At 44.6% G+C, this 51,135-nt stretch overlaps 1 protein-coding gene across 1 annotated transcript; it reads right to left on the reverse strand.

The window, feature by feature from the left end:
• Positions 1 to 18,196: 18,196 nt before the first annotated feature.
• LOC140726017 (4-galactosyl-N-acetylglucosaminide 3-alpha-L-fucosyltransferase 9-like) lies at positions 18,197 to 50,162 on the reverse strand. The gene is made up of 3 exons (XM_073041916.1): positions 49,908 to 50,162; positions 23,600 to 23,713; positions 18,197 to 22,938 (listed from the first exon to the last, which is right to left on the reverse strand). The coding sequence occupies exons 1-3, from the start codon at positions 50,160 to 50,162 to the stop codon at positions 22,015 to 22,017; spliced, it is 1,293 nt and encodes a 430-aa protein (XP_072898017.1). The 3' UTR covers positions 18,197 to 22,014.
• Positions 50,163 to 51,135: the final 973 nt, after the last annotated feature.

The raw sequence follows: 51,135 nt of genomic DNA on the forward strand, positions 1-51,135 counted from the left end.
GACATCCCATCTGGCCCACATCCTGAGGAATTTGAAGTGGGAGGGGAAAGATCAACCTGTTGTGATCCATGTGGTTATGAATGATACAGGATGAACACAAAAGTGGCTTTCCTGAGGGAATATGAGCAGCTAGGGACTACAGTAAGAAGCTGAAGCAAGAAGGTAATAATCTCTGGATACTACCTGAGCAACATGCTAATTAGTACAGAGTTAACAAGAATAAGAAGTAAATGCATGGTTCAATAATTGATGTTGGAGAACTGAGTTTAATTCATAAATCATTGGTACCAAAATTGAGGAAATAGGGAGCAGTTCCAATTGAAACTGCCTGGTGAAATGTATAACTAGGCCTGCTGACCTTTAATGAAATAGTGGGAAACTTGTGGAAAAAGTTTACGGGAAGAAGGGCACAGTTACTAAAATCTCTGGAATTAAAAGAAAAGAACAGAGCTTTGAAAGGGTTAGGAATTTTACTTGAGGCAACATGATCGAAAGTGTCAGGTACAACGCATGTGAGTATAATGGAGGCGCAGGTGGATCAGTGCTGAAGCCACGACTTTTCATTTTATACATTAATGAACTGGCAAAGGGAAGTAATGGCATTGTAGGCAAGTTTATAAATAATACAGCAAATAATACAGATAGAGTCACGGAGGCAGTGAATCTGCAGATGGAATTGGATGAGTGGCAGATGGAGTACAGCAGGGAGAAGGTTATGCACTTTGGTAGAAGAGGGAGAGTCAGAAGGTAGAGATGTAAAGGGTTTTTCTTGGAAACGCTATTTAGGTTTCCTTAAGGTTAACAGGTAGTAAGGAAAGCAAATGCAATGTTAGCATTGATTTCATTTAGGGAGTAATCAGAATCTGAATCAGGTTTGTTATCACCAGCATGTGTGGTGAAATTTGTTAACTTAGCGGCAGTAGTTCAATGCAATACATAACATAGAAGAGGAAAAATAATAAATAAGCAGATCAATTACAGTATATGTATATTGAATAGATTAAAAATCATGGGAAAAAACAGACATAATATATATTTAAAAAGTGAGGTAGTGTTCACAGATTCAACGTCCATTTAGGAATTGGATGGCAGAGGGGAAGAAGCTGTTCCTGAATCGCTGAGTGTGTGCCTTCAGGCTTCTGTACCTCCTACCTGATGCTAACAGTGAGAAAAGTTCATGCCCTGGGTGCTGGATGTCTTTAATAATGGACGCTGCCTTTCTGAGACACTGCTCCCTAAAGATGTCCTGGGTATTTTGTAGGCTCATACCCAAGATGGAGCTAACTTAATTTACACCCCTCTGCAGCTTCTTCCAGTCCTGTGCAGTAGCCCCTCCATACCAGACAGTGATGCAGCCTGTCAGAGTGCTCTCCATGGTACATCTATAAAAGTTTTTGAGTGTACTTGTTGACATACCAAATCTCTTCAAACTCCTAATGAAGTATAGCCACTGTCTTGCCGTCTTGAGACCTGCATTGATATGTTGGGATCAGGTTAGGTCCTCAGAGACTTCGACACCCAGGAAATTGAAACTGCTCACTCTCTCCACTTCTGATCCCTCTATGAGGATTTGTATGTGTTCTTCATCTTACCTTTCCTGAAGTCCACAATCAGTTCTTTCATCTCACTGACATGGAGTGCCAGGTTGTTGCTGTGACACCACTCCACTAGTTGGCATATTTCACTCCTGTACGCCCTCTCGTCACCACCTGAGATTCTACCAAAAAATGGTTGTATTGTCAGCAAATTTATAGATGGTATTTGAGCTATGCCTAGCCACACAGTCGTGTGTATACAGAGAGTAGAGCAGTGGGCTAAGCACACACCCCTGAGGTGCTCTAGGGTTGATCATCAGCGAGGAGGAGATTTTATCACCAATCCGCACAGACTGTGGTCTTCTGGTTAGGAAGTGGAGGAGCCAGTTGCTGAGGGAGGTACAGAGGGCCAGGTTCTGCAACTTCTCAATTAGGATTTTGGGAATGATGGTATTGAATGCTGAGCTATAGTCGATGAACAGTATCATGACATAGGTGTTTGTGTTGTCCAGGTGGTCTAAGGCCGTGCGAAGAGCCATTGAGATTGCGTCTGCCATTGACCTATTGTGGTGATAAGAAAACTGCAATGGGTCCAGGTCCTTGCTGAGGCAGGAGTTTAGTCTAGTCATGGCCAGCCTCTCAAAGTATTTCATCACTGTCGATGTGAGTACTAGACAAGAATATAAAAGCAGCAATGTACAGCTGAGGCTTAATTAGGCCACTTATGGAAGTTTGAGCATTTTGGGATAAGAAAAGATTTGCTGGCCCTGGAAAGGGTCTGCAGGAGATTCACAAGAATGATCTTGGGAGTGAAAGGCTTAATGTAGTAGGAATGTTTGTTGTCTCTGTATCTGTATCCAATGGAGTTCAAAAATCTACCAAATACTGGATAGAGTGGAAGTGGAGAGGATGTTTCCACAAGCAGGGAAGTCTACAATCCAAGCTATTTATATAGCTTCGCAAAGGGCCATCCCTTTGAAATGAAACTGAGATAAGGAGGAGTTTCTTCAGCAAGATGGTGATGAATCTGTAGAATATGTTGCCATGGAGGCCTCTGCAGTACACCTTTGCGTGTATTTAAGGCAAAGACTGACAGATTATTGATTGGTAAGGGAGTTGATGGTTCTGGGGATAAAGGAGGAGATTGAGTTTGAGATAAAATATCAATGGGTCAGACTCAATGGGTCAAGTAACTAATTCTGCTCCTGGGTCTTGTCATCTTATCACTACAAGATCAAAACTCAGGGGGTGTGGAAAAGATGAAATAAAAATTGAAAATATTGGAACTACTCGGCAAGTCAGGCAACAGGGAGAAGAGAGAAGGGAGAAAGGGAAGGAGGAGGAAAGGGGAAATGGGAGGAGGGGGAAGGGGAGGAGGAGGAAAGGGAGGAGGGGGAAAGGGGAAATGGGAGGGGGGGAAGGTGAGGAGGAGGAAAGGGAGGAGGGGGAAAGGGGAGGATGGTGAAAGGGGAGGAGGAGGAAAGGGGAAAGGGGAAGAGGGGGAAGGGGAGGAGGAGGAAAGGGGAAAAGGGAGAAGGAGGAAAGGGAAAGGGGAGGAGGGAAAGGGAGGAAGGGGAAAGGATGGGATGGGAGAGGGGGAAGGGGGTAGGGAAGGAAGGATTAAGGGGGAGGGGAGAGGGGAAGTAGAGGGAGGGGATTAAAGATTGATAACTAAATATTCCAACAGTGGGGCGGTTAGCCCTGCAAAAGGATAAAATATGTGCATCAGGTTAATAGCGTTTATAATGTACAATAATGGAATATCAATATATAGAAACAGCAAGGATGGAGCTAAGGAATAATAAAATTGGAAAACACTAGTGACTGTCATTAATAACACTCTCCCAGCAATAATCGTTGTGCAGAACTAATATAGATCAGCAAATTAGCACAGCATGTAGAAAAGGGTAAATAAGTAATCCTGTGGTTTTAATCTAGATGTGGACTGAGTAATCCAATTATTTGGGGCATGAATAGGAGCGATTTCTAGAACATTATATTGAAGAGTTGATGAAGGAATGGACTTTTTTGACTTTGTTGTGGAAGGAGGCTTGTTAGTAATTGTAGTATGATTCCTCTGAGGACCAGCATATGGTATTCTTAATACTATAGAATTTCTTATTAAGAGTGGATTGGTTAAAATTAAGTTAAAACTTTAAATTTAAAATGGCATCTGCAGAATTGGGATAGGATTGTGCAAATAATTGACTGAAATAAATTCATATAATTGAATTTAATGAGAAGAAAATATACAGGTATAAGTAATTAGATGTTGTTTCATTAAATGTACAAAGAATTAACAAAATAATCCTAATTCTCAAATAGATATTCCCCCCCCCAATTAATAATATCCACTTTGCAGCAGTTTGCTTATTTCTGATATTGTGTGTCCGATGGGTAGATAGGAAAGTAGGCTATGAGGAAGTAATGTGCCTTCATAGAAACATAGACCAGTTCAGTGATAAGGCCAGAAAATATCGAAGGTTATGGGAGAAGGCAGGGGATTGAGTTTGAGAGGGAAAATAAATCAGCCATGATTGAATGGTAGCGGAGACAATGGGCCAAATGGCCTAATACTGCTCCTATGTCTTAAGGTCTCACAGAATATAACATGTAAAAGTGTAAAATAAGACAATTTGACAAGAATATTGAATCAATGAGAGATACTTTTGAAAGGATGGACAGCAAGGAAGGAGTTAGTACAAGACTGACAAACTTTACAATATATTAGAGACAGAAATAATACATTGGGCTTCAATTGGATATGATTAGCCACTAAAACAGGCATGGTGAATCTCTGGCACATGTGCCCAAGGTGGGACACACAAAAATTATATTGGCGCTGGGAATGTATTGCTGGAGCAGAATTAGGTAATTTGCCCCATCAAGTCTCCTCCACAATTCCATCATGTGTGATTTATTACCCCTCTCAACCTGGAGTATCGTGTGTTCTTTGAATTAGTTTAATGTTTAGAAGGTACAAAACATAACATCCTACCAACCATTGAAATCAGGCTAATGGCCTATAATTTCCTCTTTTGCCTCCCTCCCTTCCCAAAGAGAGGAATGACACTTGCAGTTTTCATGTCCTCCTGAACCTTTCCAGAATTAGAGATTCTTGAAAGTTCAGTACAAATGCCTCCGTAATATATATAACCTCACTCATAATAAAAAGATACATAATGATTATCTGTGCTGCCAAATGAAGCAACAGTGATTTTTGCAACTGACAGCAGTGAGATGTTTTCATGAGAAATGTTTCACGCCAGCTTGGTACCAGCTAGACAGTTGCAAGAACACGTGACATTGGTTGATATATTTTGAAATCTTCACAGAACTGGTGTACACATCAATCGCAAAATGCTGGTGGAACTCAGTAGGTCAGGCAGCATCTATAGGGAGAAGTGCTGTCGACGTTTCAGGCCGAGACCCTTCGTCAGGACTAACTGAAAGGAAAGATAGTAAGAGATTTGAAAGTAGGAGGGGGAGGGGAAATGCAAAATGATAGGAGAAAAACGGAGAGGTGATTGGCAAAAGGGATACAGAGCTAGAGAAGGGAAAGGATCATGGGATGGGAGGCATAGGGAGAAAGAAAGGGGGAGGGGAGCACCAGAGGGAGATGGAGAACAGGCAGAGTGATGGGCAGAAAAAGAGAAAAAAAAGGAGGGGGGAAAAAGCTAAATATATCAGGGATGGGGTAAGAAGGGGAGGAGGGGCATTAAGGGAAGTTAGAGAAGTCAATGTTCATGCCATCAGGTTGGAGGCTACCCAGCCAGTATATAAGGTGTTGTTCCTCCAACCTGAGTGCGGCTTCATCTTGACAGTAGAGGAAGCCATGGATAGACATATCAGAATGGGAATGGGACGTGGAATTAAAATGTGTGGCCACTGGGAGATCCTGCTTTTTCTACCGGACAGAGCGTAGGTGTTCAGCGAAACAGTCTCCCAGTCTGCGTCGGGTCTCACTAATATATAAAAGGCCGCACCGGGAGCACCGGACGCAGTATACCACACCAGCCGACTCACAGGTGAAGTGTCGCCTCACCTGGAAGGACTGTCTGGGGCCCTGAATGGTGGTGAGGGAGGAAGTGTAAGGGCAGGTGTAGCACTTGTTCTGCTTGCAAGGATAAGTACCAGGAGGGAGATCGGTGGGAAAGGATGAGGGGGATGAATGGACAAGGGAGTCGCGTAGGGAGTGATCCCTGCGGAAAGCAGAAAGTTGGGGGGGAGGGAAAGATGTGCTTGGTAGTGGGACCAGGCAGCGCCAATGCAGTTGTTGATGTAGCAAAGGAAAAGAGGGCGACGGGTACCCGTATACATTGCTACATCAACGACTGCATTGGCACTGCCTCCTTCACGCACGCTAAGCTCGTTGACTTCATTAACTTTCCCTCCAACTTTCACCCTGCCCTCAAATTTACCTGGTCCATTTCTGACACCTCCCTCCCCTTTCTTGATCTTTCTGTCTCCATCTCTGGAGATGGCTTATCTACTGATATCTACTAAAAGCCTACAGACTCTCACAGCTACCTGGACTATTCCTCTTCCCACCCTGTCTCTTGCAAAAATGCTATCCCCTTCTCACAATTCCTCTGTCTCCGCCGCATCTGCTCTCAGGATGAGGCTTTTCATTCTAGGACGAATGAGATGTCTTCCTTTTTTAAACAAAGGGGCTTCCCTTCGTCCACCATCAACTCTGCTCTCAAACGCATCTCTCCCATCTCCCACACATCTGCCCTCACCCCATCCGCCCACCACCCCACTTGGGATAGGGTTCCCCTTGTCCTCACCTACCACCCCACCAGCCTCCGGGTCGAACGTATAATTCTCCGTAACTTCCGCCACCTCCAACAGGATCCCACTACCAAGCACATCTTTCCCTCCCCCCCCTTCTGCTTTTCACAGGGATTGCTCCCTATGCAACTCCCTTCTCCACTCGTCCCCCCCCCCATTCCTTCCCACCAATCTCCCTCCTGGCACTTATCCTTGCAAATGGAACAAGTGCTACACCTGCCCTTACACTTCCTCCCTCACCACCATTCAGGGCTCCAGACAGTTCTTCCAGGTGAGGCGACACTTCACCTGTGAGTCAGCTGGTGTGGTATACTGTGTCCGGTGCTCCCGGTGTGGCCTTTTATATATTGGTGAGACCCGACGCAGACTGGGAGACTGTTTTGCTGAACACCTATGCTCTGTCCGCCAGAGAAAGCCCGGTGGCCACACATTTTAATTCCATGTCCCAATCCCATTCTGATATGTCTATCCATGGCCTCCTCTATTGTCAAGATGAAGCCACACTCAGGTTGGAGGAACAACACCTTATATACCGGCTGGGTAGCCACCAACCTGATGGCATGAACATTGACTTCTCTAACTTCCCTTAATGCCCCTCCTCCCCTTCTTACTCCATCCCTGATATATTTAGTTTTTTTCCTCCCTCCTTTTTTTTCTCTCTCTCTGACCATCACTCTGCCTGTTCTCCATCTCCCACTGGTGCTCCCCTCCCCCTTTCTTTCTCCCTAGGCCTCCTGTCCCATGATCCTTTCCCTTCTCTAGCTCTGTATCCCTTTTGCCAATCACCTTTCTGGCTCTCAGCTTCACCCCATCCCCTCCGATTTTCTCCTATCATTTCGCATTTCCCCTTCCCCTCCTACTTTCAAATCTCTTACTATCTTTCCTTTCAGTTAGTCCTGACGAAGGGTCTCGGCCCGAAACGTCGACAGCGCTTCTCCCCATAGATGCTGCCTGACCTGTTGCGTTCCACCAGTATTTTGTGTGTGTTGCTTGAATTTTCAGCATCTGCAGATTTCCTCGCGTGTACACATCAATATTCGCATAGTAAATGGCTGAGCCAGTTAGCATTGGCTTCACTCTCCTTAAATTTTTGTTTCTGTCAAAATTACCGTGGCATGCGTGAGAATATTTTTGAGAAGATTATAGCCAATTTGGGCACACACTTGCTAAAATGTTCACTACTCCTGCACTCATATATGTTACAAATTCTGGCATTATTTCCTAATGTGAGAGAAATGAAGGAAAGCATTAGATTAGAAAGTATTGCCAAAAAGATAGCAAACCCTTGTACTGGTGTTATGATCCCAGCCCCCTCCTTTGTGAGAATCGCAAGAGCCCTAGTGAAGGGGGGGGGTCAATGACCCAAGAGAAGAGAGAGAGATACGTGCGGTGTCCCTCGTTTCACGGCGAGGCAAAAGCTGGCAACTGTGGTCATTGTCTCGTGGAGACACCTTTGTGAATTGGGAACTGTACTACGTGTATACCCTCAGGGCAACGTGGGTGGAGAGACGGAGAGAGATTGCATCATCCCAACCTGATTGGCATCTGAGACCCCGTGAGCTCAGATAAAAGAGGGGTTGTAAAGACGGCCCCCCAGACGCACCAGAAGACACGCTAGAAATCCTGTGACAGCGTTTAATAGCGACAGCCGGTGGGGGGGTTCGTGTGCGTCTTTTCCTTGCCTGAGATTGGCGACCTCACCACGAAAGAACGGCTTTAGCTACCGGAGAGGCCACAAGTGAACGGTCACCCCCCAACGAGACTCCGACGGATCGAACTCCTAAAGGTTGGAAAAAACCCGCCGGGTAACTGTTTCATTCAAGCTCTATCTCTCTCTCTCTAACAAAAGTGCACCACCGCGACCCCCCCAAAAGACGGCAGCTGGTGGAACTGCAGTGAACGCAAGAGACTTTTAGATATACAGTGGACAATATATACCTTACCCCTAGACAACAATAGAGCTTATTTCTTATTGATTATTACTATACCTGCGCTTTAGATTGAGTATTGATGACGTATGTTATCTGAATGTTTGTATTAACCTTACTTTTGTGTCCCTTAATAAATAAAAACGTTTGAAAATGGTACCATCAGACTTCAGCGGACCTCTCTATCTTTGCTGGTAAGTGATCCAGTTACGGGATACGTAACACTGGGAAAATTTATAAACCAGTAACCAGGGCTTGCTATACTTTCGGAATTTTGTTCTTTTGCTTTAATGTTTCAAAGGTTGTCTCAGATACCGATTGAGTATAGAGTTGCAAAAGAGGTGAACTTAGATTGAAAATGCTTTTTTAAATAACTTAAGAAGAGGATCACTGAAGATAAATATAATCCAGGACTGTCCTACTGAAGATAAATATAATCCAGGACTCTCCTACTGAAAATAAAGATAATCCAGGACTGTCCTACTGAAAATAAATATAATCCAGGACTGTCCTTCTCCTGGAACCAGATATGTTTGTAACTTACTCTATTAATTTATACAAAATCAATATTTTCAAGGAGTAAATACTAAGGGGAGAAACTGATGCACCATCAATAACTCTCGGAGACAAGAGGCGAACGATAGGCTTTTATTAGCAGCAAAACGGAGCACAGCATCTCGGAGACTGAGGGAGGAGCAGTGCCTCCAATCGCCTTTATACAGGGGTCTGTGGGAAGAGCCACAGGAGCAGTCAGCAGAGGGGCGTGTCTAGATAGGTATACACATTCACCCCCCCCCCTTTGTTTTAAAAGAGAGTCCCCATGGGGCGAAGTTACTTACAAGTATATTTACAGGTTAAGTCTATCAGGTGGTCGAGTCTGTCGCTGTGATCTACGTAGCACTGGCTGCGATTGCACCAGTGACGGTGGTTGTGCTGGCTCTGGCCTGACTTGAGGTGCCAGCCCGTTAGGCGTCAGTAATCCCTCATGCGTGTGTGTGGCGCCCAGTATGGGAGTGTCGTGAAGAGTCTGTGTAGGGCTTGGAGTGCACGGTGTCTCGTGGTTATATACATCGGTGGGTACGGGGTTCAGAGTCACCGTGGAGTGTTCGGGGTAGGGGTCTGGTGTTCCTGCGGGCGCCAGGTCGCGGATGGAGAATGTGTCCTCCCGCCCATCAGGAAAGACCACGTAGGTATACTGGGGGTTCGCATGAAGTAGGTGAACCCTCTCGACCATCGGGGAGTATTTATTGCTCCTCGCATGTTTCCAGAGCAGCACTGGCCCTGGGGATGTCAGCCAAGCCGGTAGGGTGGTCCCAGTGGCAGACTTCCTGGGAAAAGAAAAGAGTCACTCATGAGGGGTGGCATTGGTGGACGTACATAACAGGGAGTGGATGGAGTGGAGTGCCTCGGGGAGAACCTCCCGCCAGCGAGAGACCGGCAACTCCTTTGACTTAAGGGCTAAAAGTGTGGCCTTCAACGCAGTGGCATTCTCCCTCTCCACCTGTCCATTCCCCCGGGGATTATAGCTCATGGTCCTACTAGTAGCAATGCTCCTAGCCAGCAGGTACTGGTGCAGCTCGTCACTCATAAACGAGGACCCTCTATCACTGTGGATATAGCAGGGATATCTGAACAGAGTGAAGAGCTGGCGCAGGGCTTTTATGACGGATGTGGCAGTGGTATCGGGGCAGGGGAAAGGGGAACTGCGAGTACTCATCGATTATGTTGAGAAAGTAGATATCGTGGTCGGTGGAGGGAAGGGGGCCATTAAATTCGACACTCAGTCGCTCAAAGGGGCGGGTGGCCTTGATAAGTTGTGCCTTTTCAGGACAGTAGAAGTGTGGTTTGCACTCAGCGCAGACTTGACAGTCCCTGGTCATCGTCCTGATGTCCTCAAGGGAGTACGGCAGGTTCCGAGCTTTCATGAAATGGTAAAGTCGGGTGACCCCCGGATGGCAAAGATCTGCATGGAGGGCGTATAGCCGGTCAAGCTGCGCGCTGGCACATGCTCCCTGGGATAGGGCATCAGGGGGCTCGAAGAGCCTTCGGTACAAGATGTCATAGATATGGAGAGTTCTATTCTCCATCTCAAAATTTTATCAGTTTTGATTTTGCCCCGCTGTTGGTTGCTGAACATGAACGCAACTGAGCACTGGTCGGTCAGCAAGGTGAACCTTTTGCCGGCGAGATAGTGCCTCCAGTGCCTAATAGCTTCCACTATGGCCTGGGCTTCTTTCTCCACCGCGGAGTGCTGAATTTCAGGGTCCTGAAGGGTACGAGAGAAGAATGCTACCGGCCTTCCTGCCTGATTGAGGGTAGCAGCCAGCGCGAAGTCGGAGGCGTTACTCTCTACTTGGAAGGGAATGGTCTCGTCCACCGCATGCATAGTTGCTTTGGCAATGTCCCCTTTAATGAGGCTGAAGGCCGCACGGGCCTCGGCTGAGAGGGGAAATGCGGTGGACTTGACCAGGGGGCGGGCCTTGTCTGCGTAATGGGGGACCCATTGGGTGTAATAGGAAAAGAACCCCAGGCATCGTTTGAGGGCTCTGAGGGTGGTGGGAAGAAGAGTTCTAACAGGGGACGCATACGGTCAGGGTCAGGGCCAATGACCCCGTTCTCCATGACATACCCAAGGATAGCAAGTTGGGTGGTTCTGAACACACATTTGTCCCTGTTATAGGTAAGGTTAAGAACTTTGGCCGCTTGGAAAAATCGTTGGAGGTTGGTGTTGTGATCCTGCCAGTCGTGACCGCAGATGGTGATGTTATCCAGATATGGGAACGTGGCCTTCAGTTGGTACTGGTCCACTATCCGGTCCATTTCCCTCTGGAAGACAGAAACACCATTCGTGACACCAAAGGGGACACACAGGAAGTGATAGAGCCTGCCGCCCGCCTCGAAGGCGGTGTAGGGGTGGTCCTCCGGGCGGATGGGGAGCTGATGATAAGCAGATTTCAGATCTATGGTCGAGTACACCCTGTACTGAGCTATCTGGTTGACCATATCCGCGATGCGGGGTAGGGGGTACGCGTCAAGCTGCGTGAACCTATTGATGGTCTGGCTATAGTCCACGACCATCCTATTTTTCTTCCCAGTCCGAACAACATCCACCTGGGCTCTCCAAGGACTTGTGCTTGGCTCAATGATCCCCTCCCTGAGCAGCCGCTGCACCTCCGACTTAATGAAGGCCCCGTCCCCCGCGCTGTACCTCCTGCTTTTAGTTGCCACAGGTTTACAGTCGGGGGTCAGGTTGGCGAACAGCGGTGGGGGAGGGATCTTGAGGGTGGAGAGGCTGCAAGTGGTGTCAGTAGTGTGGCTGTTGGCATGGTGCTGGGTGGGATGTGCGGGTCAGTGTGTGTGTTTGGTCAGTAGTGGGGTATATAACAAAGTCCCACAAAACTGAGGATTGCTGACAGTGATTGGTGGGAGGGGCCCGTCATACTCCATTGTCACACTTTTCAGGTGGCTCTGGAAGTCGAGCCTCAATAGCACAGGCGCACACAGTTGAGGTATGACCAGTAACGCAAAGTCCTGATATTCTGTGCCCTGCACCACCAATGTCGCTACACAATCCACCCAGATATCTGTGGAATGCGATCCAGAAGCCATGGTGACCCTCTGGCTTACCGGCCGTGTCACGAGTCTGCAGCGTTGCACCGTGTCCGGGTGAATAAAACTCTCAGTGCTGCCCGTGTCAAACAGGCAGCTAGTCCTGTGCCCCTCCACCAGGATGTCCATCATTGACCTTGCGAGCTGGTGTGGAGCGCTTTGGTTGAGGGTCATGGAGGCCAGAGTTGCATCGCCGCCTTGGTGTCCGGTAAGCACCCGTGGGTCAGAGGCGGGGAGAGGTGGCGCTGACAAAGATAGCCGCCCCCATGCCTCGCAAGTGGCGGGCAGGCAAGATGGCGACCCCCATGCCTCATACACGGTGCTGCTCGACCCCGCTCGTGGTTTGGACTTCCAGGCCTTGGCGAAGTGGCCCTTCTTTCCGCAGCTGGAGCAGGTCGCTTCTCGGGCCGGGCAGTGTTTTCGGGGGTGCTTTTCGAGTCCGCAGAAGTAACACTGCGCGGACTCGTGACTGGCAGCAGCCGAGGTCGATTCGCCGGCGGGTTGCGGGGACTTCACGGACTCGCGACTGGCAGCAGCCAAGGTCGACTCGCCGGCGGGTTGCGGGGACTTCACGGACTCGCGACTGGCAGCAGCCGAGGTCGATTCACCGGCAGGTTGCGGGGTCTGCGGCGTCCACGGGGCCGGCGGAAGATCGTGCGCCTGGACAGCGTCAGCGTTGTGCAGTGCGGCCTCCAGCGTGTCGGCCAGCTCGATCGCCGAATGTAAGGTGAGATCGACGTGTTCCAGCAGCCGCTGGTGTACGTACCCTAACCTGATCCCTGTGATGAAGGCGTCTCTTACTAGCAGCTCCGCATGCTGTTCAGCCATCAGTCCCCTGCAGTCACAGGCCCACACGAGTGTCTGTAGGGCCTGGACAAACTCAGCGCTTGACTCTCTGGCCCGCTGCCGCCGTGTCGCTAAGCGATGTCTTGCATAGACGGTGTTCACCGGCCGCAGGTATTGTCTTTTGAGGGCGTCCAATGCCCCTTGGTAGGTTGGCAGGTCCCTGATCAGGGAGTAGACCCGTGGACTGACTCTGGAGAGGAGAATTTTGTGCATCGTGGCAGGCTCGGTCACACGAATCTCCTCTAGGTACGATTTGAAGCATGCAAGTCAGAGTTCAAAAGCGATGCCAGCTTCCGGAGATTCAGGGTCAATATCCAATCTGTCGGGTCGTAAAATGCTCTCTATGTTTTAAAATTGCTGCTAATAAAATTGATGCACTATCAATAACTCTCGGAGATGGGAGGTGAATGATAGGCTTTTATTAGCAGCAAAACGGAGCACAGCATCTCGGAGACTGAGGGAGGAGCAGTGCCTCCAATCGCCTTTATACAGGGGTCTGTGGGAGGAGCCACAGGAGCAGTCAGCAGAGGGGCGTGTCCAGACAGGTATACATAGTTTACCACAGAAACCAAGACATTTGTGTTGACTGCTATTCCAGATTTTATCACATGAGGCCTTTTTATTCTGTTTATTTCCAGAATACTTCCTCAAAGAATCCTTTTCAATTTCATCAGCAAAGACCCATGCAGTACAGGACATTTACAGTGTAAATATTTTTATTTGTCAGGGCCAAATCAAGCTTAACCAAATAAAAAAATGAAAAGGGAATTTTGACAGCTGAGTACATTACCTTTTCAACTTAAAATTATCTAAAATATTTAATCATAGAGTCATACATAATGAAACCATTAGGCAATTGTAGGAAGGTGATTTTTTTCTTTATATCTTCTGGAAATGCAGGAGAGTCACATTCAAGCATACCACGTTGGGAGTCTTGAATACTTGGAGATTTAGATAAAGAAGTGTTGACAAATCAAAATGGAGACTTCAGTGTTTCTCTGGATGATCAGGGCAGTTGAGGACTACTGAATAATTGAATTAATATTATAGCATCCCCTTATTAACAAGATTTACAAACAAGATCAGATTTACTCAGTGTAGTCAATAGCTGGTTGCATATTTCTGGTATTATTTCTCCTACAAATAGATGGGATGCCAGGGTACGGAAAGAAAGAAAGTCTGGATAAAGATATGAACAGGTTAAGTGAGGAAGCCAGAAAATGTCAGGTGGAACATGTGAAAATGATGAGAAGATTGAAAAAGTAAAGTACTGTGAAAAGATGAGAGACTAGGAAACCTTGGGTAGAAAGTTGTGTACAGGAATTGCAGAACATTTTACAAAGTATTAGGAAAGAAAGTGATGTATTAGGGTTTCAGTATGATGTGAAGACTAAAGAACATTCTGGCATAATTTCTTCATAGTTATGAGATTCATTTTGATTTTAATCTGATCTACAAAAACAAATATATTATTTAGTCATCTGACTTCGTCTAAGTTAATGATTTACAAGAGCTAACTTAACCTAGTAAAAAACTAGTGGATTTTGTTCGTAACTCTGCAAACCTAGATCTATTACTCATTTCCAAAATCCTTGCTGGAAGGAAAACAAACTTTTTGCAGACCAGCTCATACAAAATATATACCTGTTGATTAATATAAATGAATATAAACATAGTGGGTTTCCAAATGTTTGCTCACTGTTTGCATTGTGGTTACTTAAAATGTCATAGCTGCTTTCTTTGTTGAATCTGAATTAGTGTGTAAACACAAAGCTTGTGTGCTAAGATTATCAACATAGGTACTTCTATAATATTGACAGTGCCTGATAATGTGTTCATTTTGGTTTAGACATGGTGGCACAGCCATGTGTAAAGCAGAAACTTTGGATTCTGGTGACATTACTGCAGAAAATTGAGCATGCAATTGTTATTCCACCTTCCACATGGACTTGCTTACTATGCTGGGAAGTTGGTCAAGAATAGCCTTTATTAAAGCATCTCTCCATTATAATCAGAACATATTTATTCCTGCAGTTAAATCCTAAGTGTTGTAGTGGTGCCCTCTGAGATACCTCCTTCACCCCAATCCCCATTTTTCTTCCTGCCCCCTAGGCACCTTCATGGTTATGTTTCAACATTCATGGTTTGGGCAGTCTAACATTAGACAGAATTGTCTTATACATAATGTGGACTTTTTCAGACTTACGATTTCTATATTCTGTGTTTTTGCCCATTCCTTTCTGCCTGGGGTTGATGCCCTTGTTCGGATTTGTTAGTTTTTTTGCGCGGGGGGTGGTTGGAATTGATGTTATTGTTGCGTTTTGTGCGAGGGGAGGGAGTTTTGAGGGAGCTTGATGATCGGGTTTTTTGTGCGAGGGGAGGGGGTTTTGAGGGAGCTTGATGATCGGGTTTTTTGTGCGAGGGGAGGGGGTTTTGAGGGAGCTTGATGATCGGGTTTTTTGTGCGAGGGGAGGGGGTTTTGAGGGAGCTCGATGATCGGGTTTTTTGTGCGAGGGGAGGGGGTTTTGAGGGAGCTTGATGATCGGGTTTTTTGTGCGGGGAGGGGTGGGTTTGAAGTTACCCCTTCATAGTTTCTCCTCGTTTCATGGCTATCTGGAGAAGACAAATCTCAGAGCTGTATATGGATACATACTTTGATAGTAAACGGACCTTTGAACCTTTAAAGTTCCAGAGTTTGTGGTATCTGATGATCATTGTCTTCAAGCTCATCAGACAGTCCATCTAACACCTGGTGTGTGCATATTATCCTCTGAAGCCTGGACAAAGGAGGTGATTACTTGAGTCCTCTGGAGCAGTGTTCATGTGATTTTGCTGTCTTGCAGACTGAGGCCAGTGATGTACAAACGTTTGTATATCCTGCAGCATTAATGCCTACACAGATGTGTTTAATGTTTCAGCATGTAAAGATGCAGCAGCTACACTTTCTTCTAATGTAAAGTATGCACGATGCTAGACTCTCAACTGTTACTGGATACAGCCAGACTAAGTGTCTCTGAACACTTGGGAAAACTCTTCTGTTCTTTAAGGGTCAGGCGTATCTTTACATTTCCAGCATCTGAAAATAAAGGACAAAATATATTTCTGTTGTCAAGAGGAAGAAAAATACCTATACAAAATAGTTGTTACGCCACTCATAGTGAATAAGAAGAGATAGACCAGTGAATCAGAGGGTAATAACATTAAGCTACCTTGCTCAGCACCTCCTTCATGACTTGCACAGGCTTTTCTTTTACAAAGCAGAGAAAGTGCAGGATAGTTCGACTGACCCTTAGTGTCAACTCTTGTAGCATATAGTTGACAAACAAAATCTGTGATGAGGGTATAGCACAAACTCTATTTAATTTGTGGGACTAGATTAAGTGCTTGACATAGCACAGTTTTCAAGTACTGTATGGTAGAATTTATGGGCTTGTTGTTTCAAACACTGAGATTAATGAATTATTAATAAAATGTAAATGTCACTCCATTCTTTAGGGAAGGGAGGGAGGCAGAAGACAGGAAATTAGTCTTGGACTTCAGTGGTTAGCAATATGTTAGAGAACATTATTAAGGATGAGGCTTCGGGGTACTTGGAGGCACATGATAAATTAGGCTGAAGTCAGCTTGGTTTCCTTGAGGGAAAATGTTAATGGACAAATCTGTTTGAATTCTTTGAGGAAGTAACAGACAGAATGGACAAAGGAAAGTCAGGGACTTTTCTTTACTTAGATTTAGAGAAAGCCTTTGACAAGGTGCCGTACATGAGGCTGCTACACAAGGAAAGAGCTCATGGTGCTACAGGAAAGATACTAGCATGGACAGAAGATTGGCTGATTGGCAGGAATCAAAGAGTGGGAATAACGCCTTTCTGATTGGCTGCCAGTTACTAGTGATGTTCTGCAGAGGTCGGTGTTGTGACCGCTTCTTTTCACGTTATATGTCAGTGATTTTGATGGCAGAATATGGCTTTGTGGCTAAGTTGGCGTACGATACAAAGGTAGATGGAGGTGTAGATGGACATAGAAGCTTTGGACTCTACCTCACTTTTTATTAATATACACTTTTTCTGTTTTTGCACTTTTTAAAAATCTATTCAATACATGTACTTGATTTACTTGTTTATTTATTTTTTTGTTTTATTTTATTTATTACTATTTTTTCCCTCTGCTAGATAATGTATTGCATTTAACTACTGTTGCTAAGTTAACAAATTTCACGTTACATGCCGGTGACAATAAACCTGATTCTGATTCTGAAGTAGTATTGAGGATGCAGGGAGACTGCAGAGAACTTGAACAGATTAGGAGAATGGGCAAAGAAGTGGCAGATGGAACACAGTGTTGGGAAGACGGAATATACTTTGGCAGAAGGAATAAAGGTATAGACTATTTTCTAAATGAGTAGTGAATTCAGAAAGTGGAGGTTGAAAGACCTTTGAGAGATTTTCCCATTTTCTTAGTGTCCCACTATGAGGTTGAACAACTCAATGTAGACTAACATTATTTCTGTCTGCTTGGTTAACGGAGTGAGAGTAACATCCGCACTGAGATAATTTTGATCCCAAATATTTTCGTTTGTGCTTTTCTTTAAAATTTCGACTCTGTGTTTTAAATAACAGGTGTTACGAATGTGCCCCAACTCTGAGGGGCCGAAGGGTACAAAGTAGCCCCCTCCTTTTTGAGAATCGCAAGATCGCTATTAATTCAGGTCAGGGGACCCAGGAAATGAGAGAGAGACGTTTGGAATGTGTCTTGGCCTCCGCGATACAAAGCCACGGATACCGGCCATTGTCTCTTGGAGACGGAATTGTGTATTGAGTACTGTACTATTCATTGAAGCCCTCAGGGGGTGACCAGAGTGGGCTGGTTGAGGGATTGCATCATCCCAACCTGATTGACATCTGAGACCCCGTGAGTAAGGATAAAAGAGGGTCTGGGGAACAACCCCTTCAGACGCACCAGGAGAAACGCTGGAAATCCCGTGACAATGTTTAATAGCGACAGCCAGTGGGGGGCCCGCGTGCGTCCTTTTCCGTTTGCCTAGGAATTGGCGGGCCTTACCACGGAAGACGGCTTAGCTAAAGAAGAGACCACCACCAACGAAATTTCGAAGGATCGACCTCATAAAAAGGAAAAACTGGCAAGTTCTAAAAATCCGTCTCTTGACTCCAACCAAAAAGCTGCAGCCTGAATGAACTAAAGTGACTTTTATATTTCCATTGGACAATACATTATCCCCTAGACAATGATAGAGCTTATTTCTTCTTATTATTAGAGTTAGTATTGACAACGTATATTATCTGTATGTTTGCATTGATATTTTTGTGTATTTTTACCAATAAATACTGTTAAAAATAGTACCATCAGACTTCAACGGACCTCTCTATCTTTGCTGGTAAGTGACCCAGTTACGGGGTACGTAACACAGGTCAACTGTTTATTTAGCTTTTGAGAACCAAGTAACAACAAGCACCCTGTATTTAGTATGGTCATGATTTATTTAAAAATTCAATGTATATCATTTCAATTTGCTTTATTTTTATTGACCAGATTACCATAAACAATATAGAAACTTCTTTTAGAGCTGCACAGAGAATCTTAGGTTTTATTTTCTTACAAGAAACATTGAAAATTGTGTAGAACAAATCAAAAAAGGCGACATTTCTTTGATTACAAGAACTAAATGAGTTGCATAGCCATAATGCGAAACTCTGCTTGTACGAGAGTTGGTTTTAAAACATTTTATACGGCAGGTCTATGAATCACCCCGTGATTTTAAACGAAATTCCCCAAATATGTGAGCCACCTCTGGAGTAAGTAATCAAAAACATGTATTCACCTGAAAAACTTACTACATTGAAATCAAGTTGCAATTTCTCAACATACCCATATTGCATATTTCTAAAGACTGATGCTTGATATGCTTCTCAGTAACTAACTACTGCATATCAAGTATTTCTACTTTGTATGAAATCTGATCTGAATGGAAAAGATCCTTGTCAATGCAATTGTCCTAAATAAAATATTAATTCTTTTTTTATTTAAATTTTTTTTTTGTTCAGCATACCAAAACTTTCAAATTCCAGGTACATTTACATTTCATCCCCTCACAGATATCAGCTTTCAGAACACTTCCATCGATGTATAGACACCACCACATCCTATACAAAAGCCCTTATTAGTATAGCAGACAGGTTTACATATTGTAGAAAAGGTTGCCATGTTTTATGAAAACTATTTGTTTTTGAGTGTACCATACATGTTAAAAAGTCCAAAGGAATGTATTCCATGATTAATTTACGCCCACTAGAAAGTCCAGGGGCCTTATCGGATATCCAACAAAGTAAAATGTTCTTTCTCACACAAAAAGTCAGGATGTTAAAAAGTTTTTTCTGATGTGCATTAATAATACGACTGCTGGGTAAGGCTAAGGGAAAAGACATTGGTTCCATTTCAAGCTCCATCTTCAGAATCTTTTCCATTTCAGTCAAAATATCACTCCAGTGTGCCTGAAGTTTGGGACAAGTCCAAAAACAATGGGTGAGTGTTCCGGTATTTCCTTTACATTTAGAACGTATTGGAGAAACCCCCATCTTAAATTTCAAGAGACAATCTGGAGTCAGATGGGCTTTCTGCAGAATTTTGAGTTGCAATGCTTTGGTTCTATTACAAAGCGAATTTTTCTTTGCATTATCACAGATGTCTTCCCATGTTTCAGCTGTAATTTCTACTCCCAGCTCTTCCTCCCAGACCCTTCCCAGCTGCTCAGTCTCTCCTCAAGAACATTCCCTCAGGATGCTGTAAAAAGTACTGATGGAGAACTCACTCTTAGAACAAAACAAACTCTCTTCTATGTCAGAACTATAGAAATCAGTTAACAATGATGTCTTTCTCTGTATATAATCTCTTATCTGAAAGAAACGAAAAAGATCCTTGTTGAATTTCTGTACTATTTGACCAAAAGACATCATCGTTCCTTCATCAAACAAGTCTCCTGGATGGAAAATACCCTTAGAAATCCAAAGTTTAAATCCAGGGCCCAGTATGCCAGGCTGAAAATCTGGGCTGCCGGTTATTGGAGTGAAAGGTGATATTCTCGCTGTGTTGCCCTCAATTTGTCGCACCGCCCTCCAAGCCCTAATTGTGTTAATTATTATTGGATTTTGACAGTATTCCTTAACTAATTTCATCTTATTGAGGAAAAGCAAATTAATAAGCGGGCATTTAGTTTGTGAGGCTTCAATGTCTAGCCAAATTGAGGAGGGGTCCTTGCAAACCCAGTCAACCACATCAGATAAAAAGGAACTTAATTGATATTTTTTAATGTCTGGAAAATCCAGACCCCTGGACTACTGGGAAGCTGTAACTTAGACATTTTAATACAGGGTCCTTTTTTGTTCCAGATGAAAGAACTAAACCAGCGATTTATTTTTTTAAGTGTTTGTTGGGTGAAAATGACTGGAATAATTCGTATTGGGTAGAGCAGACGAGGAAGAATGTTCATTTTGAGCAAGGATATTCGGCCAAGCCAAGAAATGGGAAGAGTGCTCCATCGCTCATGATCCTGTTTGATTTTGTCAAATAACTGTGTAAAATTAGCTTTGAGCAATTGATCAAACATAGCTGTGATGAATATACCTAAGTAAACAAAACCTGTCTGTGACCATATAAAGGGGATAACACCCTGAGTGTCAGGTACCTGCTGCAGATTCCCCAGAGGCGTAGCCTCTGATTTAGTAATGTTGATTTTATAACCTGAAAAGGCGCTAAATGAATTGATGCATTGTATAAGGTGGTGCACTGACATAGCAGGGTTTGATAAAAAAATGAGAAAATCATCCACATACAATGTAATTTTATGTGAATTTAGTCCTATGTCTGGAGCAGATATTTTGGAGTCTCGCTGAACAGCCTCAGCCAATGGCTCAATCATTAGTGTGAAAAGTAGTGGTGATAAAGGGCAGCCCTGCCCGCTGCCCCTCAGAATACTAAAATTATCTGACCTAATACCATTAGTGAAAATCACAGCCAGAGGGTCATTGTAAAGAACCTTCACCCACTTAATAAAATTATTGCTCACACCAAATTGTTCTAAAGTGAAGAAAGTGCTTTCTTAATGAATGTATCAAGTTGCTTCATCCAAAGCAGACTGCAATGCAGTTAGTTCATTTAGCAGATAAAGAAATAAAGGATCACAATTTACAAGCTGGAAGCAGTGTGATTATTTTTTAGCACTGAGCAATAAAAAAGCTACGGAAAATAAAATACTACTATTTTACAGCAGTCATTGAGAAATGTGAAGTAAGAATACATAATTGTATTTGAACCTTAATGCACTCTTGCCATTCACATTCCTGTTCAAGTTGTAAGGCAATAATTTCCACACTCAATAAGTAATGAAAATGCTAAAATACTATCTCCTTTGGTTGTTCTGCTTGTCTTGTTAAAACACTGATAGCAGAGTACATGATCCTTAATTACTCTATTTCTCAACCAACAATGGCTGAAGTAGGAGTAATTATTGATAATATTGTAAACCTATCGGTCTCACAATGTCCATAAATATCCAAAGTCATAAGAAAAGAGATTTAATGGATATAGCAAGGCTCACGGCAGAGCAGCACAAATGGTCCGGTAATTCGCAGGGTTCCATGGTGCATCTTATATACTTCATACTATTTTATGAACTAATAATGGAGAACACTTTATGCACCATCTTCATGATACAGATTCCCTACAATATCCAGAATTATAATGATACTAGAAGTTGCAGTGCAATGCACCCTTCTCCAGATTTACTCCAACGTCAGGACTTGGCAGCAGGAGAAATCCAGAAATGAACCCCAGTTTTCTAACAATCAGTTTGGTGGTTGGCAACAAGAGCTCTCAGTTTGCAAACAGAACCTTGTGCGGGTGGAGATGTTATATAAAAAAAAAACTGGAGGATTTACCCAGCACAATTAACTGTAAGGGTGAACTGGTAATTTCATCGGGAACCTTACAGGATATAAAGAACATTGCATCTTTGTTGAGAGGTCAACATTGTGCTGTCAATGTTAACAAGCGTTTCAAGTTTTATAGCAAATGGCCTTAACTTAGAATCAAAATGCAGTACTTCAACATTATTGATTATAAAAAAAAATTAAACTTAAGAATTGGAGTGTGTAGAAATAAACTTAAGCGTCCAATATTGCATTTTAAGTTTTGCACATTGGCAATAATGCAGATTCCACAATCCTCGCCATTAACGGTACTCGCCCCGCCCTCCCGTTTTTGTTAGAAACGGAAATGTGCACCCTGCAGTTATCGAAACCAAGAGTCCAGATTTGAGATGGTCTTGTATTGCCCCCTTGAGCTTTGGACAGCTTTGCAGACTTTGCAGAACTGCTCCTCCCAGAACTTCGTCAGATGCACTTTGTAGTGCCTTTTCCACTCGAAATACTTTTTATAGCTTCCCTCGTCTTCATCCAAATACATCAAATATTCGGCCAGTTTTCTGGGTGATGAAAAATCATTGACATGGATGAAGGAACCCGCCGGGATGTGCTGCTCATAGTTGGCTCTGCTGGGTCCCAGCACCACAGGCACAGCGCTAGATAAGAAAGAATTTCTCCAGAGCTTTTCTGTTATGTAATCCACGTGCTGCGAATTTTCGAATGCCAGATAAAACTTATACGGTAATACTGTCAGAACAACATTGTCGTTTTTAAGATCCAGGCCAGATTTACCATACACGTCAATGTTCATATAGTTCTTGAGCTGGTGGTAATATTTAACTCGTGCGTGATTTTCATTCCAGTTACTGATGACCCAAGCCACTAATTTAGTTTTCTTGGGCAGTACTATCCTCCGATCGCCCGTTTCTCGGGGATAGAGGTACCCATAAGGAACGAAAATGTCCGAGTCGCGTTTGTAAGTCATGGTCCAGTTGAAGATACCGTTCAGTTTCTCCAGCCGGGAGGAGTGACTGGGAGATTCGAAATTCATCCAGACCCATTCCTGGGCAATAGGTCTCCGTCCTGAGGGAAGCTGTTGCGGATTGCGTTCCAAATCCCTGTGGTGTATGACCACAGCCTGTGAACGAACAAAGAGCCGCCGGTCTGTTGTCAAGTGACAGCCGTGAACGTGCAGAGCGGCGCAGTTTTTGATCTCGGTTTTCTTGCCGAACGGATACCACCAGACGAGCACAGTCACTGTTGGGGCAGAGCTTCTGCCTGCATCTCTTTCCTGTAAAGAATAAGAGCGGCTGAGCAAAAGGAACTCTCGCACGGTCAAGTACGTCGTTAACACGATACCGGCGGAAGCGGCTAATGAAATCCATCGGCACAAACTTCTACGCATAATTCTTCATAACCTAATTCGGCGTGAACCTCAGACAACAAAACGTTAAACACAGTCTTCGAGCGCGGCGGTAAAAATGGGCGAAGTAGATTGTAATGGAGAAGAGGTGAGGCCGCCGGGCTGCGCGGGTCTCTCCGCAGCGCCAGTGCTCAGATACAGCAGAATGAGATAAAGGTCGCAGTATTCGGAGAAGTTCCTGACGTGGCACAAGTTGGGAAGGGAGTGGAGTGTGTTGCTATGTACATATTATTGATTACTTACTCCAGAGGTGGCTGAAAGTAAATATTACCATGCATTTTAAATTTCTTTCCCGATCCGCCCCCACCCCCCCCCACCCCCAAAGAACGCGTTTCACTGCCCCGATCACGGCGAATGTGAATCGGGGCATGTGAATGTGAATCGTGGCATGTGAATGTGAATTCACTTGCAGGTGAATCTCCTCATATACTTTACATAAACATAAGTATGCGTTGTGTTGAGGTTATTGATGGTACACTCCCTCCCCCAAACAAAGCAAGTACTGGTTGAAACGTTTTACACCCCATACCTGATTCTTGTCGCCCTGTGCGTATTTTTCTCTCTGCAGCGGTAAGGGAACGAGGTGCAAAGGCGTAGGGACGTTCACTTCCACAGCGGAGGGCGGGCGGCTGTTCGGCGCCGTCTGTTGGAGGTTGACCGGTCGCTAAGCTGGGATCCATGCTGCAAGGATTGATCGGGGAGGCTGGGGACTCGTTTCGGGGGAAGTTGCTTGTGTTCCTAGATTCTGGTTATTCATGTTTTGCGGTTTGGGGCGAATGCTTTACCCTGTGGCCTGCAGAGGGCCAGCGACGCGGTACAGAACTGAACTAAGCTGAATACTAATTGACTCCTGGTGTGCTGTTTAATATTCTAGATGTTACCCTCTAGTTTTTTGCCCTTTGCGTAATTTGTTCTTTTTTGGCGCGTTGGGCGTTTGATGTTGAACGGGTTGTATCCGGTATACATACTTTGATAATTAATGGACCTTAAATCTTAAATCTTTGAATCATATAACATATGACATGACCAGAGCTATATCATAGGGTGAGGTGGCACGGGCTAGCTTCACTGGACGAAGTGGATCATAATGAGTGAGTACAATGTCTGATGCCACCATTTCCTTTACCTTCTTTAAAGCCACTTCACACTACTTTGTCCATTGTCATTTCTTCCCAATCTGTAGAAGAGTTCAAGGGGTAGAGCACAAGTTTGGCAGGAACTTGTTACAGTAATTGACAAATCCTAAAAAGGACCACAACTGTGGCCAGCCCTTTGTTGATTGGACATCCACCACTGCTTGAATTTTCTCAGCACAATTGTATAAAACTTGTGCATTAATGGTGTGACCACAGTTAGTGACGCAAACACGAGGAAATCTGCAGATGCTGGAAATTCAAGCAACACACACAAAATGCTGGTGGAACGCAGCAGGCCAGGCAGCATCTATAAGGAGAAGCACTGTTGACGTTTCGGGTCGAGACCCTTCGCCAGGACTGTCAGTGATGCTCGATTTAAAGAATTCACGTTTGCTGCATTGTGTTTTGAGTCCATAATTTTTTAATCTTTGTAACACTGTCTTGAGATTTTGGAAATGTTCCTTGTCATCCTTACAGGTAACAATGATGTCATCCAGGTAACACTGAGTGCCTGCGCAGCCTTGCAGCACCTGGTCCATAGCTTTCTGCCAGAGTGCAGGTGCAGATGCTTCTCCAAAAATAAGCCTATTGTAGTGATAAAGCCCTTGGTGAGTCTTTATGCTGAGAAAAAACCTTGGACTCTTCTTCCATCTCCATCTGCAGGGAAGCTTCAGCCAAGTCCATTTTGCTGAAGTGTTTCCTCCGGAAAGGTTTGCAAAGATAACCCTCTATCCTGGGCAGAGTATATTGATCTACTTTCAGTACTGGGTTGATGGTGATCTTAAAATCACCACAGATCCTGACAGATCTATACTTCTAGGCTACTGAGACCACTGGTGTTGCCCATTAGAAAGAATTACTGCAACTTCCATGCACTCTAGCTCACTGGGTACTTTATCATGGATGGTATAAGGAACTGGATGGGCTTTGTAAAACTTAGGTGTGGCATTTTCATTTACTCTTGATATCTGCTGTAGCATCATTCAGTCCCTTTATTAATTTGCTTTCATATGTCTGTACTGCAGGGATGTGGCATGCAAATGGTGGATGGATCGCCAATCAAGTTATAGTTGTCTCAGCCAATCATGGCTGCACAATGCTGGCCCTCCTGTTCTTACCGCATACAAGCCCAATGTGGCTTGTTGGATGTTGTATTTCAATGATATGAATGTCATTCCAACAGGAGTTATTTTTACTTCAGTGTAGGTTCTTAGTTGGATATCTGCAGGCTTCCGTTCAGAATCTTTGAAATGCCGTTCAAACTCATTTTGTGGAATTACTGAAACAGCTCAGCCAATGTCCAATTCCATTTTAACTAATTTGCTATTCACTTCTGGTGTAAGCCTTATTGCATGTCTTTTGTTAGTTTTCACATTGTAAATCTTAAGGCTACACAGTACCATGTCACTGTCATTGTTACCAGATTTTTCATTAACCGCACCCCATGCAGATTAGTGCTCTTTTTGAAACTGCAACTTGACTTTTTCTCTTTTTCTCTTTCCTGCACAGTGCATTTATTTTTGTCTGCCCAACATGCTCTTTATAAGTGTTCTATTTTGTTATATCTTCTGCAAGTTTCACCACAATGGTTACACAGTTTGTTAGGCCAGATAGGTTCTGTTTAGATGTTGCAATTTTGTTTGCACTGACTTTCATTCCTGACTGCAACTCTCTTGTGTCTCTGGATGCTGTTTCCATAGAAACAGTGAATTCAACTGCTCTTTTGTTTGTGAATTGTGTTTCAGTTAGTAGTTCTGAATGCTTTCTTGTAAGATTCCACAAACTAATCGATCTCTTAGTGCATGACTGAACTGACAATTTCTTCAATCCAGCCACATAAGCTGAAATGGACTCCCCTTCCTTTAGATTCTGCTTATGAAACCTAAAACATTCTGCAATCAACAATGGTTTTGGTTCTAAATGTTCCTGCATGACATTCATGATATCAGCAAAGCTTATTTCAGCTGGTTTTGTTGAAGCAGTTAAACGTCTAATCAAACTGTATGCTTTTCCACCTATTGCGCTTAGTAACACTGCCACTCATTTTTCATTGGCTATTTCGTTCACTTCAAAGTACTGTTCAATTCGTTCAGTGTACATCATCCAGTTATCTGTTGTGCAGTTGAATGTGCTTATCTTTCTGGTGTAGCCAACAATTTCTGCTTTATTTATTTCTGACTATTATCACCTGCTACTCACTGTTTATGAACGCAATGCCATACCTATTGCTTCTTAACTTTTGAATGTTTTCCTATCTTTTTTAACTTGACTGTAACTCTCTAACTTCTGAAGAAAAAAAAATGCCGCATTTCAACAGGTATATAATTGACTTGGGATCATTTTAGAACTGTTATGTTTTGTAATTCCAGCAACTAGTCGAAAGAAAAACACAGGAGCCTGGAAACGTGTCTACTTCATTTTTCTTTTAGTGAGATAGATACACACATATGGTGGTATAATGAAATATGCCATTCATGTACTTCTTACATATAATCATTTTTGAATTCAAAGGTTTCAAAGATACATTTAATGTCAGGGAAATGTATACAACATACATTCTGAAATTTGTTTTCTTTGCCACCATCCACAAAAACAGAGGAGTGTCCCAAAGTTAAATGTTAGAACCCTAAATCCTCCCCCAGCTCCCCCTACCCATGCACAATCAGCAGCAATACAACAACCCCCTCCCCACCAGCAAAAAAAAGCATCAGCACCCCCTGACCGAGCTCTCAAGTGTGCAGCAAAGCATCAATAAAGACACAGACTTGCAGTACCCCAAAGACTACTTGTTCACCCAGTAATTCAACATACCACAAGCTCTCTCTCTCTCCCTCATAAGGGAAAAAGAGGTGTCCCTGCTTCACAGCGAGAAGGGAGCTATAACAAACAACTCGCTGATTTATGATGTTAAAAATCTGTTATGTCGCTTTTTCTGGTCTCTGTGCCCAAAGAACTCGGGTCTCTGGGCACACAACCAGCAGCCAGCTCACTGCTTTCGATCTTACGTCACCCATGACACTCCAGTTTCCTGCGGAGGCACCAAACTCGAGTCCGCCTGCCTCCAGAGCCACAAAATCCTGGAACCCTGAAGGAGCGTTAGTCTTCTAGGCCATATCCTTGGTATATCAAATAACAGCCAGTCGTGAAATCCCAAGAGTGCGTCCCATTCCCAAAGTCAGTGTATAACACCAGGTCAGGGTCTTCAAAAGAACCCTGAAAGTGAAAAATAGAGATATTAAAGATAGAAATAGAGCTGTTTCCGCAGATGCAAGCAAAGGAGTCGCCGTTAGGTGCCATCGTCTCCAAATCTCCACCCTAATTCAATAATATTTACAATATTATTTAAATATTATTGAAATACTAAATACACTATAATGCAGTATAGCACTAGGACAAAGAGATTTTTATGAAGTGGCTTGGCCTGTTAAACCTAATGGGAACATGTTGAATTATCTTAGTTCCTGAACAAGTGTCATTATTAAAGACATGTTATCTTCATTCATTAATTGGAAAGTATCCACATTTATTTTGATCAGCAAATGGATGTAATCCTGAAGCTTAAAAGCCTTCCACATTTTATTCACTTTTGTACATAAGGCCAGTTTCAACATTATCCGTCCTACTTGAAACCCCAACTTAATGCTAAGCATTAATTACTATCAATTACTGACCCTAACAGACATGGAAAACTAATCTTCTATAGAATGCTAATTTATATTCAATTATTTGGAACAGTTTAATATCTAAAGACGGAATTTTTACATGAATATGCAGTCTGTTTTGAAATTTTAGTCTAAGCATATTTTGTAGAATTATATGTAATTTGCTTGCCAAAATTAATCTAATGTAGCGATGTGCTACACACAGAGCTAGAAATAACGACACGCAGTATGTAAGTTGCACTCGAGATTGGTTTATTCAAACTTCGCAGCACTGGCTTTCAATGCAGTTCTGTTCCCGCCCTCTCCGGGTGGAAATGACGTTAGAGGTGCGTTACAAAAGTCTCTTCCCGTGCGCAGGCTCTCTCCCCTTGCTGGTGAAGAAGAAAGGCCAGTGCCATTTTGGGGCTGGCCTCTCTGCCGACGCACACACCATTTTGTGAGCCGGTTCACCTGCGTTGAAAGTGGGTCACCACATAACCCCCTTCCCCCAGAAATGGCGATACACCCCCCAATGTCCACAGTCAGGATCAGTCTCTGTTTGGGCGGTCTGCCTCTGCGCCGCCATGCCTGAACCTCGACCGGCTGTGCCAAGTCCACATGGGCCGGTTTGAGTCGGTCCACTGTAAAAACCTTCTCTTTCCACCCAATGTCCAGAATGTACATGGATCCGTTGTTCCTGATCACCTTGAACGGCCCCTCGTACGGCCGCTGTAGCGGTGCCTGGTGTGCGCTCCTTCGTACAAATACAAACTTAAAGTTCTGCAGGTCTTTGGGTACATGGGTCGGGGTCCGTCCGTGCTGTGAAGTCGGTACGGGGGCCAGGTTGCCGAGCCTCTCGCGTAGTCTGTCCAGGTCAGCTGCGGGTTCTTCCTCTTGCCCCTTTGGGGCTGGTATGAACTCTCCCGGGACGGCCAGGGGTGCACCGTACATCAACTCGGCCGACGAGGTATGCAGATCCTCTTTGGGTGCCGTGCGGATTCCGAGCAGGACCCAGGGAAGCTCGTCCACCCAGTTAGGTCCTCTCAGGCCGGCCATGAGAGCCGACTTCAAGTGACGGTGGAAGCATTCCACTAGTCCGTTCGACTGTGGGTGGTAGGCAGTTGTGTGGTGTAGCTGCATTCCCAACAGGCTGTTCACAGCCGACCACAGGCTGGAGGTGAACTGGGCGCCTCTGTCGGAGGTAATGTGGGCCGGTACCCCGAAGCGTGCTACCCAGGTTGCGATCAGTGCTCGGGCGCAGGAATCGGCGGTGGTGTCAGTGAGCGGGACCGCCTCTGGCCACCTCGTGAACTGGTCTACCATAGTTAGGAGTACCACGCTCCTTGTGACACTGGCAGGGGCCCCACGATATCCACATTAATGTGGTCGAACCTCCGGCAGGTGGGTTCGAACTGCTGCAGCGGGGCTTTGGTGTGCTGCTGCACCTTGGCTGTTTGGCACTGCGAGCATGTTTTGGCCCATTTGCTGACCTGTTTGCGAAGTCCGTGCCACACGAACTTGCTGGAGACCAGCCGGACGGTTGTCCTGATAGATGGGTGCGCCAAGCCGTGAATGGAGTTGAAAACTCGCCGCCGCCAGGCTGCCGGGACGATAGAGCAAGGTCGGCCGGTAGCCATGTCACACAGGAGGGTCCTCTCACCTGGGCCTACGAGAAAGTCTTGCAGTTGCAAACCCGAGACTGCGGTCCTGTAACTGGGCATCTTGTCGTCTGCCTGCTGCGCCTCCACCAGTGCTGCATAGTCCACCCCCAGGGAGAAGGCCTGGACAGCTGGTCTGGAGAGTGCATCCGCCACGACGTTGTCCTTTCCCGAGACGTGCTGGATGTCCGTCGTGTACTCGGAGATGTAGGACAGATGTCGCTGCTGGCGAGCCGACCAGGGTTCGGACACCTTCGTGAACGCAAAGGTCAACGGTTTGTGGTCCGCGAACGCGGTGCCTTCTAAGAAGTACCTGAAATGCCAGATTGCCAGATACAGTGCCAACAGCTCCTGGTTGAAGGCACTGTACTTGAGTTCGGGTGGTCATAGGTGCTTGCTGAAGAACGCCAGGGGTTGCCAGTGCCCCTCGATGAGTTGCTCCAGCACCCCACCGACTGCTGTGTTGGATGTGTCCACTGTGAGGGCGGTTGGAACGCCCTTTCTGGGGTGACCAGCATCGCGGCGTCTGCCAAGGTTTCCTTGGCTTTAACGAACGTGGCCGCGGCCCCTTCGTCCCAAAAAATGTCCTTGCCTTTACCCGACATCAGGGTGAACAAAGAGCGCATGATTCGGGCTGCTGAGGGGAGGAAGCGGTGGTAGAAGTTCACCATACCAACGAATTCCTGCAGGCCTTTGACTGTGTTGGGCTGGGTGAAGTGGCGGATTGCATCTACCTTGGCGGGCAGAGGTGTTACCCCGTCTTTGGTAATCCTGTGGCTCAGGAAGTCGATGGTGTCGAGTCCGAACTGGCATTTTGGCCGGGTTGATCGTGAGGCCGAAATCACTCAGGTGGGAGTAGAGCTGGCAGAGGTGGGACAGATGCTCCTGATGACTTCTGCTGGCTATGAGGATGTCGTCCAAATAGATGAACGCAAAGTCCAGGTTGCGTCCCACCGCATCGATTAGCCGCTGGAACATCTGTGCACCATTCTTTAGGCTGAACGGCATTCAGAGGAATTCGAACAGGCCGAACGGGGTGATGAGTGCTGTTTTGGGGATGTCTTCAGGGTGGACCAAGATTTGATGGTATCCCCGGACGAGGTCTACTTTGGGAAAGATGCTTGCCTCGTGCAGGTTTGCTGCAAAGTCCTGTATGTGCGGCATGGGGTAGTGGTCAGGAGTTGTAGCCTCGTTCAGTCTGCGGTAGTCGCCGCATGGTCTCCAGCCCCCGGCTGCTTTGGGCACCCTGTGCAGGGGGGAGGCCCATGGGCTGTCAGACCTCCATACGATCCCCAATTCCTCCATCCTCTTGAACTCCTTCTTCGCCAGGTGGAGCTTGTCTAGGGGGAGCCTTCGTGCGCAGCCGTGGAGGGGTGGTCCCTGGGTTGGAATGTGGTGCTGTACTCTGTGTCTGAACATGGCTGCCATGAACTGTGGTCCAGATCTGATGGAAAGTCCACCAGGATTCTGGTGAATTCATTGTCAGACAGCGTGATGGAGTCCAGGTGTGGGGCCGGCAACTGGGCTTCACCCAGGGTGAATGTCTGGAAAGTCTTGGCATGGACCAGTCTTTTCCCTTGCAAGTCGACCAGCAGGCTGTGAGCTCACAAGAAGTCCGCCCACGGCGGCCAGTGTGAAGTTCCACATGAACTGGCTGGCGTATGGGTGCCGTAGGTCCATATCGTGCTGCCGTTTGCGGCCCTCAGCGTAGGTCCTGGCTCCCTGTTGCGGGTGTCGTACCCCGTCGGGGGCAAGACGCTGATCTCTGCTCCGGTGTCGACCAAGAAGCTGCGTCCCGACTGTTTGTCCCAGACTTACAAGAGGTTGTCCTGGTGGCCAGCCGCCATAGCCATTAGCGGCAGCTGGCCCTGGCATTTCCCGGGAACTCGCAGGGCGGGTGACAACGGCGGGCTTCTGTGCCCCACCACTGATGATAGAAACACCACTGTTCACTGGCCTCCCGACTCCTGCCTCTGGATTGTGTGCGCTCCGTTGCCAGGCCTGGTCTGGCCTGCTGTTGGGCGCGTGGCTTGGTAATCTGTCCAATGGATGCCCCATTCTCCCTCTTGGCTTTCCACGGCACGTCTGCCTGGGCCGCCACCTTCCGGGGGTCACTGAAATCTGTGTCGGCCAGCAGCAGATGTATGTCCTCGGGCAGTCGCTCTAGGAACGCTTGCTCAAACATGAGGCAGGGCTTGTGTCCTTCAGCCAGGGCCAGCATCTCGTTCATTAATGCTGACGGCAGCCTGTCTCCCACACTGTCCAGGTGCAGCAAGCGGGCACCTCGCTCACGCCGTGAGAGACCAAAGGTCCCTATGAGCAGCGCTTTGAATGCTGCATATTTGCCTTCTTCCGGGGGCGACTGTATGAAATCCACAACCTGGGCGGCCGTCTCCTGGTCAAGGGATCTCACCACATAATAGTAACGTGTGGAATCAGAGGATATCTGCGGAATCTGGAACTGGGCTTCTGCTTGGTCAAATCACACGCGTGGTCGCAGCATCCAGAAAGTTGGCAGTTTTAGCGAAACTGCATGAACAGATGACGAGTCGATCATCTTTGGTCCAAATACCGTTTGGACCGTCGGGGTCACCAATGTAGCGATGTGCTACACACAGAGCTAGAAATAACGACACGCAGTATGTAAGTTGCACTTGAGACTGGTTTATTCAAACTTCACGGCACTGGCTTTTACGCAGTTCCGTTCCTGCCCTCTCCGGGCGGAAATGACATCAGAGGTGCATTACAAAAGTCTCTTCCCGCGCGCGGGCTTTCTCCCCTTGCTGGTGAAGTAGAAGGCCCAGCGCCATTTTGTGAACCGGTTCGCCTGTGTAGAAACTGGGTCGCCACACTAAGAAATAATGGCAAGAAACTAAAGAAGTGGAACTTGGTGAAAACTGGAAAATGCTTGTTTATTTTTTTCCATTATCAATTACATTTTTAGAAATTATGTTTCAAATTTAAAGATTCTCAAACAGATCAATCTGATATGCTGTAAAATGCACTTCCCCAAAATCATTTTAATTACACTTGTCTCTAAGATGATACCAAATTCTGCATTAAGTCTAAACCATTCAAATATTTAGTTGAATCTGGTGTTAAGTAGTTACTCGCCTTCTATTAGAAATTTAAATAACACTGCTTGGCTCTCAGATGAAGGATATAAATAAAGCTCAGAAGTCAATCCCATCATGTTTATTCACACAGTTGCAGGCCTTCCTTTTCATCTCTTATTCCTTTGATCTTGAAGAAGGCTTCATTTTAAAATAGTATCGGTTCAAAAGGTAAAAGATTGCACATTTTGAATGGACAGATAAAGTAGTATTTTGAGACAAAAAGAGGCTGTGATTTTTGTTTTGCAGGCTCCTGCTCACTGATCCAATCTGCAGTATATCTGTGGTGAACGCCCTTTATTCCTATCATGGAATCATAGAATGGTTGCAGTATAGATGGCGACATTTGACCCCGTGAAACCGCACCTGCCATATGAATGGACAATCCATCTTGTCTTGCTCTGCATAGTCCGGCAAATTCATTCCTTCCAAATAGCACAATGAAATAACTACTAGCAGAATCTAGACACTAACTTCTCACCATGCCAGATAATGTTTCCTCATATCCCCTAGTTCTTGAACGTTTCTCGCACAACCTTTCAATAATCTATTGGATCCTATTGCAACCTCCCGTGAACAATGACAGTTTTCCACTCTCTTAATAAAACTAAAGTCCCTTGTTCCTGGAATAATTTTAGAAAATCACTTCTCTGCTCTTCTGTCTGTGATATTTATTCCATGGGATTCAATCTTGGTGATAGGTATTATGGAGCGCTTTATCAAATGTCTATTTCAGCTCTTTAACAAACCCTGTATGGTTAATGCATAATATATCATTTACATTTCCCTCTACTGTCTGCTATTTCAAAAACTCGCATCAATTTAGCAAGCAATGATTTCTCCGACAAATCCACCATACTGTTTTTTTTCTAATCAGTCTACATTTTTCCTCAATTATCCTTACTGGAATTTTCCTTGCCACTGAGTCAAACTGCAACTAGTTAGTATTTCCTCTGCATTCCTTTCTTTGAATAAACATGTAGTGTTTGCAAATTTCCACTCCTCAGGGACTGTACCTGAAACTATAATCACTCACCTGAAAGATTATTTTCACAGTGAATGCAGGCTAGAATGCATCCTGTCTGGACATGGTAATTTATCAACTTTAATGTGCAGACAACTTTTCTGGTACCTCCCCCTTTTTTATAGCTCATCTGGAACCTCACTTACATTCTCCTTTCAACATTAGCATGTTCATCTTAGTATATGCACATAAATTTAGAAAGAACAAAAGGCTTCATTTTTAAGTATGTTTTCTTTAGAAAGGACTATAAAATGTGAAAGAAATGAACCAACTGAGAATGGCTTGGGAAAACTTAATCCTGTGAAACTTTAAAACTTTTAAAGACAGAAATAAGCAGTATAGCAAGCTTGAAAAACAAAACTAATAATAGACTCTCTGAATTGAGCATCGCTGAAGAAATATGCATTTACTGTACTGACAATGGATTCCGATTTCTTGGGCCATCGGTTAATCAGGGCAGCCATTTATCGGGGATAACTCTTAAAGAACAAAAACTAAATTGAGAAAGTAGCCAGGACTGTCTTACTTTATTTGGGACAATATGTCATTTAACTGGGACAGGAGGCTGTTGCCAAACAGTATCTAACTAGCGTCAGACGCATGCACTTGCATGGCTGTTAGACACTACACTGTGCTTAGAGCAAACGGATTTTAAATAGTGTCAATTGCATTTATTTACATTCAAGGAGCAATGATTTTTGTCGCTGATAGTTGGCGAGAAATAAGTGGTAAGACATACCAGAACTGTTTTGCTCACTGCGGTTTCAAGGATTCAGCCTTGGAGATGCCAGAAATGGCCAGGAGTGAAAATGAAACTATTTCACTATTTCAACAAAGTTAGGAATTACGAAGGTATTGACAATCATATGAATGTTAAAATGAAAATGCAAATGCGGAGGATGCAATCATCGATAACTGTATGAAGGCAGTCCATTATCTATAATAGGTATCTGAACTGATATTGTTCATTTACAGTCAATCAAAAGAACATGGCAGAAGTATTCCTCCATCAATAAGTATTAGAAACTAATACACTGTTTATAATACTGGAGCAGTATTAATAGTGTTCTAATTTGTTCTGTGTTACATAAATTGCAACTCAGTTAAATGATAGTTTTTTGCCTTTTTATTTACCTTCTAACTATTTCCATGAAACTTTGGCTATTTGGAATGGCTGCTTAATTGGGCCAAAATGTACTGGTCCTGATGTGTCCCAACTAACCGGAATCCACTGTACTGTATTTTGCAAGCATTTCAGGGCTCTCAAAGAGTTTTACAGACAGTGAAATACTTCTCGAAAAATAATCACTGTAGTAAATGTAGAAGATGCTCAAGATGATGCAAATGGCAGAAAAGACATTAATTAAGAAATAATAGAAAAGAGAAATTCTGCAGATGCTGGAAATCCAAAGAAACACACACAAAATGCTGGGGAAGCTCAGCAGGTCATGCAACATCGATGGAAATGAATACACAGTCAATGTTTTGGGCTGAGACCCTTCTTCAGGACTCAGTTAAGAAAGAATATGTCAAGAATATGGAAACAAGAAGAACCATTAATATGAATTACAACTAACTGAAGTGAGATGACTGAAGCCATCAGTTTACTCAGTTACATAAAGAGTAAAAGGGAGGTGAGAGTTGATATTGGACCACTGGAAAATGATGCTGGTGAGGTAGTAATGGGGGACAAAGAAATGGCAGATGAACGTAATGGGTACTTTGCATCAATCGTCACTGTGGAAGACACTAGTAGTGCGCCAGAGGTCTGTAAGTGTGAGGGAGCAGGAGTGAGTGCCATTGGTATTACAAAGGAAAATATGCTAGGCAAACTCAAAGGTCTTAAGGTAGATAAGTCACCTGGACCAGATGGACTACATCCAAGGGTCCTGAGAGAGGTTGCTGAAGAGATAACAGATGCATTGGTCATGATCTTCCAAGAAACACTTGATTCTGGAATGGTCCCGGAGGACTGGAAGATTGCAAATGTCACTCCTCTTTTTAAGAAGGGAGAAAGGCAAAAGAAAGGAAACTATAGGCCAGTTAGCCTAACCTCAGTGGTTGGGAATGTGTTGGAGTCTATTATTAAGGATAAGGTTTCAGGGTACTTGGAGACTAATGACAAAATAAGTCAAAGCTAGCATGGTTTCTGTGAAGGGAAATCTTGCCTGGCAAATCTGTTAGAGTTTTTTGAGGAACTAACAAGTAGCGTTGATAAAGGAGAGGCAGTGGATGTCATTTTCTTGGATTTTCAGAAGGCATTTGATAAGGTGCCTCACATGAGGTTGCATAACATGATAAAATCTTATGGTGATACAAGAAAGATACTAACATGGATAGAGGAATGGCTGACAGGCAGGAGACAGCTAGTGGAAATAAAGGGAGTCTTTTCTGGATGGCTGCCAGTGACTAGAGGTGTTCCTTGGGGGTCAGTATTGGGACCACTACTATTATTGTTTGTCAATATTTGGATAATGGGATTGATGGCTTTGTAGCAAAGTTTGCGGATGATGCAAGGATAGGTGGAGGGGTAGGTGGTGCTGAGGAAGCAATGCGATTGCAGCAGGACAGACAAATTGGAAGAATGGGCAAAAAAGTGGCAGATGGAATACAGGGTTGGGAAATGTATGATAATGCATTTTTGTAAACAAAACAATAATGTGGACTATATATAAGGAGAAAGTTCAAACATCAGAGGTTCAGAGGAACTTAGAAATCCTCGTACAAGACTCCCAGAAGGTTAATTTACAGGTTGAGCCTGTGGTAAAGAAGGCAAATGCATTGTTGGCGTTTATTTCAAGGGGAATAGAATATAAAAGCAAGGAGATAATGAGGCTTTATAAGATACTAGTCAGACCACACTTGGAGTATTGTCAACAATTTTGGACCCCATATCTCAGAAAGGATGTGTTGTTATTGGAGAGAGTCCAGAGAAGGTTCATGGGTATGATTCTGGGAATGAAGGGGTTAACATATGAGGAGCGTTTGGCAACTTTGGGCCTGTACTCACTGGAATTTAGAAGAATATGAAGGGATCTCGTTGAAACCTACTGAATGTTGAAAGGACTAGATGAAAGGACTTGAAAGGAAAGGATGTGGAGAGGATGCTTCCTGTTGTGGGAGGTGTCCAGAACTAGAGGGCGCAGCCTCAGAACTGAGGGGTGACCTTTTAGGATGGAGGTAAGGAGGAATTTTTTAGCCAGAGAGTGGTGAATCTGTTGAATGCACTGCAACAATGCAGTGGAGACCAAGTCCGTGTGTATATTTAAGGCAGAAGTTGATGGTTTCCAGATTGGTCAGGGCATCAAAGGATATGGTGAGAAGGCAGGTGTATAGGGTTTAGTGGGATCCATGATCAGCCATGATGGAATGGCAGAGCAGACTCGATGGGCTGAATAGCCTAATTCTGCTCCTATGTCTTATGGTCTAATCACTGAAGATAACAGTAAAGATAAAAAATGGTACTTTTGCTTAATAATTGTTTGTTTTAATCATTCAATTGTAGGAATTGTAAATTGTATCTTATACCTTAAGGGTACAACCTGTCACTATATGTCCCAGCCAAAGTATGGCTTACAGTGTTTTCAAGGCTTGGTAAGAAAATAAAACTGATAGTTGGTGAATGCAACTTATAGGTTATTGTAAAATAATCTGAATATAAAAAGAATTCTTTGTTGCACCTCATATGACTAATGTAGGCTAAATAACAAGATATAATTTTCTGGACTACACACAGCAAAGTCTGACTTCAGAGTGATTAAAATGTGTGGCCTCTTTCAATGAACAAGAGATGGCATAAAATCAATAAATTGGTGGAAGAATACAGACTACTTCACTTTGAAGCTAATTTCCAATGAAGTTTGCAGTTCAGTAAAAGGTAACATAATTTACTTACACTGTGTTTAAATTCAGTGACATAATCTGAAAAATTGGCTGAGAAAAATCAGAAAGGTATTTTTATGTGTGTTGGTGAAAGTTAGCACTGAGTTGTTAAGGAATTGTGCAAACTGCGTCAGGAATGCATTGCAGAGATTGTAGTTTGTCTCAGGACATGTGACTTGGATAATTTTTAACTCCAAATACGGATTTGAGCAATTGTACAAAATGATCTGAAGTGGGAGGGACAGGCAATTGTGAAATTGGAATTTACAGTATAGATTGAAGTAGGAGGTTGTGCATCTATAAATTGACAAAATTAAGAACAAATACAGTGAGCATCATCATGTTTAAAACAGATTTAATCTTGTAATATTTGGACTTTGATTACAGGATCAAATCTTTTGCATAAAAAAAATTAAACTGCAATAAAAGTTTATTTTCTCACAAAATAAACTTACTCACAAAGGTGCTGTTTCTGCAAAGGGAGGAATCAAATGTTATCTTTAATTGAATTGTAAATTAATGATTAAAATACTTTGCGTTAAATTTTAGTTTAAAAATGTTTTCACATGCAGCACATTTAAACTTGCCAGATGAGAATTTCGGAGAACTTTTTAACCAACGTTCTAAATTTTGCTTATCATTGTTCAAAAACTTAAATATGAATATTAGGTTTATTATCACTGACACATGTTGTGATATTGTTTTACAGCAGCAAATCTGTGACAATTTTGTGGAATAAAATTAAATGTTTCAAAAGCTGGTCAGTTCAAATATAGTTGAAAGTTTGGGTTCCTCCAGCAATAATACATTAGCCTAAAAATTCTTTTCTACCCTCCAAATTGTTTAAATTTAAGCATCCTCACTATATTGTTAACCAGTTGTCGTTTCCACACAGTGCTGTCACTTCCTTGTATAACTGTCAGTTTCAGTGTGTATTTTACTATTGATTTATTACAGGCTTTGTAGCAGCTGCTGTTTCGCTGTTCCGAATTCAGGAATCAGCCCTTAAAAGGAACACTAGCCTACAACATGCAGCAGCACCATTACAGCTACTGCAGGATGATTATATAGAATAGACTCCACCAAGAAAATCCCTACTAAGATCTGTTACCCTTCACATGGGTACCTGAACAGCTTTCACTTTGGAGACTTGAGTTCAGAGTCACTCAGTTTCTTCAAGAATGGATGATGCAAAGATGGGAGTATGCGCCCAAGGGCTCTGAGTGAACTGCGCAGATTGAAGGTGGAATAGGGTGACCACAGGAGACACGTTCGTCATGCAAGAACTTCTTGAGGTACAGCCAGGTACTCCTGGCAGGAAGTTGCAAGGCAGTTCCCCCAGAAGAACTTACACAGGTGGGAATTTTGAACACAGAACAGTACAGCACTAGGCAGGCAACACAGCCCATGTTATTGTGCCGATCTTGATGCCAATGTATATTAAATGTCCTTCTGAGTTCACCTATATCCCTCACATACATCCATATTCCCTTCATATCCATGTGTTTATCTATCCCAGATGCTCCTATGTTTCATATTCATCCATTGGTTGTATTGTATCCTGCTGCTCTGTTTTGTATTTAATTAGCTCTATTGTACCTTTATTTATGTTCAATGTTCTGCATTTCTCCAGTCCAAAGTACATGTTTATATCTTCCGAAAATTATTCTACTATTTGAATTAATCACTTTAGCTTAACTGATGAATTAGCATATAATTTCAAATCATTCATGTGTATGTTAAGGTATACTTCATTTCATTGTTTCTGATTTGATACTGTAGCGATGTGCTACACACAGCGCTGAAATAACGACACGTAGTCGGTAAGTCGTTTCGAGACTAGTTTATTCAAACTTCGCGGCGCTGGTATTTAATCCCTAGCGCCCGCCCTCTCCCGGCGGAAATGACATCAGAGGTGCATTACCAAAGTCTCCCCCTGCGCGCTGGCTATTTGTGAGCCGGTTCGCCTGTGCAGAAAGAGGGTCACCACATTAACCCCCCCCCCCCCCAGAACCGGTGATACACCCCCCGATGTCCACAGTCTGGATCAGCCTAGGTTTGGGAGGTCTGCCTCTGCGCCGCGATGCCTGAACCTCGACTGGCTGTGCCAAGTCCATGTGGGCTGGTTTGAGTCGGTCCACCGTGAAAACCTCCTCTCTCCCCCCAATGTCCAGAGCGTACGTGGACCCGTTGTTGTTGATCACCTTGAACGGCCCCTCGTACGGCCGCTGTAGCGGTGCCTGGTGTCCGCCCCTTCGTACAAACACAAATTTACAGTCCTGCAGGTCTTTGGGTACATCAGTCGGGGGTCCTTCCGTGCTGTGAAGTCGGTATGGGGGCCATGTTGCCGAGCCTTTCGTGTAGTCTGTCCAGGTCAGCTGCGGGTTCTTCCTCTTGCCCCCTTGGGGCTGGTATGAACTCTCCCAGGATGGCCAGGGTGCGCCGTACACCAACTCGGCCGACGAGGCGTGCAGATCCTCTTTGGGCACTGTGCGAATTCCAAGCAGGACCCAGGGAAGCTCGTCCACCCAGTTAGGTCCTCTCAGGCGGGCCATGAGAGCCGACTTCAAGTGATGGTGGAAGCGTTCCACTAGTCCGTTCGACTGTGGGTGGTAGGCAGTTGTGTGGTGTAGCTGTGTCCCCAACAGGCTGTTCACAGCCGACCACAGGCTGGAGGTGAACTGGGCGCCTCTGTCGGAGGTAATGTGGGCTGGTACCCCGAAACGTGCTACCCAGGTTGCAATCAGTGCTCGGGCGCAGGAATCGGCAGATGTGTCGGTGAGTGGGACCACCTCTGGCCACATTGTGAACCGGTCTACCATAGTTAGGAGGTACTGCGCTCCTCGGGGCACTGGTAGCGGGCCCACGATATCCACGTGAATGTGGTTGAACCTCCGGTGGGTGGGTTGGAACTGCTGCGGCGGGGCTTTAGTGAGCCGCTGCACCTTGGCTGTTTGGCACTGCACGCATGTACTGGCCCATTCACTGACCTGCTTGTGAAGTCCATGCCATGCGAACTTGCTGGAGACCAGCTGGATGGTTGTCCTGATAGATGGGTGCACCAAACTGTGTATGGAGTCGAAAACTCGCTGCCTCCAGGCTGCAGGGACGATGGGGCGAGGTTGGCCGGTAATCTGACTGACGGACACCACGCTCTCCCTCTTGGCTTTCCACAGCACATCTGCCCGGGCTGCCACCTTCCGGGGGTCGCTGAATTCTGCATCGGCCAGCAGCAGATGTGTGTCCTCGGGCAGTTGCTCTAGGAACGCCTGCTCGAACATGAGGCAGGGCTTGTGTCCGTCAGCCAGGGCCAGCATCTCATTCATCAATGCTGACGGCAGTCTGTCTCCCAAACCATCCAGGTGAAGCAGGCGGGCACCCTGCTCACACCGTGAGAGGCCAAAGGTCCCAATGAGCAGCGCCTTGAATGCTTCATATTTGCCTTCTTCCGGGGGCGAATGTATGAAATCCGCAACCTGGGCGGCCGTCTCCTGGTCAAGGGCGCTCACCACGTGATAGTAATGCTTGGAATCAGAAGATATCTGCCAAATCTGGAACTGGGCTTCTGCTTGGCTAAACCGCACGTGTGGTCGCAGCGTCCAGAAAGTCGGCAGTTTTAGCGAAACTGCGTGAACAGATGAGGAGTCGGTCATCTTTGGTCCAAATCCCGTTTGGACCGTCGGGGTCACCAATGTAACGGTGTGCTACACACAGCGCTGAAATAACGACACGCAGTCAGTAAGTCGTTTCGAGACTAGTTTATTCAAACTTCGCGGCGCTGGCATTTAATCCCTAGCGCCCGCCCTCTCCGGGCAGAAATGATGTCAGAGGTGCATTACCAAAGTCTCCCCCCGCGTGCTGGCTATTTGTGAGCTGGTTTGCCTGCGCAGAAAGTGGGTCACCGCAATACCAATTTTTATCCAATTCAGTAAATTAAAGAGTGGGTTTAAAGCTATACAGAACCTTAGTGGACTTGGAAAGTCGCTCTGGAGCATGCTTTGTTTTATTTTGATAACGGTGGTTGTTAGTAGGTGGGGTGATTATAGTATGCTTCATCAGATGTTGCAGGGATTTCACAAGCATTGGGTTAGTTTATATATATTATCAACTTTTATTAACCGTGAGTGTGGGACAGAGTCAAATGCCTTTGGTCCTCAATTTAGCAACATGAAAGATTTCTGCTGTTCTGCTGGGCTTGATTTAGTATTATAGAATCTACAAACCCCATTTCCAGAAAAGTTGGGATATTTTCCAAAAGGCAATAAAAACAAAAATCTGTGACATGTTAATTCACGTGAACCTTTATTTAACTGACAAAAGTACAAAGAAAAGATTTTCAATAGTTTTACTGATCAACTTAATTGTATTTTGTAAATATACACAAATTTATAATTTGATGGCTTCAACAAAAGTTGGGACAGAGTTAAAATAAGATTGAAAAGTGCACAGAATATTCAAGTAACACCAGTTTGGAAGACTCCACATTAAGCAGGCTAATTGGTAGCAGGTGAGGTATCATGTGTTACGTTCCCCGTAACTGGGTGACTTACCAGCAAAGATAGAGAGGTCCGCTGAAGTCTGATGCTACTATTTTCAAGCGTTTTTATTTATAAAGGGGCACAAACGTATGGTTAATACAAAACATTCAGATCATATACGTCGTCAAATACTCAATCTAAAGCACAGGTATAGTAATAATCAATCAGAAATAAGCTCTATCGTTGTCTAGGGGATAATACTGAGTCCAATGGAATATAAAAGTCACTCAGGAATCTGCAGGCTTTTCCCTTTGGAAACCGCTGGCATTTCACGTGTTGGAGAGAGAGGATTTGTGAGAGAAAGGAACACTTGCCCGTTGTCTTTGCGAAGCAAATCCCTGTTGTTAGTTAAAAACGGTTTTTCCTTTGGTTTCAGCCACAGACTCCCGATCAGGAATCTAACGCATTTGGCTTCCTTCAAACTGGCTTCCCGCTCCGACGGGAAACGCTATCATGTCTTCTTAGTGTGTCTCCTTGGTGCATCTGAGGGGCCGCCTCGGCAGCCCACCTTTTTATCGGGACTTGCAGGGTTGTAGCTGTCAATCAGGGTGGGGTGTGGCAATCTTTCCCCATCACCCAGCCCACGTTGCCCTGAGGGTTTGCACGTAGTCCAGTCCCCATTTCACAAAGGTGTCTCCAAGAGACAATGGCTATGTCCATGGCTTTTGTCTGGCTGAGAGGCCAGCCCACATTCCAAACCTTAAGGCTTCTCTCTCTCTCTTGCGATTCTCACAAAGGAGGGGGCTGGGGTCATAACACATGACTGGATATAAAAGTAGTGTCCATCAAAGGCTCAGTCTTTGCAAGCAAGGATGGCTGCGGCACTGCCTAAGAAACCGTCATGCTACTGTGACAATTACAGCCACCTGGGCTTGGGAGTACTTTGGAAAACCATTGTCACTTAACACAGTCCGTCGCTGCATCCAGAAATGCAACTTGAAACTGTATTACGCAAGGAGGAAGCCATACATCAACTCTATGCAGAAACGCCGGCGAGTTCTCTGGGCCCGAGCTCATCTCAGATGGACAGAAAGACTGTGGAACCGTGTGTTATGGTCAGATGAGTCTACATTTCAGCTAGTTTTCGGAAAAAACCGGCGTTGAGTTCTCCGTGCCAAAGATGAAAACGACCATCTTGATTATTATCAGTGAAAGGTGCAAAAGCCAGCATCTGTGATGGTATGGGGGTGCATCAGTGCCCACGGCATGGGTGAGTTGCATGTATGTGAAGGTACCATTGACTCTGAGGCATATATTAGGATTTTAGAGAGACATATGCTGCCATCAAGGTGACGTCTCTTCCCAGGATGTCCATGCTTATTTCAGCAGGACAATGCCAGACCACATTCTGCACGGGCTACAACAGTGTGGCTTTGTAGACACAGAGTGTGTGTGCTTGACTGGCCTGCTGCCAGTCCAGATCTATCTCCTATTGAAAATGTATGGCGCATCATGAAGAGGAGAATCAGACAACAGAGACCATGGACTGTTGAGCAGCTGAAGTCTTATATCAAGCAAGAATGGACAAAATTTCTAATTGCAAATCTACGACAATTAGTATCCTCAGTTCCAAAATGATTAAAAAGTGTTATTAAAAGGAAAGGTGATGTAACACAATGGTAAACATGCCTCTGTCCCAACTTTTGTTGAGTGTGTTGCAGCCATCAAATTCTAAATTTGTGTATATTTACAAAATACAATTAAGTTGGTCAGTAAAACTATTGAAAATCTTTTCTTTGTACTTTTGTCAGTTAGATAAGGGTTCATGTGAATTAACATATCAGAGATTTTTGTTTTTAATGCATTTTGGAAAATATCCCAACTTTTCTGGAAATGAGGTTTGTATTATCAGCTGTTTTTTTACATCCTTTCATAGTAGTAGAAGATGAAGATTTTACAGATTTTAATTTAAAGGTATGTTCCTTCTAAAGTTCAATGCTTAATCTAAATTTAAAGCTAATAAAACAATATTAAAATTTACCTATTCTTTGAAAGAAATTTATTACAATTGCTTATTGCAAAAGCCGTCCTGACTATCCTTCGAGGTCGAGGATGATGGTCTTCGTTCCATTGATCCATCACAGAGCGAAGACACCTGTGTGTGTATTTGTTTAACGTGTACTTGATGTTGCACTCCGAGAAGCACACGATACTTCACAAATCAACCAACTGATTCCAATGGCATGGAGACCACGACGACTGGAGCTGATGGATTTGTTGCAGCCTTCATCCGCTTTCACAGCCGTTGAGTTCGAAGTAACTTCGTCCGCCTGTTCCACTGTCAAGGTCTTGGTTGGATTGTTCATTGTCAGGGACCTCACCCTCGACCTTGCCGGCATGGGTGACCCCACCAGGAGCATAGCTCCAGACAGCATCGCTCTCAGGATCTCAGGAGCACACAAGCTTCTCCACCACAAGGTGAAAATCCATGGAGAAGATTGCAAAAATATTTCTAATACATATAGTGTTCTAAAATACGTTTATCCTATTTCAGTTACAGTTTACTAGAAAACGATCGATTTTGATGCAAAGTTAAGTGTTTCAAGTGACGGTTTCTCTCTTTTTCTGCATCATCCAATTCTTCTGCAAACTCCTGTATTGTTATCTTTACTTTTATCTCTAAGTTGGGCTCATGAGGTAAACTTTCCAAAACATACTGACAATTCCAAATTGAGAGGTATAGATGAGACTGTGCAAAACTGTAACAACATGCAAGCTATCATTAACAAACTTGTATAAAGAATATGTTTAAGAAAAAATATTTAATCACTGCTAAATATGTGGAAGTATAAGCACACCTTCAATTTTTCCCCAGGAACTTTAACTGACTTTCCTATATAGCTTTCTTCAGAGCTTAGTAACATGCTATCATGACAGCGACCTTTCCCTGAATGTCAGCAAAACAAAGTGTTGGTCATTAATCTTCAGAAGGGGCAGTGGTCATGCCCCTGCCCACTTCAGTGGTTTTGAGTTTGAGAGGGTTGAGAGCTTCAAGATCCTCAGAGTGAATATCACACTGTTAGCCTAAACTCGTTCAACCAAATGGACAAGCGTACCAATGTCTCTACTTCCTGAGGAGGCTAAAAAAATTTGATATGTCCCTCTTGACCATTACTAATTTTTAGCGATGCATCCTAGAAATGATCCTATCTGGATGTATAACAGCTTGTCATGGCAATTGCTCTGCATGTGACCTGGAGTTATTGACACAGCTCAACTCTTCGCAGAAACCAGCCTACTCTCTGTGGACTATATCTATACTTCTCACTGCCTTAGTAAAGCAGCTAGCATAATCAACGACTCCACCCACCCCAGACATTCTTTCTACTCCCCTCTCCTATCTGGCCGAAGATACAAAAGCTTGAAAGAATGTATCACCAGGCTCAAAAACAGCTTCTACCACATATTATAAGAGAATTGAATAGTTCACTAGTACAATGAACTCGAGCGCACGTCCTACCTTGTTATGATATTGCACATTGTTTACCTACACTGCACGTTCTCTGTACCTGTTACAATTTGTTCTGATTTTGTGATTGTTTTACCTTTTCTACCTCAATGCACTGTGCAATGATTTTATCTGTATGAACAGTATGCACAAGACAGGTTTTTCACTCTACCTCAGTACCTGTGACAATAATAAACAAATTCCAATTTGTATGTGATTCAATACTAGCTTCATGAGAATTCTAACCTACGTGAGAAGACACCTTTTATAATGCAGAGTCAGTCAATAAAACAACCTGATGTTTAGACACCGAAGTCTGTTTACTACTTAGCAGTTCAAAAAGCAAGATGTACTTATAGGGAAAACCTTCTGACATTCTTATAAGTAAGAGATTATTTAATTCTACAATGTTTGTTCTTTGAAGATTTGATGGAAGAGGTTATCTGGATTTTTACAAGGCACTAAATAAGGTACGTTTTGTTTCTCCTCATAATGTATGAAGTCATTTGGCCCATCAGTATATGCTGGCTCTTCGAGCAATTTCATCAATTCCATTTTCTCATAATTCCTTGAAGCCCATTATCTCTCAGATATCTATAATAGCCCTTTACCTCTTGTTCTCCCACGGGATACCTAAACTATAATAGAGTAGTAACATAATAACCAACAGGAGAAGGAACTTGGAGGAATTCATATAATACTGGATTTTCTAATAAGATGGCAGTGCACTTGGACACAACAGCCTCCTCAGGGCCAACCAAAGGTGTTTTTATATTTCTTTGAACATCCATTTTATGATTGCAAGACACTGCTGGATATTGAGAACTTCAAACACTGCAGGTCTATGCCATCAACAGGTTGCTCGTTTGCAGACTATCTAGGTGAGCTGGATTTGGTGCTGCCTGCTACAGAAAGGTTTCAGAGTCAGTGTGTGGGCAGCCTAAGTGTGAGTGGTTGTCTTGAATGTTTTTCTTGTGATCGCAGGACCCTGTTGGACATTGGTGACATAGTGACTGGTTCACTAGTTTATTACTGAGACCAGTGGCGGGGGAGCTGCATGGCCTCGGTTGTAGTGAGTGCTACACCTCATGCCATGGTGTTGCCTGTTTGCAGGCCCCAGGTGGGGAGATGCTGGAGACGGTGTGGCACGGCATCCATGCTGGACTGGGCCGCAGGCAGTCCCCTCCCGGTGGTGCTGCTGTCAAGTGCTTGCTCGTTGGGGAACAAGCTGGATTGTGTGCCTGTGTCTATGGACTGCTTAGGGCTTGTCTTTGCTGTCAATATTCATGCTCCATCAATCTACAGACGTGTCACTTAGGGATTTGGACTCTATTAACATTTTTGTGTGACTATATCTTATTGCTGTCTTATATGTGCTGTGCATTGTGTGTCTTGCACTGCGGCCCCAGAGGAACGCTGATCTGTTTGGCTGTATTCATGTATGGTTGAATGAAAGTTGAACTTGAACTTGAATCATAAGAAGCATCTGTGAACTCCACACAGTTTCTAAGGTCAACAGTGATGGGGATTTCAGGAGGTGCGAGATCGCTGCACAACCGACAGCAACACAATGTCATCCTTAACAAGTTTGCAGCACATGAAAAGGGTGTAATATATTCATGGAATGAGAATAGGCTATTGCACAGAAAGCAAAGAGTAGGTACAAACAAACTCTGGTTTCCTCAGCTGTATAAGTCTAGGAAAGACAATCTCCAGCCCTACCAGACGTGTGAGATGTACACAGCCCTCCCCAAACCCCCCTATTTGTGTGAATGCTGTGTAATTCACTACTCTGTTACAAATTAATACCACAAAATAGCAGACAGTACACTGCATATGATTAAAGGAATTATATTTATGAATTTTGTGTTGGCGTGTGGCCTAGTGGATAAGGCATCAGGCCTAGTGATCTGAAGGTCATTGGTTTGAGTCTCAGCTGAGGCAGCGTGTTGTGTCCTTGAGCAAGGCACTTAACAACACATTGCTCTGCGATGACACCGGTGCCGAGCTGCTTGGGTCCTAGTGCCCTTCCCTTGGACAACATCGGTGGCATGGAGAGGGGAAGGCTTGCAGCTTGGGCAACTGCCAGTTTCCCATACAACCCTGCCCAGGGCTGCGCCCTGGAAACCTTCCAAATCCATGGTCTCACGAGACTAACGGAAGCCTATCATTATCCTATCATTTATGAATCTTAACTAAAGGGTAAATTAAGAATAACAAAAAGAAAAGGGCCCATTCTAATTAAACTGTGCTGGGTCCTCGGTCAACGTGAAAACACACACCACCTTCCAAACGTCACTCACAATCCATCTTGAACAAACGAGTCTCCCACTGGGTCGAAACCTACAACCAGTTCTCCCCAGCGTCTTTTCTCTTCATTTCCTCTCGAACAAAAAGCCCTACACCAACTTTATTGTCCCTCACCAAGAAAACCTCCAACTAATTGAATGGCACACATTCCACATCGTCCCTTATCCTCAACAATAATCCAAATAGGCTGAAAGCAGAACAGAGCTGCTAAATGAAATACCTACAGCATAACAGTAAAGATGTGAGCTAGAGCATTACACTCTCTCCCCACCACAAATAGTCATGTCCTCACAACTTTGAAATAATTTGTCATCCCATCATTAATGACACCGTTTTCAAAGGAATTTTGTGATGTCAGAACCTCCAATCCATTTGTAAATGGTAGTGACATATCTCACTAGGGGGGATAGTCTCAACCCTCTGTTCCCCCGATGCTACATAGGCCAGCCTATCTGGGAGTTTCCTGACTCGTTGAGACCTCCATATCCCATCATCTAAGTCTCCAGTTTCAGCCATTCCTTGGGATACTTCTGATCTACCTGGCAAGGCCTCGACCGGTCTATTACTAGTGCCTTCCGGCAACTCAGGCCCTCTTCCACTTTGCTGAGCTCAGCTTCATCCCAGTTACTTTAGAGCCCAGCCCTCCTTTGTGGTCCAGCTGCAAACCTGCTTGTCCACAGATAGTCCCCCCCATTTCCACTTGCCTCAATGTGAGAAGGGTTGGGAATCCCTTCCTAATTAGTGGGGAGTTAGCAAAAGGCAGCGTTACCACACCCCCATTTCCTCATCCTCCGAATCCATATCCCACTCGGGCGGGGGCCGGCCTAATCTTTCCTGCTGCTGGTCCTTCAGTCTCTCCACGACACCACAGTGTCCTCGTACTAGGAGTAGGGTCCAGATCAGGCTCTGGGTCAACACGCAGCTCTTGTCCCGGAGGTAGAAGGTGGTTCCAATGGAGAATCTTGACAGGCCCATTCACATCCTCTGGTTTCACCCAGAAAACTGGTACATTTGGCATCTGACTCTCCACTACATTCGGTGTAGCTGCCCTGCAGTTAGCCAACTTATGCTTCCCAGGTAGCCCCAAATTCTTTATGAGGACTCGGTCTCCAGGCATGAGGTGGGAGAACCTAACTTTCTGATCATACCTCCTCTTATTTCCTTGATTTTGCTTGGCAGCCAAGACCTCAGCTAGATAGATAGATAGATAGATACTTTATTCATCCCCATGGGGAAATTCAACTTTTTTTCCAATGTCCCATACACTTGTTGTAGCAAAACTACTTACATACAATACTTAACTCAGTAAAAAAAATATGATATGCATCTAAATCACTATCTCAAAAAGCATTAATAATAGCTTTTAAAAAGTTCTTAAGTCCTGGCGGTAGAATTGTAAAGCCTAATGGCATTGGGGAGTTTTTCATAGGCCTTTTTCAGCTCCCTTCTCATATCAGACACATACTTCAGACAAGTCTTCTCTTTATAAGCCTCACTCATGGGTATCAGGCAATACCCACTCCTCAAGTCCAGTACACTGAACCCCGTCGCAGCATTCAGGCAGGCCAGCACGTCCTCGATTCTCGGGACTGTATACTGGTTGGGAACTGTATGCCTGTTCAGAGCCCAATAGTCCACACTCATCTGTACCTTCCCATTCTTCTTCCTGGCCACTACTATCGGAGAAGCCTAATGGATTCTGGACTCAGTGATGATCCCAGCTTCCTTCAACTTCCACAGATGCTGTCAAATATTCTCCACCTCTTCAGGTGCCAGTCACTGCGACCTTTCTCTGAACGGGATGTCCTCTGTCACCCGGATGGTGTGGTGAGTGCTCTTAGAACAACCCACATCAAACTACTCAGTACAAAAGACATCTTCCAGCTTCAACATTTTCTCTTATCAACCTCTTCTTCCAACCTCCAGGTACCGGGAAGCCCCCAAAGTTGAATGATTCTTTTCAGAGAGAGTTTCTCCCTGGTTTGTCTCACAGGGACACTAGACATTACCATTACTGGGAAGAGATGCGCCATTGACATCTCCTGTCTGAGGGTGACCTCCTGCTTCGAAGTGTTCCTGACACTCACTGTCATCTTGTTCACCTGTACCACCAAGAGCTTCTGCAGTTCGGGCCTCACCAGTACTGCAGTGGGTAAGCCTGACTCCTCTTCATGGTCTTCTGGAGCATCCACCAAGAGGGCCTCGGACTCAGGCATTCTGGGAAATTTGGGGTTTCCCAACACTCTCGCTATTTCCCCAGGCCGTAACACAGCTGGTTTTGACTGGGTGAACCACATAGACCCTCGTTTATGCTCATCATCCAGTCCAGTGCTGCCACACATTTCCTCAAAAGCAGCTCAGAACACGGTGAATAGAAAATGTTTTCAGAAAGCCCTTTCCAACTTTCTCCTTGCAGGCTCCCATTAGCCTCCTCATAATAGGAGTATTCATCCCCACGAGAATTGAAGCTTCCTGCCTCTCGACCGGGTCCAGAAAAACCAGCACTAATATACTGAGGACCTCAGCTACTCCCACATCTGCCTCCGAAAGCTCCAGCTTCAACGAGAAGCAACCATTGTATGGATAGTCATCTCCACTACGACCCCAGATCTCTAGTGCACTGAGTGGCGTCAATGGTAAAAGCATCAAATACCGGTTGTAAATCAAATGGTACAGCAGAATAACCTGAGAGCCAGTGTCAGGAATGGCTCTGGCATAAATACCCTCAATCTGTAGCGACACACTGGAGCTTGGCTCCACCAAGCCGTCAGGAATAGGGTTTTTTGCTTTTGGGTGTGCCTTAATAAATTGCTGGGAAAGTGTTCCTCCCGAGATGCCAGGCCATTCTCTCATTGGGTCTCTCCACTTAGGTACCCAGGGGCTCACTCTCCGAGGGGTTTCTCCCTGTTCAGACTCCTGCCTGAAGTGTCCCACTTCACAGTTATAACAGACAATACCAGCCATTCCCCTTCTTGTGGGACCCCAGCCACTAGCAGCCCTCTGCGTAGTCTGTCCCCTTAGGGGCTCTGCCCCCATAACAGCTCTATCATACCGAGGGGGAGGGGCCCGCTGATAATAACTGGGACATCTCAACAGACAATAGATGCAGGAGTAGGCCATTCGGTCCTTCGAGCCAGCACCGCCATTCAATATGATCATGGCTGATCATCCACAATCAGTACCCCGTTCCTGCCTTCTCCCCATATCCCTCAACTCCACTATCTTTAAGAGCTCAATCTAACTCTTTCTTGAAAGTATCCAGAGAATTGACCTCCACTGCCTTCTGAGGCAGAGCATTCCATAGATCCACAACTC

The sequence above is a fragment of the Hemitrygon akajei genome, chromosome 4 (genome assembly GCF_048418815.1).
Source record: "Hemitrygon akajei chromosome 4, sHemAka1.3, whole genome shotgun sequence".
Classification (NCBI taxonomy): domain Eukaryota; kingdom Metazoa; phylum Chordata; class Chondrichthyes; order Myliobatiformes; family Dasyatidae; genus Hemitrygon; species Hemitrygon akajei.

Bases quoted from the DNA above. Each gene is read 5' to 3' on its own strand.
- LOC140726017 (XM_073041916.1), bottom strand. From the start codon at position 50,162: ATGTGTGGCAGCACTGGACTGGATGATGAGCATAAACGAGGGTCTATG. The intron at 23,714-49,907 runs GTGAGTGTCAGG...AACCTCCAACAG, and splicing joins TACAGGTGAACAAGATGACA to ACGGCGCCGAACAGCCGCCC. The intron at 22,939-23,599 runs GTATGGGGTGTA...TATTCTTTACAG, and splicing joins CACAGGGCGACAAGAATCAG to GAAAGAGATGCAGGCAGAAG.